Source organism: Ctenopharyngodon idella, chromosome 9 (genome assembly GCF_019924925.1).
Source record: "Ctenopharyngodon idella isolate HZGC_01 chromosome 9, HZGC01, whole genome shotgun sequence".
Classification (NCBI taxonomy): domain Eukaryota; kingdom Metazoa; phylum Chordata; class Actinopteri; order Cypriniformes; family Xenocyprididae; genus Ctenopharyngodon; species Ctenopharyngodon idella.
This window is the reverse complement of record NC_067228.1, coordinates 6106409-6178497: the sequence shown is the minus strand read 5'-3', so window position 1 is coordinate 6178497 and position 72089 is coordinate 6106409. Positions and strand designations below refer to the sequence as shown.

The following is a 72089-nucleotide window of genomic DNA, read 5'->3' as shown; positions in this document are numbered from 1 at the left end:
TATACAGCCGCTGGGTGCCACTACACACTAAGGTACGACTATCACATCTTCATGGATTCACTTTCAAATTTACTGCAAGACTTTGTAATAGAAGTTGGTGAAAGATGGCAAGTCTAATCAAATATATTTAAAGCCCGGAACACCAAGCTGATGGTCGGCCGTCGGGCAGTTTTTGTTCGTCGGCCGACTAAGTTTTCTCAGTGTGTTCCGCACCGTCGGCTGAAGTTGGTCCTCGTCTGCTTTTTTTCGTCCGATTCGACATGTTGAATCGGCGTCGGAGCTCATCGGTCAGTCGGGCCATCTGATCATTCTGATTGCCTGTTCAGCTACTGCCACCTGCTGGTACGGAAAGGCATTTCTTCTTACGCAGGTGCAGAACGGATGTGCTACTTGGCCGTCGGGTTTCGAGCGTCGGTTTGGTGTGTCAGGGCAACTTTGGACCCAGACACTGCTGACGTGAGCCAACGTCTGCTTTCGTCGCCACTACTTTGTCAGCGTCGGCTTGGTGTGTTCCGGGCTTAAAGCTAAACTAAAACTGCTGTATGGGAAATGCACAATAAAAATACATTTTGGCACATGCATCTCTCATTCGTGTACTAAAAACGGAATAGTTTTTCCTTTGCGTTTTTCGCATTCAAATGACAAAATTGTCAAAACAATCCCCGTTCACACGGATCTACGAAAATGATTAAAAACTCTGTATTATTCATGCCAGGCCAGTAGATGGCGATGTCACTTTGTAAAGAAACACTAAGCACCTATAAGCTGAACATGTAATACGCACGGCGCACGCACATGATGTCACCATTTTCACAAATTCGCATTTTTATAGTTTACATGGTAACGGTAAACAACAATGGTATCGTTTTCAAAATCTTGCACTTTAAAGCGTTTTCAGGCCCCCAAAACGCCATTGTCGTGTAAATAAACGGCCAAAACGCATAAATTTTGTTCTGTTTTTCTGTATTTCACAGCAGTATTCTTTTTATAAATTTTGTTCTGTTCATAAATTCATTTTAATTAATTTATTGATTTTATTTTGATTTATTTTATGTAAAATAGAATTGCCTAATGAGTATTGTATTATATTACAAATAATGCAAAAACAAACAAAACACATCACGTACTGTCATTTTTGTATTTCTTCGGCAGCTCTCGTCAACTCTGCGAATCAAAGTGCCCAAGCCCAGCTCCTACCACGAAGCCAAACAAGCAGCGGTGGAGTATCACACGGCGAAGCAAACGCTCATCAAGGCCTTTCACAAAGCGGGCCTGGGTGCCTGGGTGAAAAAGCCCATAGAACAGGACCAGTTCTCACTGAACTCTTGAAGAGGGGACATAAAAAGACCAGGACATGACAACAACCAGCTGTTAATACTTCACTTGATGTGCGGGGGTGTGTGTGTGTTTGTGTGTGTGATGCTGTTTGTTCTCAGACAAACTAAGAGCCCTTTAGTGTCTGTCATTTTGCTCTCTTTGTGTGAATCATGACTTTGCCTTTTTAATTTGTAATGTAGAAGCAGGTTGTCATTTAACGTATGTTTGTTTTGAAGTTAGCGGCATTAGCCTTCAGCAGATAACAGGATGTAATGTCATTTGTAACTGGAAAAATGTTCTTTTTAGTTTTTCAAACTATTTTCATGACAGAGGGTTGCTCTGACAAAACCTCGATGCCGTAAACATGCACGTTACGTGGCTTCAGGTCGACCACACAGCTGTGCGCACGGGTCTGAAGGTTTCCTGGTCCAGCCTACCCAAATGCTGGCTCACCTTTTTTGAGCATGGTTCTCCTCGATATGCAAAACATATGCATATTTATATTTTTTATTCCGTTCCCTCCGGATTTTAAAAGGGGAAGAAATTCACGTAGATCATAACTGTACAGCATGGTCCCTTTAGATAGACACACTTTTGTCAGGACTTTAGCGTAGAATTAGCGTACGCCGTCTTTCTAGTCGGAATAGATTTCAGATTTTAATTTGACCTCAGAGGGAAACTTGAATTTTTGCATATGGTTCCTTGAGAGCTTGGAAACGAAAGCTGGAACTGGAAAATGGAGTAGTCTTATGGATGCAACCAAAGTGCATTGATGTTGTTAAACAATGTGTCGTGGCTATTTAAATTTCTCAGAGGTCTTAAATGCATGTATGAATTACGCAAGGCTCTGGCCTCGCTCAAAGAAGCCCTTTATCTGGGCTAAATACTTTATTGGCCTGTAATGGACCATTTTAGAAGCCCTACTTTTCCTTTTTATGTTTTTACACTGTATTGACTTTAAGCTGCATGGAGTCCGTCGGATCACTCAGACGGCAGATTTCCCACACTCAAAAAAAAAAAAAAATGCTGGGTTAAAAATAACCCAAGTTGGGTTGAAAATGGACAAACCCAGCGATTGGGTTAAATGTTTGCCCAATGTGCTGGGCAGTTTTATTTAACTCAACTATTGTTTAAAAATTACTATATTGATGGCTTAAAATTAAATTAAAAATCAGACACATAATTACTAGAGGCAACAATAATAATCAAAAGGTGAACATTTATTAAATTGCTTATTAATAAATGTTTATCGTTTAATTATTGTTCAATAAACTTATTAATAAATGCTCATATTTTTAAACATTAATAAATGTTAGTTTCCAACATATTTTGGGTTCACTTTAAGCAAGCAATACAGTAATTTTTAAACAATAGTTGAGTTAAATAGCAAACATTTAACCCAACTTCTGGATTAAAACAACCCAATCGCTGGGTTTGTCCATTTTCAACCCAACTTGGGTTGTTTTTAACCTAGCATTTTTAAGAGTGCGGCGAGCCTGATCTGCTAATGTGATCGAGTTACACTTATGTTAAAGGAACAGTTCATCTAAATATGAAAATTCACCCACATGTCGTTCCAAGCTCCATAAAAGCACTCCATGTGACTTTATTCCAAATCTTCTGAAGTCAAATAAGCTTTGCATGACGAACACCAATTGAAACGACATGTAGGTGTTCAAATAATCAGTTTATTTCTGGTTGAACTCGTCCTTCAACATTTATGCTGCATTTAGTCACTGCAGGTTTGAAAGCAGGGCATTGTGGGATTTTTTTTTTTTTTTCAAGATGGCAGAATGCTCTGAAAAATGATGCACGTTTATTATTGACAAAAGCCATCTCTGCATGCGGAAGCGAGGGTTTGCAGGGGCGACTCTGACTTTCACTTTATCCTTGCGTCTTGTTCGAGGATCTTTTCTTTTCCTGCATAGACCTGAATGCCTACATTCCTCCTCAGAGACGGTTTCTGTAAGGCTGAATTCAGCTGTGTCCTTGAGGATGAGGTTTTCCCTCCGCAGGCTTCTGCTGTTGGAAGGTCTGAGCCAGGAGCTCAGGCGCTCTTTGATTTATGGCTTATCCAGTGCAGCATGTTTGACTGGTAAGGTTATAGAGAGCTAGGAAGCAGAACTATTTTCTGTACCGATCATTCTTTTTCTTTTTTTTTTAAAGTTAAGCTTTGGTGGTTTTCAGATTCCAGGAGTATTGCTGTATAATATAAACTCCTGGTGGGATTTATAACATTTCAGTCATATGATCTGACACACAAAATGAAAGATACAAGGCTGAGTAGTTGACCCAAAAATGAGCATTTTGTGAGTTACTCAACCTAAAACCTGTATGCTGTAGTTTTTTTTCCTTGGAACACAAAAGGAGATTTTTGAAGGATCTTCATGCAGCTCTTTTTAGTACACTAGCAGTTCATAGTGACAATGATAGTCAAGCTCAAAAAGGACAAAACATCACCATAAAACCAGCATAATATAATCCCCCGGTGACGGTGGTAAGAATTTTAAAAGTTTTTGAAAGAAGTCTCTTATGCTCACCAAGACTGATCAAAAATACAGTAAAAACAGAAAAATTCTGAAATATTATTACAATATGAAATAACACTTTTCTATTTAAATATATTTTAGAATGTAATTTATTCCTGTGATTAAAGCTGAATTTTCAGCATCATTACTCCAGTCTTCAGTGTCACATGGTCCTTCAGAAATTATTCTAACATTCTGATTTGGTGCACAGCAAAATCCCCAGAGTTAAATCAACTCTGCTTAGAGTACATATGGTTCCTCTTTAAATAGTGTTAAAGTAACACTGAAGCAGAGTTAAAGTTAATGAGATAATTATGCGATTAATTGATAATTGAGCATTAGTGATGAACACCTGCTGTTAACAAGCAGAATCACTGAAGAAAAGAGAAAAACAAACACTGACTTTAACTCTGCTTCAGTGTTACTTTAACACTATTTAGAGAGGAAACATATGTACTCTAAGCAGAGTTGATTTAACTCTGGGGATTTTGCTGTGTGCTCAAGAAACATTTATTATTATCAAAGTTTAAAACAGTTGTGCTGCTTAATATTTTTTATGGAAACCAAGATTCTTTGATGAATAGAAAGTTCAAAAGAGCAGCATTTATTGGAAATAGAAAGATTTTGTAATATTATAAATCTTTACTGTATCTTTTGATCAATTTAATTCATCCTTGATGAATAAAAGTATTTATTTTATTATGAAAAAAAATCTTACTGACCCCAAACTTTAGGAGAGGTGCAGCAGAAGGAAAGATTTTCCATTAGTAAAGTTATAAACATTGAATAATTACTAGAGATTTTGAGATTTACACCATTGTCACCATGAAAAGCTGTGTGAAGATTATTCAAAAGCTCTTATATTTTGTCCCAACGAAAAGATAACCACATACAGGCTTGGATTTTTTTTTTTTTTTTTAGGTGAACTTTTCCTTTAAATCTTCAAAATAGTTAATAGTACCGATGGGTCGCAGAGCCTGTTCTTCCACGAGACTTCCATGAAATCAGACCTGCTTCATTCTGCCAGTGCTATCATTCCATTTCCCGCTCGATGGCATCAGGTTTCTCCAGCAGGATTGTTGTTGATTTTAAACCTTTTACGAAACCAGCAAGTATGCGTGTTTGTCCGTCCGTTGGTCCGAGTGTGTTCGTTTGTGCACCTGCTGCTGAGCCCAGTTGGCATTCTGCAGAGACGTCATGGCAAAAGACTGAGAGATTGCTGTTGAATCTTCACCAAAGATGTCCATTTATTTTCCTTTTGAAGCATTTAAACAAACGGAGACTATTTTTAAAAAGATGAGAAAGTTATTGGTGCAAAGATTGTTCAGCATTTTACAGTTCAGCCTTGACTGAGTTTTGTTCTTTCATATTCACTAATGTGTTTTTTGTTGTCTTTTATTATGCGGGACTGGCTTTGGGACGTGCTCGTCATTCTCAGTATTCTGGTGCACGGTGGATGTACTGCTGTAAATATATTGTGACCCTCTCCAATGCCGTTACAGTAGACTCCTTGCATATGTATTACTAATTTTCATTTTTCACTTAAAAAGCAACATGCAATTTCGTTTTAAGGTCTTTACTCAAAATGCCAGGGCTGCCGTGTCCTTGCAGAGCGCGGCCATGGTTGGTGCCGAAATGTATTTCTGACGGACCCATATGAGCGTGTGGGGATCTGCAGTACTGTAATGATTAATGACTGTAGACTTTGACTCCCTTTTGCTCTAATAGAAACGATTACGGCCTGAAATTAATGAGCACAGTCGGTTCTACATAAATGTGGCTCAGCAAAAAGTAGCTCTTTCTGCTGGTGACACTTTTCAAGGACGGGAGACTTATGGGATTTTTTTACTAAAAAAGAATATATATATATATATATTTTCTTTCTTTTGCATCATCCTAATTTTGTCTTCACCTTCTCTTCAGCTGTCATCTTCTGTTAAGGAGGGTTTTGATGGCGCAAGACGCCAGAGTATGATGTCACGATTTTTTCTTCATTGTGTTCTTTTGGGAATCTGAGCCGTGTCTTAGCAAAGAGTCCTGACTTTTGTCCTCCTGGTCCTGGCCAGCCCATTTCTAAACGTCTTGTGATTTGGTGACTGTACAGTGGAGTCCGGCGGTGGTCCAGCTCGATCTCGGTCCACCCCGTCTTTTGCCTGTCTTTCGTAATATCCACATGGGTCACCTGCATGAGCTACTTCACCGAAACTGCACCCAGCATGACGACATACTTTAAAAAAGGACTTGTATGTAGAAAAAGGAACAAAAAAAAATAGATCTATACATAAAAAAAAATAATGAAATAAAAAAGATCTTAGTTTACCTTTGCATATTAGTGTCGTGTTTTTTTTCTTTTTCCACTCCTTTCTGGTTTATTTGAAGTGTGTGTTTGTGGGTCTACTTCACAAAAACTATAAAAGCTGAATTGTTATATATCTCTGCGGCTGTGTTCCAAAACCTAGTGGGCTACCAGGGCCTTAACCACCATAGACATTAATTTACATTTTTAGGCTGGTCTGCCTCAGCTAATTAACAGCGCTCATCACTGTCAGAATGAGTGAGCTGGCCAAACAAATCAAAGAAAGGCGGGGCTTACTGTTCACTGAAGACGAGTGCAAATTCCAACGCAATGCTTTCGTTTTAGCAGTGAAAGAGTTCGTGGTGAGTAAATAGCTAAACATTTAATATTTGAAGACTGTTTTATGGTTGAAATATTCAGCGACCGACAATAATATCCAATAATGCAAACTTCTCAACATTTTTATGAAATTTTGTCGTTTTGAATTGAAAACATGCTAATATTTGGTTAATATATGATTAATGTAATTCATAACTAATTGTGACGAGACAAGAAACATTTAGCTTTTTTGACATATTTGACATACAGATAAGAGTGAATATATATATATATATATATATATAATATAATATAATATAATATAATATATTACGTTATTCCCTTAAATCCCTTTTAATCTTTTAATTTAATTTAAAAAAAAAAAACATTACTCAATAACAACCCTCCCACACCCTGGGGGAAAAAATCATCCCACACAATGTTCAAGACATGGTTACGGCCTTGAGCTACCTAGAAAGGGCAGCTCCTTCTAAAGAGGAGCCTCATAAGTGAGTGATTTGGAGCACTCTACAGTAACTCTGTGCACCATATAAATAGTGCCCCACATGGGGGACTCAACTCAAAATAGATTTCAATGGACTTTGGCGTGCTGCTAAACTAACAAATATATGATCTAACCATTAAAATATATGTGCGTTTCATTCAGATCCCTAGTCAGGGCACTGATTTCATGAGTATTTGTGTGTATTTTACATAAAGTGTGGTTCTACCAGTCCATGTTGTACGTTTCAGCATCTATCCAAACGTACAAAAATGTATGTTTTGTTATTGATACCTACGTATCAACAAATGCAAGATTCTTCCAATGCACTGCAGTCCATTACTGAAAATTACATATTAGAAGGTGTTTAAAAAGTTTTAAGCCACCTGGGGTAAACTTACACTACATTCAAAAGAGTTAAGATTTTTCTTTTTAAAGAAATTCATACTTTTTTCTGCAATGGCAGAAAAAATGCTGTTCTTTCGAACATCAAAGAATTCTGAAAAAAAAAATTATTTTGTGCACAGTTTGCACAAAAATATAATATAAGCAGCACAGCTGTTTTCAACATTGATAATAAGAAATGTTTCTTGAGCAGCAAATCAGCATTAGAATGAAGACTGGAGTAATGATGCTGAAAATTCAGCTTTGCATCACAGGAATAAATTACATGTATATTCATATAGAAAAGTTATTTTAAATTGTAAAAATAATTCGACTATTTTACTGTTGTTTTTCCTGTATTTTTGATCAAATAAATACAACCTTCGTGAGACTTCTTAAAAAAAAAAAGTGTTAAAAAAAAGTGTCAGTAGAATACTGTCAGTTATTCTGTTTAAAGCATCTCATCAGTTTATTTTGCTTATTTTGAACAGACTGTGCTGAAAAATCACTATCACAGTGATGCATCTTAAAGGTGCTGTATGTAATTTTTTGACTGTACTAAAGCATAAAAATATCGTAATATGTTTGCAGATATTTAGGAAGCATACTAAGTTCACATGCTCGTGTCTTTAAAAAACAACGCTAGCCAGTTGTTCAACTTTGAAATGTAATCTGCCGGAATGTCTGTTTTTGTTTTGGTCTGTGATCAAAGATCAAAGATCGCAGATTCTACCCAACCTAAAAAGCCTCTGCATCCATCTGAAAATCTCTTATGGGAAAATATTAAAACATGGATAAATGAACTAATCAAATGGGTAAGTTTCCTTGCCTTCCATTGTCAATTGTGCTCGTTCCTCAATCTGGCAACCCACGTGAGCGTCGAGTCTGAAGAGGCGGGGATAACAACTTTCCAGTATTTTGAATTTGGCTGCAGTACTCATTTCAACCACTAGCTGTGAATATTTCATATTGCAGCTGTAATAATAAGAAAAGTATTCCATAAACTACATATTTTAAAATAAGTAAGGTATGTCACAAACACAATGACTAAAATCTGATTTTATTATTATTATACATTATATCAATTATACAATATAAATTGTGATATGTGGTATATGGATAGGTCACTATTATTCATAAAACTCCATAAAAACTCTAAACTGTCATTCGTAATGCACTTTTTAAGTAAAGATTTCACTTCCTTTGAAGTGCCCTATGAAGGCCCCATTGTGCAAACAGGAACACAGTGGATGTTCTGGAACAGAGTGTGTGTCTGTGATCAGTCCTGTTGACACTCGCTGTTGTTTCTGATCTAAGCTCTGTTTGCTCTTTTATTTCTCACACATGCAGGCAGAAACTCAGCAGTCCCCACTGCTGCTGTCAAGGTTTAGGAATCCTCTGCACTCACTCCCACAAGCCCCTGTAAAGTTTGTTGAGGTACTTTAAGGACGGCAATGCTGGAGAACTTCTTCCAAAACTTCTTCCTAATCTGGAACTAGAAATTTGAATCTTCAATCATCAGACTAGGTGCATCACTGAACCAACAAACAGTCTGAGTGTTGATCATGTAGTCATTTCCCCTCATTTCCCCTCTGATAAACACTGTGTCTCTCATTGAGTCTGGCTGAGTCGTCAGATGTATGGTGCTCGTATTAATAATGAATCAGTAACCAGTGGCACAGGCGCACTCAAAAAGCCAGTCAGCCCGATGGGATCTGTTTATGATGTACGGCTGGAAGTTGGTCTCTCTCAAGTCGGAGTCGTCCAGGGAAGCCCTGAAGTCTTCTGCGCTTGCTGAGATCTTAAGCACAGAGATTCATGCTTCCTTTCCATGCCTGCTGGGTACTTCACCTTCATCTGGATTAATAGAGGGAATTATTCACCAGCTAATATGGGATGAGAAATAAGAGGTAAATTCACTGCAATCGAGTTTCCCACGCTCATGAAAAGCCTAGAATTGTCAGGGAATTTTAAATTTGGCATCATTGATTGCGCTGCTTTAAAATTTAATTGGCTAGATATTTCTCTTTGCGAGCATTAGAGGAAAACTTGCCCAGAAGATGACTTTATTATTGGAGACATTTGCATGGCACACGTGATTTAAATCTATTCATTCAAAAATTGGTCTGGGAAATAGTCACTTTAAGGGATAGTTCACCCAATCTGCCATCATTTATTTACGGTCATGTTGTTCCAAACCTGTACAGTATGTTGATCTTTCTTTTAAAGTAGTCCAATGACACCAATCCACAAATGACGAACATATCATGGATTTACTGTAGTAACACTATCTGTAACTGTGGTATTGTGGCAGAAATGTGAGATATATCGAATTTTATTATATATTTTTTTTATTATAAAATATTCTAATAGTGTGTCCACAACATCATATCTGTCGCCCTTTAGAAAAAGTTTGGACACCCCTGACTTAAAGTGACAACTTTCAACATATTAATTTTTCATTTCTACAACCAAGAAGTTTACAAAAAGAACCTTTATTGGACTGAACAAACTATGACATTATTATTCCAACCATGAAGGCTGCAGAGAAATATGAAATATTCCTTCCTTGCAGTTCTCACACCTTTGTGAAGCTGAGGTATCTCCTTCAATGCATAACTTCATGGGGAAAATCATTGATCATTTTCTTTGAATTGTGGCTTTCTCTTTTTTTCTAGCACTAGCTCTGATTCTTCAAAGAAATTTGACCACCCACTTATGTAACTGAGCTCTGCCTCCCTACAGCTTCAGAGAAAATGCTTCATTCATTCAGGTTTAATATTTTTCTAAGTAATTGACATGGTTTTACTCATTGGTAATTCTTCACTATATATACAGTTGCAAGAAATGTATGTGAACCCCTTGCAGAATCTGTGAAAATGTGCAAAATTTTAACAAAATAAGAGAGATCATACAAAATGCATGTTATTTTTTATTTAGTACTGTCCTGATTAAGATATTTTGCATAAAAGATGTTTACATATAATTCACAAGACAAAAAAATAGCTGAATTTATTAAAATAACCCCATTCATAAGTATGTGAACCATTGATTCTTAATACTGTGTGTGGTTACCTGGATGATCTATGACTGTTTTTTTGTTGTGTGATGGTTGTTCATGAGTCCCTTGTTTGTTCTGAGCAGTTACACTGAGCTCTGTTCTTCAGAAAAAAAATCTCCAGGTCACCAAAAATTCTTCAGTTTTCCAGCATCTTTTGCATATTTGAACCCTTTACAGCAGTGACTGAATGATTTTGAGATCCATCTTTTCACATGGAGGACAACTGAGGAACTCAAACACAACTATTAAAAAAGGTTTAAACATTCACTGATGCTCCAGAAGGAAACACAATGCATTAAGAGTCAGGGGTGAAAACATTTGAACAGGATGAAGAGGTCCAAATTTTTCTTATTTCGCTTGAATATCATGTTTTTTCATTTAGTACTGCCCTTGGGAAGCAACAGAAGATACTTTCATGTTTCCCAGAAGACAAATTAAATACAATTTACCTTGATCTTCAAATTCCAAATGTTTTCACCCCCCAACTATTAATGCATCGTGTTTTTTTCTGAAGCATCAGTGAATGTTTGAACCTTTTTAGTTGTGTTTGAGTCCCTCAATGCTTTTTGAGTCCCTTTTTTTCACTGTCCTCAGTGTGAAAAGACGGATCTCAAAATCATACAGTCACTGCTGGAAAGGGTTCAAATATGCAAAAAATGCTGGAAAACTGAAGAATCCGCAGGACCTGGAGGATTTTTCTGAAGAACAGAGCTCAGTTTAACTGCTCAGGACAAACAAGGGACTCATGAACAACCATCACACAACAAAAAAACAGTCGTAGATCATCCAGGTAACCACACACAGTATTAAGAATCAATGGTTCACATACTTATGAATGGGGTTATTTTAATAAATTCAGCTATTTTTTTTTTTTTGTCTTGTGGATTATATGTAAACATCTTTTATGTACAATATCTTACTCAGGACAGTACTAAATGAAAAATAACATGCATCTTGTATTATCTCCCTTATTTTGTTAAAATTATTAACATTTTCACAGATTCTGCAAGTGGTTCACATACTTTTTCTTGCAACTGTATATATATGTATATATATATATATATATATATATAATAATACACACACACACACACACACACACAAGGATCAGGCATAACATTATGACCACTGACAGGTGAAGTGAATAACACTGATTATCTCTTCATCACGGCACCTGTTAGTGGGTGGGATATATTAGGCAGGAAGTGAACATTTTCTGATCAAAGTTGATGTGTTAGAAGCAGGAAAAAAGGGCAAGCATAAGGATTTGAGCGAGTTTGACAAGGGCCAAATTGTGATGGCTAGACGACTGGGTCTCCAAAACTGCGGCTCTTGTGGGGTGTTCACAGTCTGCAGTGGTCAGTATTTATCAAAAGTGGCCCAAGGAAGGAACAGTGGTGAACCAGCGACAGGGTCATGGGCGGCCAAGGTTCATTGATGCACGTGGGGAGCGAAGGCTGGCCTGTGTGGTCCGATCCAACAGACGAGCTACTGTAGCTCAAATTGCTCAAGAAGTTAATGCTGGTTCTGATAGAAAGGTTTCAGAATACACAGTGCATCACAGTTTGTTGTGTATGGGGCTGCATAGCTGCAGAACAGTCAGGGTGCCCATGCTGACCCCTGTCCACCGCCGAAAGCACCAACAGTGGGCACGAGAGCATCAGAACTGGATCACGGAGCAATGGAAGAAGGTGGCCTGGTCTGATGAATCACGTTTTCTTTTGCATCACGTGGATGGCCGGGTGCGTGTGCGTCGCTTACCTGGGTAACACATGGCACCAGGATGCACTATGGGAAGAAGGCAAGCCGGCGGAGGCAGTGTGATGCTTTGGGCAATGTTCTGCTGGGAAACCTTGGGTCCTGCCATCCATGTGGATGTTACTTTGACACGTACCACCTACCTAAGTATTGTTGCAGACCATGTACACCCTTTCATGGAAATGGTATTCCCTGGTGGCTGTGGCCTCTTTCAGCAGGATAATGTGTCCTGCCACAAAGCATAAATGGTTCAGGAATGGTTTGAGGAGCACAACAACGAGTTTGAGGTGTTGACTTGGCCTCCAAATTCCCCAGATCTCAATCCAATCGAGGATCTGTGGGATGTGCTGAACAATCAAGTCCGATCCATGGAGGCTCCACCTCACAACTTACAGGATTTAAAGGATCTGCTGCTAACATCTTGGTGCCAGATACCACAGCACACCTTCAGGGGTCTAGTGGAGTCCATGCCTCGATGGGTCAGGGCTGTTTTGGCAGCAAAAGTGGGAGCAACACAATATTAGGAAGGTGGTCATAATGTTATGCCTTTTATTTATATATATATATATATAATATATATATAAAATTGCATATGATGGGATGTGGTCACATAATTAAAATTATGCTTAGTTTGCTTGTTTAACAAGGAAAGCAATCTCATAATGATTTCTAGAAAATCCTTTTCCATAACACTTCCAGTTCTTCGTGATAATTAGATCAGTCATGGAAGTGTGGGAACCCCGAAATGTCCTGCAGCATCGTTAATCACACAGACACAGGTAATGCAACAGCATGAAGTGTGTCATTGAAATAATCGGGCTAGTATTGGTAATAAAAATTGTCTGTTTATTGTGATTAAAAAGTACATCTGGACTTAAGATAATTCCACTTCTCTGATAGAACCACAGAGTTTGTCATATATAATGAAGTTACCTTGGCCATTAGTTTGCTTCTCCCTGTGGTGGCTCGTTGATTTTCTTCAGTGATCAGCTTAATGGAGCACCATGTTCCTCAACAGATGGAGATATTCTCCTCTAAACACCTCCACCTGCTACCATCACTGCTGCATCAGTCCTGTCTCTGTGTAAAAAAAAAAAAAAAAAACTACTACAGGTACCTCTGAAACCTCAAGGAAATGTGTTCAGGTCACATTTCATCCCAAAATAAAGATTAAAATATATTTTGTCTATATATTGTACACTGTAATAGAATGAATGTTTTTTTGTTTTTTTTTTAACAACTGATTTTAAATCAGCATAATTAAAGGCTGTGTAATAAATATGAATTTCATGAGATTCACCTTATTTTCCCAGGGTATGTTCCTGACATCAAAGCACTTCTCTTAACCTGTACTTTTGAAAATTGTTGCGGTTTCTATTGTGTTTTTGCTGTGTGTATGTCCCCAGAAATCTTCTAAATCAAAACTGATTTAGAACTGAAAACTGAAAACTGAAAGCGTCATTACCTTCACCTACCCTCTGGTTTGAAATGGCAGCAGCGCTGTCTGGATGTTTATTAGCTGGGGAGTTTCTGGCCCCCGTCTCGTCCATCTTGACCACCTCTCCTCAGGACGGACTCTGTCCTCTGCTGACTCAGTTTTGTTAGATCATTTTCCAGCAGAGAACTTTCCCCTGACCTTGTTTTTGTGTCGGTATGTGATGGACGGAAAGATGAAAAGCTTACTTGTTTATGGATGTTTCTTTCATCCATCCTCGTTCATGTGTCAGCATGAAGTCTGTCGTAAGCTATCTAAAAATCTTTAAAACGTCTGCTTTAAAACCAGTTTACTGTGCAAAATAAATCCCAAGTATTTCCATTTCGATATACAAATATCACTAAAGATATAAGAGCTTAAAGTTCATTAAAGGTACAGTATGTAAGTTTAGCCACTAGAGGTCGCTTATTCAAAACAATAACAAAGGCCTAGCTTGATGATGCCATGAATGAGCGTGGAATCATGGGAGTTGTAGTCTTCATCTCCACAGCCGATGGAAAGCAATCCAACATGTTCATGAGTTAATGTATTAAAGTTATATTAACATTACTGTGGTATGAAGCAGGGCAGACCGAGAGCCTGGGACATTTTACATTGCTGTTTTTATTAAGCTTATATGTCGCATCCGACCACTGCCGCTCCTTTTGTTTTTTTGTTTATGCATGTTTTATTATTTAAAGTTACGATCAAAGTTATGTTTAACGTTCACCTCCTTCGTCCATGAACTTTAACTTTGTTACAGTTACATTTGATCACTTAAATTCACATTATTTTATTTCATTCTAATGAAACAGCCACAAGTGCTGAATTACTACTCATACAGGTCCGTTTATTTGACAAATTAAAATTGTGAGGTAAAGCAGCTGTGTTTTACTTAGTCAAAATAATCATGCTAAAAATACATTTGAGTGTGTTGAAAGTTATGTTAACATGACTGTGTTGACTCGGTGGCTGCTGTGAGACATTTGTTGCACACTGTAGTAAGCTAGATCAATATTAGAATATCATATTTATAAAAGCTGGATGGCTTGTGTTGCTAAATGACATGCCATTCATTTTAAAACATTGTACTGTGGATAGAATGCTGTGTTACTGTTACTACAAATAAAACTCTTTCTGATTATGCTGTGTTAGCCACATGGCAAAATAACATTGTATCTGAGGCATGGTACAAACGTTACTTGTGGTAAATCAAGAAAACAAGATTTAAACAATAAGACTATCCGTGTTGAGCTATGTAACAATGATTAGTTCTCTGGATTTAAAAATGAGAAACATTTGGAATAATGTCAACAAGTCAACAAAATATATAACATTGTTTTAGTGTTTTTTTGATTTTTAATCCAAAAATCTTACATATTGTGCCTTTAAGTGAGATAAATGTCAATTTATTAAAGCTACAATATGTAGATTTTTCACCGCTAGAAGTTGCCTATTCAAAACATGTCGCCGAGTTTGAGCGTGTACTCTTGGGAGATGTCATCTTCCACTCACAGTCAGTGGAAAAGAATCAGAACGGGACTTGGGCAGAAGTTATATTCATGGATGAGATTATTAACGTTACTGTAGTATGAAACAGAGCAGGGCCGAGGCCGCTGGAGAGATTGCTAATGAGAGACGAACGCGATACGCCTCGAGAGCAGAGGAACTTTTATTATGCTGCAGTCGCCACTTTCGCTTCTTCCGGTCAAGCGTACGAGGTAACATAGCACCGTTTATCATATTAGATACATTTGAGTGTGTTGAAAATGATGTTATGACACTTGTTGCACACTTCAGTAAGCTAGATCGATATTAGAATATCATAATAATAAATGCTGGGTGGCTTGTGTTGATAAATGGCATGCAATTAAATTTAAAACGTATTGTATGGTGGGGAAAATGCTGTATTAGCAACTTGACAAAATAGTTTTTTTCTTTGAGGCATGGTACTCTCGGAAAATCAAGAAAACTAGATTTAAACAATAAGACTAAACGTGTTGAGCTATATAACAATAATTCTGTCTATAAATGTAACCAAACAGTTGTTCCCTTGTCTAATAAAACATGTAATATATTAAAGTGTCTTTGGTGTTTCCATGGTTTCTACAAAATAAAACCGCAAACCGAGGGTAACGTGGGTATGATGCAGTGGTGTTCTGAAATGAGGAGGCACATTTTTTATTTATTTATGAATCAAATGTAAATTCACGTGCATTACTCTTAACGTTGACACATCTTCCTTGTTAAATGAACATTACATTACATCAAAAAAGAAAAAAAGAAACCAAATACAATTCTATTTTGTAATTTTACATTAACAATGTATTGTAATAAATGTTCTATTTATCAAAACCAAGGCAATCTAATTAAGTTAGTGTTTTAAGCATTTCTACATTCATTCCAAAATAACAACTAAAGGCTGTAACAATTTAAACAATATATTTTATTTGTGTATTGATGTTTTTCTTTTTAATAGTCAACTTAGGCTATTTTGGATCATCAGTCATGCTCCATAAACACCGTCTGTCACAGACATGAAGATGTATTTTTAATTTCACCAAGCTGATTGCACTAAAAATCATGTTTTCAGTCCATTTCAAGTTTGATTTTGATGTGACATAAAGTGGTTATATCTAACTGGGTGATCTGTTTACTTACTTTTCAATTAGTCTTCCCATTGACGCCATCATTAGTTCATTTATCGCACAAACCAATCATATCCAATCATAACCAATTACATCCAATCATAGCGCGATGGAGACATTGCCTCCTCTCACGTGACTTTCCCCCATTCATTCTCAATTACCCCCCGCAAAACCCACCGCACGCTATAGGGGGTCTAATGGTTTTCTATGAGTGGAAAGGGAGGCATGAGTCCTGCTGTAACTTTACCTGCAGGGTGTCGCTGTTGGGCAGTGTTCCTTAAGAAATACGGGTGACTTGCGCTCTTTTTAATGTCGTAATTTGTAATATTTGTATTGTTTTATATGTAATATGGATAATTTTCTCATCCTATTTTTTTTTTTTTTTTTTGAGGAGGCACTGCCTCCCTTGCCTCCTCGAAGGAAATGCCCCGGTATGATGTCATTGACAGGTGACTTCCGGACACGTCCCATATCCTTGGCTAAAATCGTAATGTTCTCACGATTTACAAATAGTTGGAAACATTTGGGATATTGTAAGTACTCAACTGAACAAAATATATAACACTGGCCTAGTGGTTTTTGAATATTTTATGCAAAAATCTTACATATTGTGACTTTCACCAATCTCATTCAGTTCAGTGAAGGGGTCATTAAAGAGATTCAATGCGGAAACCTGCATTTATAAACTATTAATTAAAAGAATCTGCTTATAAAAGTCAATCGTTCGGTAATCGGGATACACTTGTTGTGCTGTATGTTTTTGATCCACTAAAAAGAACCGGTTTATAAGCGTCTTTCATTAGGAAATCAATCAGTCCACCTGGTCTGATGTGTGTTTTTGGTTTACTAAAAGAGTCTTTTGGTCTGGAATCAGACCCTGGATGTGCTGAATGTTTTTTGTTCACATCAAATAACCAGCTCAGAAGAGTCATTCGTTCAGGAATCAGACTACACTGGACCTGGTCATGCTGTATGATTTTGATTTGCTAAAAAGTGAACGAGTGATTCACTCAGAAGAGACGCTACTAGTATGCGGTTCCGAATCTAGTAATTCGGTCGGGAATTGCACTACACTGGCCACGTTGTGTGATAGTTTTTCAATTCAGCAGAAAGATTTGCACTCAGACTCTTGCACTGCATCACAACTATACAGGCTGCGAACTCACATTCACAACTCAGGTATGATTTATTTCATTGGGGAATCGTGCTACACTGGCCTTGTGTTCGTTTACACACTGGTATCATATTCTGTCTCGTGTTGAAATTTGCTGTGTCAGTTGCATCTGTGATTTATGTATACGCTTTTATTGCTTTTCTCATCAAAGCTATTGAACCTCAAGTGTTTATCACATTTCTCTGCATATACACAGCAATTAGTTTACTCCCTGGAGACATTCATCTTTATCTTCATGAATCCATAATGTGCTTATATATCTAATTTTCACTGAGGAGTCATCATACTCTGTCTGGGGAACCTCATTCAGACGCGCCCGCAAAGTTTCACATGAGCTCACCTGTCCAGTTGTGGTTCAAAATGAAGCGGCGAGCGGGGACCGGCCGCCTTAAAAGATATCATACATCATCAGATTGCATTCTGGGGACAATGGGATCTGCACTCATTCAAGGCCCAGATTTCCATTTCAATTTTCTGCTCAGTGGAGTTGATGTATGTGGCGAATCGCTCCACAGCCTCGCTCTCCACCGGCCCGTTCCATCTTCACACCATTTATTAGCCTGGAATCCCGGTGACCTTGTCTCCCCGCGCGCTGACGCCACACCTGCTGTCACCGAGAGCAAAGAGAAGTGCCGCGCTATGAGACGGGCCGCAAACCCCAGGACATTACACTTATCTGAATCCAGCACACTTCAATTTGGTCTGGACCCTGCATCTGGGCCCCATTTCAAGCTGTTGGTTAAACTTTACATTCACTCTCCCCTGGAGAAGAAAGAAAGCAGGGATGGATGAAGAGATGTCACCACGCTTTACTGATTCCTATTGGTGGTTGCATGAAGATGAGCTGAAACAATATATTGTTGTTTTTGTCATTTTTGTAGATTTTGTTGTTATTGGTTGTTGTGATTGTCGTTGTTATCAGCATTTTTATCATAACTCTTGTTGTCACTATCATTGCTTTTACAGTTCTTATTGCTATTGTTGATGTATTGTTGCTGTTTTCATTGAGGTATGTGCCATTTGTTAAGGTGAGCATTTCTAATAGCCCAGGGGATTTCAAACTGTGGTCCAGGGACCGCAAGGGAGTGCTAGGATGTCCGTGAAAATTGAAAGAAAACAGTGTTTAAATTTTTTTTTTAAAAAAATAATAGAAACAAAACTAACTTTAATAAATAAAACTTGCATTCAAATAATAAATTGTATTAAAATAAATTTTAAAATAAATTAGACAAACAAATAAGTTATATGAATCCATTAATTAATAATAAGATTAAAATAAATGAATAAAACTTAGAATAAATAAATACAATTTAGATTGAATAAGTAAATAAATGAGCAAATTAATGAATAAATAAATAATTTAACAGTGCAGTATTATATTATTGTAACTAGAACCTAAATATTTTCCAAATAATATTATTTCTTTTTATTAATGTTGAAAACAGTTGTGCTGTAATTATTCCATATAATATTAATACTTTTTTATTTAATAATAATGTATTAATATTAATTATTCCATATAATATTAATAATATTTTAGACATATTTATAATAATTTTTCACAGTCTAATTTGGATCTTTATACAAGAAACTTTATAGATGCATTTTATATTTTATTATCAGGGTCTCTCATAATGATGAGGATAATCATATTTGGGAGTCTGTGGCATCTAAAGATTGAAAACCCTTGTAATTGTCTATTTTAACATGATTTTTATGTATTAAATTTGAAAAGCGAGCGAGATGTTAGTGTGGTGGACGATTAGATTTACATTGAAGGAAGGATCTGAGCCTTATCAGACTTTTGGGCAATTTTGGCCACGTTCACACTGTACGTTTTGGGGATTGACAACCGCATTTACTTACAGGTTTGAGTCTCAAAATGTCTCGTTCACACAGCAGCTTACAGTAGCGTCTGGAACACTGTCTGTATGAACGTGCAATGAGAGTCAAGCCCGTATTCTCTTACTAGTAACCATAGCGACAGCGACCAACTTAATATTAAAGATGGCGACGTCCATAAAACTGAAAAGTCTTATCACTTTTGACATGACAAGAGAGTCTCTTGAAGAGACTAACTGAACCGCGAGTTCATCCATCAAAACTTCATTAACGAACAGCATCATGTAGAGCGGCTCTCTCGCACTGTATAACATGACAGACAACTAGTTGTGCGATTCCATTCACACAGCGCGAATAATTGATGAACTTTGTTTGCAACATTAGCACAGTTATTTGTCACGATTCCCCTGTGTCTTTGTTCAAGGACTCTTATTTTGTTATTTGTTACTTTGATGTTTCTGGTTTCATTTCCTGTGTATTAGTTCCTGTTTCCTTTATTTCCATTACTGTCTTGTTAGTTTCCGTAGTTACCCTTGTTAGTCTCCATGGTTACTCATGACACACACCTGTTCCTCATTAGCCACTTGTATATGTATCAAAGATTAGCTATACAAAGATGGTTCACTCTTATTGCTATGAATGGGGGAAACAGCAACATGCAATATGGCGGAAAAAGACTAGTCCTGCCTTCTAAATAAAAGAGCCAATCAGCAGTTGGTAAATTCATTGCATCACTTCAGCTGCCGTTTGAAGCTCCAATTCCCATAGAGACCTGAGACTACGCTTAGGACCACACCAACCTGAAATATGTTTTTTAATGCCATTCGAGTGTAAGAAACAACATTTATGAGGTATTTTATGTCAGATTTTATTTGTGATTTCAAATATGAAATTTAATCATAAGTTTGATAAGCAGCTTTGGAGAATTTGATGTTTCCCCATTCAAAGAGATGGGAGCTGTAAATAGCTGCCCGAGAGGCGTTTCAAAGATGGCCGCCGAGTGAAATGACTTGTCTTAAAGGGACTTTGGTATACGTGGATATACCCCCATCTTCCAGTCAGTGTTTGTCGGTCGTTGTCTTTACATCTGTTGTAAATCTCCTGTGTTCCCTTTGTCATCATGTTTGGATTATTGCCATCAGCTTCTCATTTGGATTATCTTTGTGTTTTCTAGAAGATCCTCACCTCTCCTTGCTATAACCGTGACAGTTATTGACCTTAATTGAAACATCATTTAACTAAACTGAATGATGATACATTTTGTCTTATGTAAAGCTGCTTTACAGCTGAATTTGTTGCATAATTGATTAATTTTACAACATTAACACTATTATTTTCCTGTTTATTAATGTGAAGCTGATTTGAAACAATCTGTGTTGTATAAAGCGCAATATAAATGACTTGACTTGACGCTAAAACCACCACAATGCAACACCCTTAGCATTGTGGCAGTGAGTTTTGCATAGGCAAACACCACTAACATTTTCTTCTTGTTGGTCTTATCTTGTTTTTGTTGTGGTGTATTTACATGCAAATTCTGGTCTTTTGGAAATCTTTATGCTTTGCTGTTGGGAACTTTTACGTTGCCGACCGACAGCTGCATGAGTTTTTCTGCGATGGTGCTGAGGAAAGAGCTTTCACCTCACAATAGAGATCTGTTGGTGTTTGTGTGCCCTAGATTGAGCCGGCCTGTGATTACATTGTTTCCTGATGTCAAATAAAACACTACACGCCCGTTCACTTCACACGACCATTTAGCTAATGTCCCGAGAGATAATTGGCCCCGTTCCCTCTGCCAACTCTAAGCATATTGATCTATAGTAATTACTCTTGAGGTACGACCTGAGAGTCCGCAGAGAGAGAGAGAAGAGACGTCGTCACAGGAATGGATAACATTTATCGGAGAGCTCAGACCTTCGTGAGCACCACCATATTCTGACGAGGAATTCTTTGAAGCTGACAGAATAATTAAAAACATCGACCCAGTCTCTATTGATGGGTGAGGGAGACGTGGAGGAAGAATGAGAGCGAATTAGCATTTTGACCTTCCTGTTTCAATGGCACGGATGCCCCTTTCTTTCCAGGGCACACGGTAGACTCAAAGAGACATCACACACCTCTCTCTGGCAAAGGTGTGTTATGGGACAAATGCAGAAAGAGAGAGAGATTAATGTCACATTACTTATTCAGCTTCTCATTGCAAACAGTTTCCACAAAGCGAGGGCATATTTGAATATCTAAATTGTCTGTGTGGAGCTAGAATGGCAACTAATGGGTCTTTGTCCTTGTCAGATTTCAGTAAGTCAAAAAGGATTGCAGAATTTGACCAGTGAATGTGTAACTGTTGCTACAGCTTCAACATACTCAAAAAATCACAAAATAAAATAGCAAATATGCTACTATTATAAAAGTAAGTATTGTTACACTGTGTATAGTATAGTATGTGTTTTTGGACCCCACTGTAGATGAGAGTGAAGCTAATTGTCACACTTTTTACTTCAGCAAACATATCTCAGGGTGGGTTTATTTTCAAAATACAATTTCTAGACAAACCTTAAAGTCTACAAAAAGGCTGTTTACATTTAAAGACACAGTATGTAGTTTTCGCCACTAGAGGTCGCTTATTCAAAACAAGGGCGTAGCTTGATGATGCCCTGATTTCGAGGAATGTATGAAGCAGGGTGTGGCTGAAAACCATTGGAGCTGAACGAGGCCGCTGGAGCGATTGCTAACGAGAGTCAAGCTTGACACATGGCTCGAGAGCAGTGGAGCTTTTATTAAGCCGCAGACAACCACTTCCGCTTCTCCCGGTCATGTGTATGTGGGGTAAAGCAGCATTGATTTATCATATTAGATACATTTGTGTGGTGAAATTTGTTATAGTGCTACTCCGCGTTTGCTCAGCAGCTGCTATGCGACACTTGTTGCACACTGCAGTAAGCTAGATTGATATTAGTCATGGTAAAACATGGTACTCGTGGTAAATCAAGAAAACGAGATTTAAACAATAAGACTTACTGTGTTGAGCTATATGATTAGTTTTCTGTCGATGAATGTATCCAAATAGTTGCTCACCTGTCTAATAAAATACATAATATATTAAAGCGTCTTTGGTGTTTCCATGGTTTCTACAAAATAAAACCAGAAATCGAGGGTAACATGGGTATGACATCATTGATAGGCGACGCACGGATATGGTCTGTGTCCTGATTAAAATAGCTTATTTCTCTGGATTTAAACATTGGAAACATTTGGAATAATGTAAGTACACAAGTCTATAAAATATATAACACTGTTCTAGTGGTTTTTGGATATTTTAATTAAAAAAATCGTACATATTGTGCCTTTAAACTCACATTACATATATAGTTAGTGAATTAGTTTCACTTAGTTCTTAGACTTTTGGACTCCACACAGAGTGTGTAAAATATAAGCTATTCTGTATGTTTTATGTTGTTACTGGACAAATGACTATTGTTATCATTAGCCTAATTTATTATTTTATTCATACATATTTTATTTAAAGCTGCAGTCCGTAATTTTTGCCTCTTTGTCACCATCTCTGTTTGAAACCTGCAATTGCAGCTATTTTTCGGAATTATCATCTTTATGTGGATTGTGTATGGGCTCGGCTCTTCAGCACGGATGAATCTAATGTTTGCTGTCAATCACGCTGCCAATGGTGATTAAATCTAACGATCGCTTAGCTCGGATCACGTCAAACCATGCAAATTATTATTATGTTAACAACATCAGCATTGCGTGACTGTGTGTATTTAGTGTGTTTTAGCGTTACCTGTAGATTTCAATTTCTGTAGCTACTCCGCAGTCTGAAGTCTTTTGCTTTTGACTACGGGTGAATCTCCAGTTGTCACTGATGATTGTCATTTGGATCTTTCTGGATTACAATCTGTCATCAAAATGATAAGTTTAATTATTGCAACTCCTGTGAGAAAAGGCTAAAAATGATCCGCCATCCTCACATTTGATTTAGCCTACTAGCTGGGACTCGTTCTTCACGTAAACAGATGTGATGTAATAATGGCTGCATGCTTGAATTACCCACCAGCACCACCCGAATTATAAAACATTATTACAAGCTTACCGTTGTGAGTCGGGCTAAGGTAAGGAGATAGTTTTGAATACTGGCTGGTTATGTACTTGCTCAAAAATTGATTTTGGATCATTTTTTTAACCAAAAAAAAAGTTACAGGACTGCAGCTTTAATTTTATTTTTGTATTTTTAACTCCTCTATTTATATGTTCACACCATCTTAGAATTTCTTTTTCACCATTAATAGCCTGAATTATTGTCAAAGTCAACCTTGAGCAACTGTAGAGCTCTTGAAACTCTCAGCCTCTGAAATGTTAAATCGCTCTTCAGAGTCTTTCGCGTTTTATGTATGACCGTCTCACACCTGTCCTTGAGTAACAGCAGAGCTTTCAAAAACATCCTCCAGAATTGACGACCATTGCTGCATTCATCCAATAGAATAACTTAATATAGACAACCAAACAGTACTGGTTCTGCTCAGTGCAAACTCTAGTTGCTCACCAAGTTTACTGCAGATAATCGATGATATGATGGCCTTCAGGAAGAATACATTTTCTACAGTGGATACAAAAGTGTTTCTAACATGAGAGCAGCTGCCAGAGAACATGACAAATGGGATCCATCTTGAATTGTTGGGATATGGTGTTGCTTGAGACTGCTGTGTTTGAAAGACTGGCTTTTCTGTTTTGATGTATATAGCAGATCACAAGAGGCTGTGTGTTTTATCAGTGCCTGAGAAGAAGGGAACATCTAACCATATCAAAAACATGAATCATTTCTGTGAGAATGTGCATTAATACAGGCAGACTTGCTGAACTGTTTTTTTTTTTTCTCTGACAATTTATTGTCATATATGTATGTATACTACAATCAAAAGTTTTGGGGTTTTAATGTTTTTGAAGGAAGGCTGTTATGCTCACCAAGGCTCACTGAGATGCATTGAAAACAATTTGAAATAATTGTTTTCTACTTGAATATATTTTAAAATATAATTCTTCAGTGTCACATGATCCTTCAGAAATCATTCTGATATGCTGATCTGCTGCTCAAGAAACATTTATTATTATTATCAATATTAAAAACAGTTGTGCTGCTTAATATTTTTGTGGAAACTGATATTTTTTCAGAATTATTTGATGAATAGAAATAATTATTGGTCAAAAGAACAGCATTTATTTGTAATAGAAACCTTTTGTCACATTATACTTTACTGTCACTTTTTGATAAATTATATGTGTCCCTATATTTAAAAAAAAAAGTATATTGTTTTTCTTAAAAAAAAAAAAAAAAAAAAAAAACTTACTAAACCCAAACGTTTGCAAATGGTCATTCTTGTTTCAATCGGAAACATGTCAACAAAGGAAAATGATTAAATTAATCCATGCCATTAAATTAATAAAATCTCTTTTTTTCATGATTAGATTGCTCAGCTCTACAATATTTCATTAACTATATATATATATATATATATATATATATATATATATATATATACAGAAATCACAAACAACTGAGATTTGAAAAATATAAATTAGCCTCTCTTTATGTATTTTCATGAACTTTATGCTTTTTATGCTGGACAAGAGGGAATTGCTTCAAAAAGTGAGCATTGAACACATTTATTTTTTTGTGTATTTTTCTTTGATTTAACTGTGACCCTCCTTGCTGTCCTTTTGTCAAGGGCTGTGTGTGTGTGTGTGTGTGTGTGTGTGTGTGTGTGTGTGTGTGTGTGTGTGTGTGTGTGTGTGTGTGTGTGTGTGTGCGCGTGTTTGTGTTGAGAGAGTATCGACAGCGGCTTTGGAGCTGGCAGTCTTATTGGTGAGGTGAGAGGGTGTGCTCATCTGCGGCGTTAATAAGACTGTTCCCGCGCCTATGTGTGACCAGCGTGCGGCTGTCAGTCAGAGCCGTAACCAGGCGTACAGCATTAATTCACTCTGTCGGTGGAGGAATGACCATACTGCTCCGCTCCATTACTCTCTGTGACCCTGGGCCGGAGGAGGATTAAAGTCTGTCACAGTGTAGTGTCACCTCCCTTCATTCAGCACACTCAGCAACTCCTGACTCATAGTCAGAAGCTGCTTTTTCAAATCCTGTTGAAATTTTTCCAGATTTTTCAGAGCTTCAGGCCCACCTCTTTTGCAAAATTACCAGTAGACACACTAATAATAATACATTTACATTAATATATTTGGCTGATGATTTTATCCAGCACAACTTGCATTTTATCAATCCATGCATTCACTGCATGGATATATTGTTTAAGGTGCTATAATAAATAGTTAAATTTACATACATAAAGTAAAATATCCTAACTCTATCATCTCACATTGCCAGACTTTTGACTTTTGAACCAACTGGTTTAAACACCACAACCCACATGTGAAGCGCCAAACTACAGTTTGTTTGTGCTGTTTACACTGTAAAAAAATTATTTTAGTCAACTTTTTCATAGTGTTTGTGCCTCCTTGAAATTTTAAGTTCAGTCAACTTGAAATGTGAAGTTGTATTAAGTGACAATATTTGAGTTATCTCAATACATTAAATCCTGGAAAGTTATTTTAAAGTATATTTTTAAGCTGTGATAGCCAACCACAACAATAATTTGTAATAATTGATACTGTAAGAATAGAGGGCAAATTTATTTTTAAGTAATTTATTTTTATTTTCCCCAGTGATAAGTTTTAGTTACAGACCATGAGGTCTGAGATTAAGTGTTGATATGCTTCTGTAGAGGTCACCATGATTTTGCCAAGTAAGACATATTCCTTGATCAACATATTATGTTGATCCTTGGAACAACATTCCTGTCCGAAAAATTAGTCCTATCCCTAAACCTAACCCTACCCATAAGTTATCCCTAAGATCAGGTAGAAATGACAGGTGAATGTCACTGATGTAGAAGCATCTAACCCTGGTTGTAATCTTAAACTTGACATAAACTCTAAACTTGATTGAAATGTTGTTCTGGGATCCACAAAGATGTTGATCCAGGAACATGTTGTACTTGGCGAAATCACGTTCACCATCTGGGTGAGATTATTTTTCTTTCTCACTCTCTTGCTTTCGTTCTTTCATGCTTGCTTGCTTTATTTTTTTTAAAGTCGTGTTTCATGGAGAAAGAAGAGTCATTTGCTTTAGTTTAACCTGAAAAGGGCAGCAACTGCCCACTCCCATAAAGCATTGTGAAAGTCTCTACCTTACAAACAATTTCAGTTAATAATCAGTTTTGCTATTTGAATTGTGTCTGTCAAAAGTAATTATTTCATAAGACATCAAAAAGCAAAGTACTTGAGTAATATTTATAAATATATTAACACATATATATAGTACTTGAGAGCTTATGCTTATTTACTTATAGCATAAAATTGATGATTTTGGCTTCTGTACATAGTGTGCTCTGCCATCTAGTGTATACTCTGTGTCATTACATACTGGAAGATGCCTGCATTTTTCCTCATTGTGACATCGTGATGATTCTTATTTTGCTTCCTTGATCCTTTCTGCAAATCACAGACGAGTAATGTCTTAATCCTTGTATCATGTCTTTGCCTTGCTTACTAGTTAATGGAATTAGTAATCCAAGCAACTGTTTATTCCTGGTGATCTTTGTCAAGTAGAGCACTTTCTTCTACCTATTCTTGCCTAATCAAGTGAACCCAAAGGCAAAAACAAACTCATAGTTTACCTCCTCTTTCTTACATTTGCATTATTTCTTGCTGTTAAAGGTGAATGAACACAGAAACATTATTAATACTAACATACTTTATTCAAAGTTTCATATTGCTAGTTGCACAAAGAAACCAGTGCGCAAGTCTTGAAAGAGGTAAGCTGTTCTCTATCCATCACAGATCAACATGTTTGTCGTGTTCACTCTTAAGCAGGATCTTGGCTTTTATCATGTTCTCTGCCACTGCACACAAAGAAAGATATAGGCAGGGGAAATGATTAATGCATGCTTAACTAATGACTATAGTAAATCAAATATTAATTATCAACATTAGCACATTCCGTGTTACGGATGAGCGTGAATAAACAAATGAACAGCTCGGTTCTACTTTTGGGAGCTTTAGAGAGTCGGAAATCTCAAGCTGAACCATCCGTGCATGACAACTATAGAGCTCCTGCCTCTCAGCGGAGCTCATTAGACAGCAGAAACACACTCACAGAAGTCCATGTCGGCTGGCTCATACGTGTACATTCGGTTGGCATACTTTCCAACAATGTCAGCTCGCACAGTCAGTGAGGGATCTGGGTGCAGGAGGAGAGAAGATAGAGAAGAGTGATTCTCACGACAATATAACCTATAATCGCCCCAAAATCAAATCATTTTACATAAAGAAAATGAAACCAGGGCCACCAAACTTTAAAAGCAGTGCAACAACTAGGCCTACTACTAGGCTATGATGTGTAAATACTTTAAAATTTCAGTATTAGAAAATAATATAATATAATAAAGTCACTGTTTAATAGGAAATATGTGAAAACTCACCAACAAACATGATCCTGGGGACATAAAAGCCATCAGGGGCCAAGTGTTCATCGGTGGTCTCGTGCTGAAAATCACAATCACTACTTGGTCAAAAATATTCTTACTGTTTTAAATGCATATCTTACTCCAATGTCTGCTGAATATTTCACAAATTTGTACTTTACCACTAAATTGAGCATGATGAAATCAGATTTGGCCAGCCTTTGAATAGTTGGATGTTCAGCAAAAGCCTTTTTCAGAGCTAAAAATAAACGAAAGAGTAGAAGAAGAGATTAATACATTTACATGCATTTTAAAGCAAAGACTTATTACTCTCTGGTTGTCATTTAAAGCAGGGGTTTTCAAACTGGGGATCGAACAACAGTGTAAAATATAATAATAAATATAAGATTGAAATAAATAATTGAATAATATTAAAAAATGATTAAAATGATATAAATGTATTTAAATAAATAAATAATACTGGACAGTGCTAATTATAGCACTGTCCTGTTAGATGTATTATTTATTTATTTATTTATAATTAATTTTTTATTTTTATTACATTTTATGAATTAAGCAGCCCGTAAACATACTTTATCACTAGAAAGTATTTTGTAATCATTTAAGACATTTCTTTAAATTTGAGTCAATATTGAATCCCACTGAACCTTTTTTCTAAGAGTGTATGTAGCAGCCTTTTAAGGGTCCCTTGCACAATCATGATGATATTTGAATGGTCCATGGCAATTAAAAAAATTAAAACCCCTGATTTAAAGGAACAGTGCACCTATTACTTTACAGTATGAGTTTAGAATTTTACTTGTATGTTTGTACGGCACAAAGAAATAGTCTATACCAGGGGTGTCCAAAAACTCGGTCCTGGAGGGCCACTGTCCTGCAAAGTTTAGCTCCAACTTGCCTCAACTCACCTGCCTGGAAGTTTCTAGTATGCCTAGTAGACCTTGATTAGCTCGTTCAGGTGTGTTTAATTAGGGTTGTTGCTAAACTCTGCAGGATGGTGGCCCTCCAAGAGCAGGATTGGACACCTCTGGTCTATACATTTTTATTTCATTACAGATCATGTATACTGTTTGAAAAAAGATGCAAAATATGCAAACCTTTACTGTGCGGACAATCCTCCAAATGATGAATGACCATCAGAGGCTTATTACTATGGTAAAACAGATATAAGGTGTATTTAAAGCCTGATTAAAGTCACATTAAGTTTAATGTGATTGTATAATCTTTAGGTACCCTTTGACCGCTTTGTTCAGTCCCTCCTCATACGTCTGAACCCAGGTGATGTCATCGCCCCAGCCTGAAAGAAACAAACCACTTTGAATGGGATGTTTTTCTATGATCAATTTGCCATAGTATAAAAACAAAATGGACTTATTCGATGCTGTGAGTCATTGATACCTCTTGAAAGAGTTTGGACTGTCTTTTTTTTCCTTTGAGTAGAGACGTCACAGAACACAAAGAATAAAAATAAGACACAGACCATCCAGTGCTGCATGATTAGAGTATGTTCTACTGCGCTGAGAGAGAAAAGTGAGAGAGAGAAGAAAAAGAAAGTCAAAGGTGACTAATGCTCTGAATATTAGACAGTTTTTAAGGTTGGGTCCACCTTCTGTCATTGCAATGACATTCTGTCAAATAGATGACAAGAGCCGTTGAACTGGACAAACGTGCTTCTGAAACTTTGTTCTGATAGCAATGAGTGACAAATGTTCACTTGAATAATACAGCATTTTAATTTGAGAAACTATTTGTTTTATAATTTAACTTGACAGTATTAATGAGAACTACAATCAACTTTTCACCTACAAATTTACCCTGTATAAAATGCTATTACAAAGTGAAAGTAAACTTTTGGTAACACTTTACTTACTATAGTAATAACAGTAAATTATGCATAATTACAAGTAACTAACCCTAAACGCTTTAAATAAAATATATTTTTTTTAAAAACAAGTAACTAACCCTAACTGTAACTCTATAAGTACATGTAGTTAATTTATTTTACTCAGTACATATGTACAATGTAACTATATCACCTTAAAATAAAGTGGAACCAAACTTTTTTCCATAAAGATTTCCCTTGACATTCAAATTGTAACTACAGTTTTGCATTCTCTAAAACAACATTGTTTTTATGCTGCCAAGTTTGGAGAGAAATACAATGAAACCTGTTTATGTCAAGTGAAAATAATGCAAAACTAATGAGGTAGTTTGCAGTGCTCCAACAAACAACCCAGCCTTTATATATTTGGATAATACATTTAGATTCAGATTAATTCTGTCCCATAGCACACAATAAATAATTTCAAGAAATTAAGAAAATAGTATTTGCAAGTAAAAGAGAACCTACTGGGAGTGAAACAGGTGAACCAGAGCTACTGTCCCTTTCTCCAAGCCGACAGCAACTGCACATTGTATGTCAGGCAATTTATAGTCACACTGTGTAACCTCCCAAACAGGTTTTGCATACAGGAAATACAGAATTCCTCTCATGTTTATTTAGCCAATCACAGAAACTCAGTAGACATCTTTATGTTGTGTAATATGTAAACAGTTCTTTTTCATCCAAAGATCTCTGCTTTCTTAAGTCATTTTATTAGAGAAAATATTCTTTGCCTCATGCTGTTCTACTATTCCAGGTATGAGGTTTGAAAATGCACACAGTTATGCAACAAGCTCAGAAACCTGTCAGTTTTAGGTGGAGACCTTTGTGCTTAATGATTATCCTGCATCTGTATTGTCATGATTTGAGGATATTTGGGGTAATAATGGAGAACCACTAGTGGATTCAGACTGAAAAGTTTTAAAAGTAGTTTTGATCTTTCTATCTAAAGACTACCCAGCTGAAAAACACAGTGGTGTGATTGATCATTTGCTGGTTGATGAACATTGTTAATTTGAACCCTTTCATGCATAGCGGTTATTACAGTGGACAACTATTCAAAAAGCATTTTCTTGCGTATGCATAGGTTCTGATCGCATAGTTGCACATCAGCCTCTAGAGTGGACACTAGTGCATCATCCTATACTTTGCCACCAAATGGCAAGCCGTTGTACGTGGAATTAAATGTAATGCATGTTACTTGTAATGCATTGCTTGATACATCAAAAAAGCTATCTGCTTACGTAATGCACGTTACTTCTAATGTGTTACTTTACTCAAGTCCTTACATCAAAGTAATCTGATTACGTAATGCATGTTACTTGTAATGCTTTACCTGTTACATCAAAAAGCAATCTGATTACGTAATGCACGTTACTTGTAATGCGTTACTTTACCTGTTACATCAAAACGTAATCTGATTACATAATGCACATTACTTGTAATGCGTTACTTTACCTGTTACATCAAAAAGCAATCTGATTACGTAATGCACGTTACTTGTAATGTGTTACTTTACTCATTACATCAAAAAAGTAATCTGATTACATAATGCACGTTACTTGTAATGTGTTACTTCACTCGTTAAATCAAAAAACAATCTTATTACATAATGCACGTTACTTGTAATGCATTACTTTACCTGTTGCATCAAAAAGCAATCTGATTACCTAATGCACATTACTTGTAATGCGGTACTTCACTCATTACATCAAAAGTAATCTGATTACGTAATCATGTTACTTGTAATGCATTACTTTACCTGTTACATCAAAAGTAATCTGATTACCTAATGCACATTACTTGTAATGCGTTACTTCACTTGTTACATCAAAAAGCAATCTGATTACGTAATGCACGTTACTTGTAATGTGTTACTTTACTCATTACATCAAAAAAGTAATCTGATTACATAATGCACGTTACTTGTAATGTGTTACTTCACTCGTTAAATCAAAAAACAATCTTATTACATAATGCACGTTACTTGTAATGCATTACTTTACCTGTTGCATCAAAAAGCAATCTGATTACCTAATGCACATTACTTGTAATGCGGTACTTCACTCATTACATCAAAAGTAATCTGATTACGTAATGCACGTTACTTGTAATGCGTTACTTAACTCATTACATCAAAAGTAATCTGATTACGTAATCATGTTACTTGTAATGTATTACTTTACCTGTTACATCAAAAAGTAATCTGATTACCTAATGCACATTACTTGTAATGCGTTACTTTACTTGTTACATCAAAAAGTGATCTGATTATGTAATGCATGTTACTTGTAATGCGTTACTTTACTCATTACATCAAAGTAATCTGATTACGTAATGCACGTTACTTGTAATGCGGTACTTCATTCATTACATCAAAAGTAATCTGATTACGTAATCATGTTACTTGTAATGCATTACTTTACCTGTTACATCAAAACGTAATCTGATTACCTAATGCACATTACTTGTAATGCGTTACTTTACTTGTTACATCAAAAAGTAATCTGATTATGTAATGCATGTTACTTGTAATGTGTTACTTTACTCATTACATCAAAGTAATCTGATTACGTAATGCACGTTACTTGTAATGTGTTACTTTACTCGTTAAATCAAAAAACAATCTTATTATGTAATGCGTTACTTCACTTGTTACATCAAAAAGTAATCTGATTACGTAATCATGTAACTTGTAATGCGTTACTTTACCTGTTACATCAATAAAGCAATCTGATTACGTAATACACGTTACTTGTAATGCGTTACTTCACTCGTTACATCAAAAAGTAGTCTGATTACGTAATGCACATTACTTGTAATGCGTTACTTTACTCATTACATCAAAAAAGTAGTCTGATTACGTGATGCACGTTACTTGTAAAGCATTAACCCCAACACTGCTGACATCAGATGAGATTTGAAAACAAATGCATTTTTCCACAGTCTGAAAACATCAATAGATCAATATAGATTTCAGTCTGAGTTTTTCTTAGAGAGGAGAGACAAATTTGTCCATTTTGAACATAATCAGAATTATCAGCTAAAAAGGGTAAATTGACGTACTCTGTTAGACTGGAGGGAGTGAGCATTTTCATAGTCTGAGTTGGGTTTCCACCGAGTTGTACCTTCACCAGTTGTAGACATCTTTGATGGAATCACATAAATCTTGACTGTGGTTATCATAATTCATGCATGAAAGGGTTGAATACCAAGCACACTGATCAAATTAAAAATAGCAAGTCAGAAAAGTGTTTATTTTTAAATTTTTAAATTATTATTAAATAATTTAAATGTATTTATTTGAGTTATTTAAGTATTATTTTATTTATTTTTAAAGTACATTTACTATTAAATGTATCATTTTTTATAGGCTATTATTTTTAACTAATGTATTCATACATAATAAATTAGTTAAAAATAACAATATAATCTGTAGCTATTCTGTAATCTGTATATCCCTATTTATTTTATTTTAGTTAATTAATTATCATCTATTTATTTATTTTTCATCTGGTCTGTTTGTGACAGTTAACACTGACATATGTTCCAGTTTTGGTCTGGAACAAGAAGAGAGACCTGACATAAATTTGGACAGCTACAGTGTTCTACTGTTGTTTGTTGTTGTCATGGACATCTGTACCCTTTGGCGACCGCCTAGGTTCCGCGCAAGCGCAGAATCGGCAGAGTGGAGGATTGTGGGATAGAAAGCTATCGCCACGGCAACAGCAGAGTTTAGCGAGCGGAAATCTGCTGCTAGCAGAACAGTAACGGCGATTAATTACTAAAGAAACATCTTTCACACAAATTACTGGTTTAGTTTGTTGCCATGAACGAATCAGTTATCAAAAAGACCCAGGAGACTCTGGGAAAAGTGATCAAAAAGCCTCCTCTGACAGAAAAACTGCTCAGCAAACCGCCGTTTCGATACCTGCACGATATCTTCAGTGAGGTGAGTGCTAAAAACATTATTATTATGACATAAGTGCTGTTTTATTTCCCTCACCATCTACATATTCACATTTACACGGTTCAAATCCAGTTTATAAATCTCAACGTGCTAGCCTGCTAATGTAGCCTGCGCATAGTCTTCAAAATATGTTAGATAAATGATAGTATATCAGTCTGAATGTGTAAACATCTCATATTAGCTTTAATATTTGAACGTCCAGAGCTTTGCATTAGTTTCAGGGTTTAGATGATGTTTGTGTTTTGATGTGCAAGCTAATAGATTATTAATTACAATAACTGTTAAAACAATGTTAGCAATATCATCTTTCTTTTAAAGACAGTTTTGGTTTACTGTCAATACTCAGCTCTTGTTGAGCTGTTTACCTTGTTACTAGGCATAACTCTGTCCACATGGTTATGCAAACAAAACTCAAGGGTCTACAACATGAATGTAGATGATCTTCTTGACATATTCATGAGATATCATAACACAAAGATGTACTTCTAAATCTTATGGAAGAATATCTGGAACCAAATTGTGTGGTGACATTTTGTGGTGTTGATTTTGTAATTAGGAGTATTATATATATATATATATATATATATAGCAATTCAGAAATGTGTGTATTTTAAAAAATATATATTACTAAATAATTAAATTGTATTTAGAAGTTATTTAATTGTCATGTCATTTTATTTATATTTGGTTTTTATAAACATATTTATAATATACGTACATATACTTGATAAAATTATATACAGAAAAGATAAGTAAGCTTCTTTACTTGTGAATACAGTTTCCTGATGTACTGTTGGTGGTGTAATGGTATTGCTGGGTGCTGGTCTTAATTGGTAAAATAAAATGTGATTGTCAAACTAATTATCAATCTCTATTGACACACACTTATTATTTTTATTATAGCTGTTTTCCAATTTTTAGAACAATAGTAAAGTTGTAAACTATAAAATAACATAAATTACATTATTTATTGACAAAATATGGTAAACAAATCAATCATGTAAAGGGCCAAGTATGGTAACCCGTACTCGGAATTTGTCCTTTGCATTTAACTCATCCAAGTTAGTGCTTACTCATTAGGAGTATTGAGTAGTGAATACACACACACACACACTCCAAACCGTGGACACACACTCGGAGCAGTGAGCAGCCATTTTTGTTGTGGCGCCCGGGGAGCTATTGGGGGTTAAGTGCGTTTCTCAAGGGCACCTCAGACATTTCCTGCCAGGATTGAGAATTGTACTTTTGTCCAGAAATTAATGTACACACAATTTATATTTGTCTACAAAATTAATTACAGGCCTTTAAGTAAAAACCAAGGTATCAATATCATGAGAAGCATGAATTCAGTCTGGTGTGTCCAAACCTTTGACTGGTCGTACAATTGTAGCCCTGTACAGTTGAGTTAGTTCTAGACAGTATTAGGTAAATGAAGAGGACAGTTAAGGATGAAGTGGGTGTGTTTGTATCCAGAGATAGGTCTGCGGGTTGTAAGCTCAGATAAAATTAGCTTGACAGATAGAATCACCCTTAAGATCACACCGTCTGTCTACTGTATGCATCAGAGTTGCCAGGTCTGCACAACAAAACCTGCACAATTACTAATCAAAACTAGCCAAAACTTGTTCTGGGGGGTAAGAAAAACTAATCTTGTTGCTTCAACCTGTGGACTACAAAAACTACCGGCAGCAACAGTGTAAATGTAGCCCAATTGCGCGGGAAACCACAGACTTGGCAACACTGGTATGCATACTCTCCTTGTATAAGTTATGCCATTTCTTGTTGAAGTATAATGTAGTGTTAAATTGCATTTTACTGAATATTTTGTAAATTATTTCTCCACCATTATATGTTTTCATTAATGTGAACAGTTTACAAAAGTGATGGTAACTTTCTTCCAAAACCTAGTGAGCTGCCTTTGTAGCGCTTTGAGTTGCTGTCTACGTAGAGTGTTCCAAATCAATGACTTATGAGGTTCTGTTTCAGCAGTAGACAATAACAGCAGCTTACTAGGTTTTGAAACAGTGTCTTTAGATTTTTTGAATTATAAACCTGCTTTTAATCTTTTGTTTACCCCCCTTTTTTTTTTAGGTAATACGTACCACAGGCTTTATGAAAGGACTTTATGGAGAAGCAGAGATGAAGTCAGATAATGTGAAGGTAAAACACCATTAAAAATTAGTCCACTTTTAGAGTAATGTTTGGGTTCACAGTTTTTCTAAGTTATATTTGGTTGGCTCTTCTTTGTCCCAGTGCTCTTGTGTGTAATATACTACCATTTAAAAGTTTGGGTTTAATACTAAGAGATTAATACTTTTATTCAGCAAGGATTAAACTTGATTTGATGAAAATGATGGGCATTAAATTGATCAAAAGTGACTTTAATATAAGACATAATGTTATAGAAGATTTATTTTTCAAATAAATGCTGTTGTTTTTTTTTTTTTACTTTCTATTCTATTCTAAAAAAAAAATCAGTTTCCACAGAAATATTAAGCAGCAAAACATTGATAACAAAAAAGAAATTTTTCTTGAGCACCATATAGGCATATACTATAAAAACAATATAGGCATATTAGAATATTTTTGATCAAATAAATGCAGCCTTGGTGTGCATAAAAGTCTTCCAACCCAAAAAAATCTTACCAACCCCCAACTTTTTAACAGTAACTTGAATCATATTTGTCAAATCCTAATGTTAAATCCTGCATCTTTAAAAGCCAATTCACTCAGCACCAAGAGACATTCCACGACCTGACAAACAGCGATTGAACATGTTCATTCAGCAAAAAACAAGCGCCAACAACAGATGTTGACAGACTGATCGGACAAAACTGGACAAAGTTTCTTTTGCTGTCTGTCGATGCCATGTAAGTTGGCCTTAAGAGGAATTTTAGGCTATATATGTGTGCGTATGTATATGCAAGCCAGACACTTATTCCTTGCTTATTACAGTACTACTGTAAATCATGACAGTTCCTTGCCAATTAATCCACCTACTCAGCAGTGTTACAACTGACCTTTCTATCGGTCCGATCTCCTGCCTCATTAAGCGTTCTTGGATTCTATAGCCGCAGTATCTCAGACTTCCACTCGGCTGTGTTTTTTGCTGTTCAGGTGTTGACATTGATCAGATAACTGAGTGTAACTCAAGACTCTCCATTTAATTAGCAAGTCCCACGTCGTTGTGATCCATGAGGTGTGATAAATCTCTCTGTTAAAAGCTTGGTGCCTTTAACTAGCTTTACTTGGATCAGTATCACTGTGACCCTGTTAGAGAGGCAGGTGACTAGCTGACCACATCACTCTGTGTGCAAAATGAGGAGTTCACGTCTGATCCTTCTCCAAATGGCGGGCAGTCTAAAAGAGCTGTGGCCTTTGATGTCCCAGCATGCATAATAAATGATCTCCCCACACCTGTGTGAAGCAGTACAGCCCAACGGTATACCATGACATTATAATGTTTTGATAGCGTCAGAGTTTTAACACTTTTCAGGGGAATCTACTGACACATAGCCAACTTATAGCTACATATTAACTGGGATATAAGAAAATATTTTGACACTGAAAAAATTACATTAACTATTTTTAGGACTTTTAGAATTTTAGAATATAATTTTATTGCCTTTCTGACAGGAAATTTCTAACTCATTTATGCTGATTTAAATAAAAAAATGTCATTGTATTAAGTTAATGAGTCTTACCATTGAGAATAATGGAAATTCTCAAAATATTCAGTGTCTGAAGTTCTGAACCAGTATGAAGGTAAAACTTGCTTATTGTCATAATGTCATTATGCATAAAATCTTAATGGTCCTGAAATGGGCTTTGTGTTTTGCAAAATATATTTCTTGATTTTTGCCTTGAAATGTATATAGCATGAGCATATTTTCATGAAATTCGCCCTTTCAATGATTAGCCTTGTGTAACATTTTGATCGCATGGATATTGTGTATGCAGTAGTTGGATATTAAATGCTGCTGAATGTGTAAAATCATAACAGATCACATCAGTATACAGGTTGTTCTGCCACTGGGGCCTCATTAGGAACCTCATGAAGTATGAAAGCATTAAATGGCAATACAGACAGTTGCACTTCATCATAACCAGCAAAGCAGAAATACAGAAAAAGAGGGTTTAATGGAGTGGACGCATCAACAAGCTGCCCGTGATGATGTATGTACTGTTGTGTTTAAAGCATCAGGATAACGTTAGGTTCTTTGTGTACAGTGCAATTAAGTCTAAGCCTATAGTAACTAAGCTAGACTTTTCGTTTCATTGAATAAGAAAAAAAAGTTTTATTTTTTTACATAACATATTTATGCAACATTTAATCAGGGATCCGACACTGATATTCTTTCGGAAAGTTCAAGTGTGGCACGCATGTTTTATGAAGCATTTACAGAATGAGACTGACACCACAGAAGATTCACATGATAAGATAAAGTTACAGATCATCTTGATGGTGTAATTGTTCTGTTCTACTTGTTGAAGCTTTCACTAATTTATACAAATGCAACATCACAGTCAGTATCAATGATTGGAGCCTCAAATAGTTTTGTGCACTCTTGTTAACCCTGGGAGAGAGATATAAACTACTGTTTGAAAGTTTGGGGTCTGTAAGTTTTTTTTTTTATTTATTTGTTTTTTTTATATGATTTTGAAAGAAGTCTCTTCTGTTCACCAAGGCAGCAATTATTAAATAAATATACAGTAAAGACAGTAATTTGTGAAATATTATTACAATTTAAAATAACTTTTCTTTTGTAATATATTATATTTTAAATGTCATTAATTCCTGTGATGGCAAAGCTGAATTTTTGTATTCACTACTCAGCAGTGTTACATGATCCATTCTAATATGCTGATTTAATGCTCAGGAAACATTTTTTATTATTATCAATGCTGAATAATATCATATTTTTTGTGGAAACCATGATAGATTTTTTTCAACAAGATTATTTGATGAATAGAAAGTTCAAATATATTAAAATATTTTGTAGCATAAATGTCTTTGCTGTCAGTTTTGATCAATTTAATGCATCCTTGCTGAATAAAAGTATTATTTTTCTTTAAAAAAAAAAAATTTCTTTCAAATTTAAACATTTTCTAGGCCTATATCTTTCAAAATGTATAGACTTCTAAATATATAAGATTATTTGAATAAGATTATTTGGTCCATTTAATGATATTTGGTCCATTTAATGATCATTATTAGAAAGTAATATTTATTGATGCTATTATTGTAAGTAAATTGCTAAGTTTCTGGATAGGTGTCTCTGTCTGTAAAGGTTGAAAACCCAAGCCCTGAAGATTTGTCCAAAGATTTGTATTTTCTGCACACTTGGTTGCCCCAAACAAAACTGCAATCTGTTTGTTGAAGTGCCCCAACTGTGCTAGCAATGGCAACCTTGGCTTAGCCAGTGGAGTGCGTTTTGGGACTACCTGTTTGAACAACAGAAGACTGAGGCAGTGTTTGAAACTTGTTTGAAAACAGACAAACATGTTTGCAATTCTGTTGTAACTTCTCAGTTCTCTTCATGTACCCTACAGGACAAAGATTCAAAAATAGTGTTCCTTCAGAAGGCAATCGATGTGGTGATGCTAGTCAGTGGAGAGCCCTTGGCTGCCAAACCTGCTCGAATCGTAGCTGGACACGAACCAGAGAAGACCAACGAGCTGCTGCAGGTCATTGCTAAGTGCTGTCTCAACAAGGTCAGTCCTGCGATTAAAGACCACTCAGCTACTGTACTTCTGTCCTGCAGAATTCGTTCAAAGCCATTTAACTAGTGAATGTCTCCAGACTAATGATGTCCAAGCAGGGGGTAATTTATAGATGTATTCATTTAATTGCACCCTTGAGTTTTTCTGAATGTTAAGGAGCAATGGAACATTGGCAGCAGCGTTATCAGGGGAACCCACTGATGCCTGCAGGGCAAATAGCAGGTGTGAACATTGGGCTGAATGACGGCTCTGCTGCTCTACAGCACACTGGGATATTTTATAGGTCGCAAGAGAAAAAGACATGAACGCGTCACAGTGGTCATAGCCAAATGGTTAAAAACAGAGATTGCAGGGGTGACCCAGGTACTGGAAAATCAACAATCCTGCTCTGTCACCTTTGTGTCTTTGAGCCTAACATTTGACCTCATGTTGCTCCAGGATGATTGTAGGCAGAGCTTGACATTAACATTTTTGCTCACCAGCCACTGTGGCTGTTGGTTTTTCAAAGTTTCTAGCCACTCAGCATTTTCACTGGCCACAATTTTGACATCGATACCATGACGCAAAACTGCCATATAGATATTTTTAATATTATCTCATTATTTGGCAGCAGGTATATTATGCTGCTGTCACTTTAAGACCTGACACGCTGATCCATTATACTGTTACACATGCGTTTTCTTTCTCAACTGTTTACATTCACTTAAAACATAACTGACTGTGTTTACGTGAATACTCACCAAGACTAGCATTATTTAGTGTGAATTTGACTGTTTAAGCGCAATAAGCATAGAAAAAGAACTCAATTTAGTACTGAGAGGCAGCTTTATGTGCGCTCACTTTGGGTGAGGGCACAAAATCTGCAGGAATAAGTAAAAATATGCGCAATATGTGCAATATGATGCCGAAATTCAAGCCCTGTAACACCAACAATATTCATTCGGAGCAAATGAAACGAGTGAGTGAGGGGAGGCGGGTTTGTGTGTCAACTTGCTGTCGGAGAGATGAGAGAGTGAGAAAGCACAGCTGTAAATGTGTATCTCTTCTGCTGAAAAAAGTACTGGAAGTGTTTCAGATATTTCAGTATCGATATGTATCTTAAAATCTATATTTTTGACAACAGTATTGCACTTAGTTTATTATTTCAGATGCCTTTTAAAAGACTACAATTGAAAAATGTATATATTATATATAAAATTCATCCCGCAATGTGGCTAGTAGGAGTGACTGCGTTACACTCCAGTGCTGAAATCCAGCCGCATTTGGTGGGTTGGTGGGTGTTAATGTCAAGCCCTGATTGTAAGAAACTTTGAATGGAAACTTCAGGTGAAATTGGTAATGTTGTTTAGGGGATAGTTAACCCATAAATGAAAATTGTATCATTTACTAATTTCTTTTTTCTGTGGAACCAAAAAATGTAAAAAATGTTATTGCTGCACTTATTCTATGTAATAAAAAGGGGCTGTCAAGCTTAAAGAGAAAAATTATCATAAAATTATCATAAAGTAATCCATATGACTCGTGCGCTGTATTCCAAGCCTTCAGAAAACATAAGATAGCTTTCTGTGAGGAACAGACAGCAAGTTATTATTTGCTTTCCTTTCCTTCTGTCAAGTTTGTGTACTTTCAACTGCTTTTATGACACTGGTGTCAACGTTAAAAAAAAAAAAATTGCATTAACCCTTATATTTAAGTATCAGACTTCACCGTGTAACTCATCCCACATTCTTTGTGCTATGGTCATAAATGATACCCAAATTGTGCGGTTTGTTGAGGAGAGCTGCTGTTCACTTTGGATAATAAAATTCAATTGGGTGAGAAAAATAATCCCATAGACTTGCATTGAAGAAGCGGCCTGAGGGATGTTTTGACTTGTGTCAGTAAGCAACTACCTATTTGCCACACAGAGTACACTAGTAACCACTTCGCAGCTACCCCAAACACCTTTGCAACTGTGAATCAACACATTCAGAGCAACACCAGTATTGTTATATTGTTAACTGAAGTAAAACTTAAATAAAATAAAATTTAAATGTTAGATGGTAAAACGTACACTTAAAAAAAATTGAAATTAAATTAAGTTTAGGTTAAAGTACTAAAATTACTAAACCTACAATGGAAATAAAAGATAAATCAAAGCTAAATAGAAATATAAAAAAAAGAATAAAAATTACAAAAGCACATAACAAAAAGTATTAAAACATTCTCAAATAAAATTAAATCAGAAATTTAAAAAAAAAAAAAAAAATAATAAAAAATATGAATTAATACAATAATAGTAAAATAATACAGATTGATCACCCACAATACTAGTTTTGTATCAAGCACCACGCATGCGTTTCTTAAAAATATATATTTTTTGTCATTTAGTCAAGTCAAATGTATTTTGTATAGTGCTTTTCACAGTATACATCATTTAAAGCAGCTTTACAGAAAGTCCTACTGTGTGCGTACATATTTAGCTGATGTTTGTATCCAAAATGGCTCATAGTCTATTTATTCCAGGAAGAATCCTCTTGGATGCAATGATGATTGTTCATGGATTTCATCTTGCAGGGCCTGCAATTTGAACCTGCATTCTTTTGGTTACCAGCCCAGATCATAAACCATTATGCTCCCCCATCTGTTCAGTTAACTCTTGATGAAATAAACCCTGAATTAATTTTTTTTTTTTTTTCGGTCTAAGAGCATGCAGAGGGTTGCTTGGGACTTGGGTTCATAATGTTAAGTTGTTGTTAAACAGCGCGTCCTGTCCTTGTTTTAGCTCTCCAGTGACGAGGCTGTTAGGCGGGTGTTAGCAGGAGACAAGGTGGATCAGAAGGGGAAGCCCAGCACCTCCAGATCCCAGGACAAGGAGAACCGAGAGGGCAGGGAGCGCCACCGAGACCGAGAGGTGAGACCTGCTTGACACTTTGACCCAATGACATTTTCAACCAAACCAGAGTTTTCTGTTGTCTTAAATCACTATTCATTCCTCAACTTGTCCCTCTTGGGCGTTTTGGTTATGTCTTTGTCTTTCACTCGTTAAACCTGGAATTTTAATAAGGCTTTGCATTTGGGTCCTGATGAAGCTGTAAGGGTTAGCATTAAATGAATAGTTTACTATACATTATCCTTTACTTGTTTTGTTTATAGTTAAGAAAGTGAAAATTTGATGTAGTCTCTTGCTGTTTGTTCAGGAGAGGAAGGGCATTAAGGAGAGCAGCGGAAGCAGAGAGCAGAAAGATCCAGATCAACCGAAAGATCACGAGAGCAAGAGGGACGACAAGGACCGCCGACAAGATGCCGAGAGGTCTGACAAGGGGCGTGAAAGAGACCGGACAAAAGACAGAGACAAAGACAAGGACAAGGACAAGAGCCGGGATCGGGAGAAAGACAAGACCAAAGAGAAGGAGCGTGAGCGAGAGAAGGAGAAGGACCGCAACAAGGACAAGGAGAAGGAGCGAGATAAAGAAAGGGATAAGAAAAGGGAACGAGAATCTCACAAAGACAGAGAACGAGACAAAGAAAGAGATCGTGAGCGCGAGAAACGAAGGGAGAGAGAAAAAGAGAAAGAACGACACCGAGAGACTGAAGGGAAGCTGAAGGACAGAGGCGATAGAAAGGTTTGCTCACCAAATTTTATGAGTCTGTAGCTTTTTTGCTCATCAGCCACAATGGCAGACGAATGACCAATTTTACCAGCCTTATTTTTTTTTTTTTTTGTCCGATTTAGATATATAATGTAACATTTAAAGTAAATTTGAACATTCTGCACTATTTCTAGACATCAAAGCAAATTTGTGTGCCATTAAACTTATGAATAAGTCTTTCTCAGCTTTTAATACACAATAACAACTTGACTTTTTCCATAGATCAAGGCAGTAGAGGAGATCAGCAAGTCAAAGCCTCACCCAGAGGTTGCAAGTAAAACACATGAAGCTGAAGCAGAAGAGGTAAGGTTGATCACTCGCTCACAGCCCTGTGCCTTACTCTGCTTACGCCCTTTACGTTTGTTCTGTAGGTATGGGTCATCAAGGCTTGGTGACGTAATGTTCCTCATAGTTCTTTATTCTTGTCTTTGTTCCTCTGAATTGGAGGCGGAGGGCGGTGAACTGGAGGTACGAGTCTGTTGTGATTTCAGTGCCAGCTTTGCTTTTCTGTGGAATAATAGGCGTTTTGCATACTTAGCATTGCTCAGGGACAGTCTTAATGGTGGAGGTTGTCTTATCAGGCTTCGACCATTAGGACTTTTTCTGCTGCCCAGGTTGAGCCATTAGTTAAGAATTTTCTCTGGTCCTGAGGCAAAAGTTTAAGGTTGATAAGATTTTTTAAATGTTTTTGCAAGAAGTCTCTCACCAAGACTGCATTTATTTGATCGGAAATATACAGTAAAATTCACAAACTTATGGACCTCCTGTTGCCTTTTATAGACAGAAGCCGCATTTAACATGTATAATGGACCAAAGTAAAATAGTAATTAAACCAATAAAGAATTCGATAGAAAAGAAGTGTCTGAACAGGTATTTTAATGTGGCAAAAGGCAGAATAAATATAAATAAATTTGTAAATTTGTATTTTCACATAACTTGCTGGAAATAACAACAATAAACAATGCATCCCATCCTTGGATACTGCATTTTTGAGAAAATGTCTTACATGGAGCTTTTTGTGCTCAGGCGACAGAAAACAAGATGCACTCTTGTTGTCAAATCAACAGTATACCGTATATAGTCCTGCTATTTATTAGCAGTCAGTGTTAAGTCAGATGAACATCTTTGGCCATTGAGTCATTTCTCACTGTTTTTTAAAGGGATCGTTCACCCAAAAATGAAAATTTGCTGTTAATTTACTCACCCTCAGGCCATCCAAGATGTAGGTGACTTTTTTTCTTCAGTTAGAACAGTAAAGAATATTTTTAGCTGAAACCGTGGTCCTTGGAGATTCATATAAAACATATACGGGCTAAACAAAATTAATACCCGTGGCTCCTGATGACACATTGAGGACTTATGAAGCGAAACAATCGGGTTGTGCAAGAAACATTATTATCTGTAATCCACAGCCTTGGCAAACGGTCCGGAATGCGGTCATGACAGTCTGGATCGCAAGCTTCCTGTCGCATAATGACGTATGCATGGGAGCAAACTCACACTTGAGCTGACACTGTGTTTGCTTGCAACAGAGAGGGAGGACGCGTGTGCTTATGCTGAATCCACGCATTATATGAATCGCCAAGGACCACAGTTTCAGCTAAAAATCTTCTTAGTCAATTAACAGCAAATTTTCATTTTTGGGTGAACTATCTCTTTAAGGGTCTGCTTAGAGCCATAACCCTAAGTGCTTTGCTTTAGCAAATACCCTTTAATATACCCTGATTGGCTGGTATTGTAACTTCATGCATTATCTGACTAAATAGTTTTGTGGGCCATGTTGCTTCCCGTCTATGTGTCTTTGCAGCTTCTGTAGCTTCTCATGTGGAGTAGTGAGCTTTTTTGATTTGGCTAGTGGTGCAGCTGTTTAAAGCAAGTGTACTATAAACATAAGTGTGAAAGTTTTAAGGATCTCTGTTGCATTTTGTTTTGTCTTCATTCAGCCTACAGATCTCTCTGAAATTGAGGTAATTTCTGTTTATCCCAAGTGAATCTGTTTCCTCCTATGATGATGTTTCATGTCTGCAACAACAGCCTAGAAGACTTTTGTCTTAGAGGGTTTGTAAAGAAAGAAGGCTCGGGTGATCTTGACTGTTTTCGGAACTCCTAGTGATAATACATGAAAATTAATGTCTTTCCTCATTCCTTTCAGGCTGAGAGTCCTTCCCGGATCCCAAGGCCCTCATCGGCTAAAGGACAGAGGCGGTGGCCCAAAGCAGGAGGTCAAGGTACTAAACCTTTCTTCCTTAACAGACCCTATTAATTATTGATGTACAGTGCATTAACACTTCGATGCATATCCAACTTGATCTGTTTAGTTCATTTGAGTCTGAAGTCAACTTAAGAAGTCAAATTTTTACAAACCCAGTCAAAACAAACTAAAGGGTTAGTTAACCCAAAAAGAAATTTCTGTCATTTATTACTCACCCTCATGTCATTCCACACCCATAAGACCTTTGTTCATCTTCAGAACACAAATTAAGATATTTTTGATGAAATCCGAGAAGTATATTCTCGTCCATAGACAGCAATATAATCAACACTTTCAAGGTCCAGAAAGGTACTAAATATATCATTATGAAGCGACAAGAATACTTTTCGTGCGCAAAAACAACACAAAAATAACGACTTTATTCAACAATCTCTTCTCTGTCATTATCCTTAAGTAAGTGATGCAGTAAGCACAGTGAAGGCTTCCGTGTTTACGTCCGAATGCCGGCTCAGTATTTGCCAAAGCTGATCACATGAGCAGCACAACGTATGCGTATGATGCTGACACAGGAGCCGGCTAATAATAAAAGTCAGCTTTCTAACGTAGAATCTTGAAGCGCTGGACGTAAACAACATATGAGAATGACACAGAAGAGAAGATATTGTTGAATCAAGTCGTTATTTTTGTTTTGTTTTTGCACACAAAAAAATTTCTCATAGCTTCAAAAAATTAAGGTTGGATCACTGTAGTCACATTGACTGTTTTAGAGATGTTTTTAGTACCTTTCTGGACCTTGAAAGTGTTGATTATATTGCTGTTTATGGGCGAGTCAAATACCTCTCGGATTTCATCAAAAATATCTTAATTTGGGTTCCGAAGATGAACGAAGGTCTTACGGGTGTGGAACGACATGAGGGTGAGTAATTAATGACAAAAAATTTTTGGGTGAACTAATTCTTTAAAGGTAGGGTAGGCAATTTTTTATAAACACTTTTTGTTATACTGGTTGAAACTCTCTTCACATCCTGATAGCAATCAATAATAGAAGTGATCCAAAAATTAAAACATGTACATATATCTTCTGTGGAAGTCTCAAGAGAATTTTTAACACCATGATGAAAATCACAGCAGCTCATCAGATGTTGTTTTATGTGATTTGTCTTAAATTATAACATGGATTGTGTATCTCTGTTTCAGATGAGACTGAAAGTGAAGGAGGTAAGTGTTGTTTTATTTCAAAAATACCTGTTTCCAGGGTTCAAAACTAACTTTTTGCCGCACCTAATAATAAAAATAATAAGTTTAATTTATATAGCGCTTTTCCCAAGCTCAAAGTGCTTTACAATCAACAAACAAAAAATACTTCAAAAACAGGAAACTACAAGAAACTATACAGTATAAACATCAAACACCACAGACGATTATGAAATCTGAGTCAAATGCATAGTCCGGAGTGAAAAATACACAAAAATCTAACCCAACAGTCCAAACAGAATGAGCGGTAGATTAAAAAATGAAGTAATCAGATTAGTCCCTCATGGAGTGGGTACATCAAGCAACCCGTGTCGAACTGCACCCGTGTCGAACTGAGCCAAACGAGTGCAAACTCCAGGACCGCAAACAGGAACACTCGATGACAACACCACAGCAAGCAGCAGAGCAGGGCACATGAGCGGGAATCACAAAAACGTAATCACGTTTGTTAGGTTGAAGTTCATTTTATGAGTGTGTGAAGCATGGAGAAAAATACACTTTAAGACAAAACCAAAACAAACATACAGCCTGCATGTAGGGCTGCATGATTTAACTCAAAAATCATATTTTGAATATTTTGTCATGTATTGCTTTTTGTCATATATAAAGCATAATAAAATCTCTCTACTGTAGTTGTCTCAGGCTACATTCACATTGTGTTTATGGACTCCATTTAATTTGAATATATTATATAATTTTATTAATTATCATTATTATTACAAATTTGGGAAGATGGTTGCTGCATGTTGCGTTTTGAAATGCCCATTATAAGCTACTCAAACGCACAGCACTTGCGGAGATGAGTTTGTGGGGAGCAGCTTTTCCTGCAAACCGAGCCGCTCCGAGACAGAAAACACCAGACCATGAACTGCTCACATGTCAAAGAATATATTTATATATTTATAGAAAGGAAAAAAAAAACAGCAAAATACTAATTGTTAATTCAAATTCGGAATTTCCTTGATTTAATAAATTAATTTAGACCCTTTCTGGAAACCTCCAAAACATTTTTTTCTTCTTCCAGAAGGGGACATCCCTTCAGCAGAGAAACCAGTCCCCATTGAGAATGGAGAAGCAACAGATTCTGTGCCACCTCAAACAACACACAGGTTCTTTCTTTCTTTTCTTTCTTTCTTTCTTTCTTTCTTTCCTAACTTCCTTAATTAGTGCAAACTAATAAGTGTGTTGATTTAAAAATAAAAAATGGCTACATTTCCGTCCAATGATAACAAAGTAACCCAGTGTGATAATGTGTTGAGGGGATTGTGGGTGGATGGAGTGTATCATGTATGTCCCTGTGAGAGATTGTCTGGCAGTGTAAGTCACTGATGCAAATCCACTGCTTTCACTGCACTGTACCGCAAGATCAAACCACAAGATAGATATCACTCTCTTCCAGATCATTACTCTTGTTCTCAGGACTATTTCTGTAAGCATTTAGCCATATAGGAACTTGCCATTACATAAACTCGCCACGCTTAAATCACATGCATACCTTACAAAAAAGTGTTTGTGTATTTAAAGTGAACATATTCATTCTTCTTTTGTTTGCAATGTTTTTGTGAGTAGAAGATTACCGCGGCCCAGCAGCGCTCGACCAGCAGCCCCCCGCGTCAAGCGACAGGAGAGCTACGCTGATGTGACCCCAGCAGAGAGGTGAGAGATCTCGCTCATCAGGCTCTCAGTTTCCTACTTTATATTAAAGAAGTAAGCTACAAGTGATTTTACCATAGGTAGGGGGTTCTTACCTGAAATACCCTCTTAATATTTTGTGATATGGATATACGCTTCCTTTCAAATGTTTGGCGGCAGATTTTTTTTTTAAGACTTTTTTTTTTTAAGTCATAATTGACAGAAAAGTAATTTACTATTTTAGATATGAACTCGCAATTCTGAATTTTTTTCTCAGAATTGTGAGTTATAAACTTGCAATTGCGAGTTATAAAGTCCAACTTCAGATATAAACTAACAATTCTGAGAAAAAAAATCAGAATTGTGATATAAAAAGTATTTTTTTTTATTTTTTATTCTGTGACAGAAACAAGCTTCCAGACTTCAGTCTAACTTGATTCTTCAGAAAAATATGCTGATCTGGTGCTGAAGAAAATGTTTCTTATTATTATCAAGGTTGAAAACAGTTGTACTGCATAGTATTTTTGTTGAAACCATGATACATTTTTTCAGGATTACATTGTCCATGCTAAATAAAAGTATTAATTTCTTTAAAAAAAAATGTCTTACTGACCCCAAACTTTTGAATGGTAGCATATGATAAAAAGACATCAGAGTTAATTAAAAACTAAGAAAAAAAACTCTTCAAGTTGAATTTAAGCATGACTGGTTTTCTCAGGCTGGGCAGTGGTAAGACCCCTGCAACGGTCATTTTGGATGGCAAGAAGTTCTCTGAAGATGAGGATGATGAAGATGGCCAGTTTGTGGTGGAGGAGACAGCTCCGCCTCCCTCTGACATACCAGAAATGGAGGTAGTGTTGGCGCTTTATATGCATGTAGTATTTAAGTTAAAAAAATTAGCATGATTCAGACTAAATTGACTTATTTTTCATTACAGCGTAATTCACTTGAACTGCAAGGGGATGACAAACATGGTGAGTCATGTCCAATAATAATTCAGCCTGAAATGAAAATTCAAAAATGATGACTGTTGTGAATTAAAAAATTAAAATCATGAAAGATTGAATGGTTTCCATTTGTTCATAGGTGGGCTTGTGAAAAAAATCCTGGAGACAAAAAAAGACTATGAATCATCTCCATCCACAAAGTCAAAAGAACAGGTTTGACATTGTTTTAAGCTCTGTGTTGTTCCTGTTAATACCACTAGGTGGCGGTGCTATTCCATCTTACATGGTCCAAGTTTTTTTTTTTTTTTTTTTTAAACAACAAAATTCCAGTAACGTGAGTAAATGCATTTCAAAATCTCTTTATCAAGGGAATCAGCATTTTTTTTTGTGTGCTGTAAACAATACCTAAGGGATGTGTCTGTCTCTCTTTTTTATTTCCAAAGCCTGACCCAGTGCACCGTCAGTTTACTAAAGAAAGCAACTTTGCAAATGGAGTGGAGAAATGTAATTGCGGTCCCTCAGAGCCATTGAAGTGTTATTCTGTTCAGCTGAGCTTAAATAATTAGGGCAAAATAAGCATGATGGCTCCGTACATGCTGTTTAGATGTTTTTGTGGTTAATATGGTCAACAACTGTGGCCTGTTTGTTTGTGAATTTTGTTGGTTTTGGTTACCGAATTACAAATTGAAAACCAGACTCTGCTGGTGATGTTTATTGTATCCTTGCTTGTGAATTTGTTTTAGGTCTAAACTATTTTAAGGTTAAAACTTTTTGTGGATTTCATCTGAAGTGTCCTTTGGCCCATTACAGTATAAGAATTCATCAATGGAAAATAGATTAATATTAGGATAGTATTTCATTTCCAAAAAGTAATAAAACAAATTTCACAGACAGCATCTCTTCAGTTACAGTTTCAGTGCAGTTTAGGCTATGTAGTTTTCTTCACTAGCCATAACATTTGTGGAACAATTTTTCTGGAATGCTAGAATATCATTGTCAATCCAAAGTGGCATTTTATCAATGTCTAGCTTACTTTGGACTAGGGCTGGGCGATATGGCAAAAAATATCATATCACAGTTTTTTTCAGACAGGATCACGATCAGTTATCTTATCACAATTCTTTTTCGTGATTTTGAATTTTAAGACTATTTTGCAAGTCACTGAGCAGCACAGCCAAACTGATTTCCATATTTTAAAAATTTAGCCTTACAAGGTAACAGAAGAAAAAAGAATGACAGACCATTTAGGCCAAAGTAGGGATGGGCGATACGACCAAAGTCTTACTATTACTATTTTATCTTTGTTTTTATAAGAAAGAACAAAGACGCAAATTACAAATAATAGGACAAATAAAACTGTAAGAGTAGCATTCAAGTTAAAAATTGAATAAACAAATGTAACAATAAAACACCAATTAAATGTACATTGATTCATAAAGATACTGGAGTTATTCAGTCAAGAGCAGTGAGTGATTTTCTCTTTGTGTTTTGTTGTTTGATTAACATTAATGACTCTGATAGCAGCAGGTTTATTAGGCTGCTGTCACTTTAAGACCTAATGCACAGATCTAATAAACTACTGACATCTGAACTGTTTACGTTCACTTAAGATATAAATGATTGTGTTTATGTAAACCTTGTGAGAATTTAGCTCAGGACTGTACACGCTCAGAAAGCTTATGTCAGAACAGCGTGCAAATAAGAAGTTTAACTGGCAAGGCTTTAAAATGCATGCAAATAATAAACTTTCATGATGGCAAAGAACTGCACTGTAATGTTAGTGTAACCCTACCATTGCATTGCTAAACGTGATGCGAATGTACATCGCGTTGTATAGTATGTTGGGACGGCAGCAGCAGAACTGCCACTGATACTACGATACTACGATCTCTCTTCAAAGGCAGATCGTGAAGACATTTTAATCATTCACAATCTAAAATTGTGATATCACACACCCCTTCTTTGGGCTATTTGTGAGCCAGGGAAGATGGGAACAATGTGATTTGAGTGTTGAAGCCATCCTGTCTGTGCCCTGGTGGAAAGGGTGGTCTGCACTGGGTGGTCCACACTAGCCGGAATGTACGCTCCGGTCTATCTGTCCTTCACTGGCTGCAGGCCTGATGGATGCAGCGTTTGGTGTTGGCCTTCATGCAGAACCCTCACCTCTTCACCCTGACTTCCCACCTTAGTCACATGCTCAGAGTGTGAGTTGGCAGTAGGGACATATTGAGATGTTGGAAATTGTAAGGAATTTTGACTCTGCTGCAGTTTTTATATAACAATTCTGGTTCTTTAATGGTTCCTTGAATGATTCTTCTCATCTTTATTTCATACTTTTCTCAGCTAGAACCTAATTGAACCCCCAGTAATTGTATTTTTGATTAAATTAATGCAGCTTTGGTGATCATAAGATCAGAAACGTTTATCTTACTGACCCCAAACTTTTGAACAGTAGTGTATACAGTATGCAGGTTTTATTACCTCATATTAATCCAAAAGCTACACTGAAATTCATATAATTATACATTTATTTGTCATTTCTTCTCCATATAATGAAAACAAATTAAGACTTTCAAGCATTGGTTTGATGTCAAACCTGAACTGGAGCTCCCATTACCTTTCCTTGCATGAAAAAGAGAGGTCAATACATTCTTCAACTTTTACAGGTTTGGAAAGACATGAGGGTAAGTAAATGATCACACAAGTTTCATTTAATTCATTCGGTTACAGTCCTCATTGAACAGACGTGAGCTCTGTGTGTTTTGCCGCCGGAGGGATATCGTTTGGTGTTCAAACTCAGCCGCACACAGTGAGCTGCTCCCAGCTGGCCTTTGCAACGAGCGCTTCTCCCTCCTGTGTTCTTGATTTCAAAACAATCAGACTGGATTTCCTTTCAATCCCAAATAATCAAATTAGATTTCCCCCATCAGACGCAGGCCAACTCCAGGCTGGAACCTGAGCACTGCACGGCGCGCTCCCCTAATTGACTTAATTTAGCCTCATCAGCTTTCTAAATTCTTTGTCTTAATTGCGGGGCATAAAATGGGCGTGTGTTTTTGAGGTAGTACATGTTAACTGGCACGCCGCACCTCTCCTGTCTAGTCAGCTGTATGAAAAAAAAACCCTGTAATGACTTCCTTCCTGACTTGAAAGCGGGGTGAAGGTCAACGCTATAAAGCGGCTTCTCTCCTGTAATCACGGTGTAACATCCAGGGTTAAAAATGTAAATATTGAGCTTCCTTATCCTCCCCGACAGGTTTGAAGTTACAGTGCTCATAAATTACTTCTCAAATATGAGCTTTTGCTCTCAGATCTCTCCAGGATTTTGAGTTTACGAAGATCCCCACATCAAGTACGTATGACTTAATCCCTTCGGAATGACCACAGAATTTAGAGTTTTGACTATTAGTAACTCCGAAGGTGAAACGGAGCCAATGACTCATTCCGTGGCTTTATTAGCTTGAGCTTTCCGTTCCGCTTCGTAAGTGAAGATTTACCTCGCCAGGGTCGACAGAACTTCATTTATTAAGATCTGCTAGACGTTATTTTTTTCATTTGACTGAAGTAACAGGCCGGATGTAATATTATGATGGGCCGGTTCCTATCACGGTGCATTTTGCTGAAGAATTTGCCGGACGTTTTGCGGCTGACCTCTGTTGTGACCTTCTGGATCACGTGTATATTATTGTAAGATACATCTTGTAGGGCGTCTTTTTTGTTTTGAGAGTATTGGCCCCTGACAGCAGCTGCGTTTTCATAAGCATTTTTTTCCCTCTTCCCTTTCCCCTCTTTTGCGCAATCAAATTAGCCTGATGAAGGTTTGCAATGTATAAATAAACCCCATGGCACACAAATGGATGGCTGTTGAGTGAACACCACACCAGCTTGTGCTCTGCAGAACAGGCAGGAAAATAAATAGTCATCCCTTCAGGCCTGTGTCTTTGTAAACATCTACCTTTTTTGTTGGACATGTAAAGGAAATGACTCTTGTGGCATTCCTCAACGTTTTGCCCTGAACGAGAGACGATTGACATCCCTGTGGAATGACCCCAAGGTTACGTTGAAATACCACGATTCAAGTCTCTGATGTCTGATAGTATAATTGGTTGCATTTTAACCTATCATTTCAGTCTTACCACTTTCTGGTTCTCATAAGTCGAACTGTCATACACTGTGGTTCTGTGGTGATCCGCTTAGCACGCAAGTGCAGGACGGTGATCTCCGCAGTGACCCCCACGGGGCCAAACTGACCCTTCCATCCTGTGTATATGACTCCGCCTCTCTGCACTTCACTTCATCCCAGCTATTTTTATGATGTTGCTGGACGGGGCCCATGTTTTCCCCAAGGAGGAAACCCCTAAACATTGCTAAACAATTAATCTTTCCCCTTTGAGTCCATGTTGGACCCACCATGGAGCTTTATACCATTAGCAAGCTGTCTAAAAAGGACTTTGCCATTGAAGACACTGTCCATGTTAAATTCTTTCACCATATAGTTTACATAAAATCCTCTGTAAAGAATAATGATCTGCATTTTGGTAATTTTAACTGATTATGCAACAGCATCTCACTGTTTTTAGCATCCCAAGCCAAATAGTTTTGTAAGAAAGCAAGTGAAAGTAGTTATAATTTATAAGTGAAAGATGTTGGAAGTGTACAGCCAATACACTGACTTTAGTCAATCAGAAAGTAAAGTACAACCCAATATGCTATTGTAACCAATCAAAAATTAGCACTTTTTCTTTTTTGATTGATCATTGATGACTACCTGATCACTTAAAAGTGACAGTTCTTTCCCATCTGAAAACTAATCAAAAGAGCTTTCCCAATGCAAACTAGGATAGGGGTGAGCATTTATACAGGTTAAAATGATAAACTAGTAGAAATATGTTAACCAGTATACATTTTCACTCAAGTTACTGGATAGAATCAGTCTGACAAATAACTCACTGAATTCATCACTGCATTTACTGAAAGTCTGACTCTCTTACCGAACTGCAAGTTATCCGTACTTTCAGTGATGTCCGTTTTAAAATGAAGCAATTTTTGTGTACTAAATGCTTGTGAAATGTATTTAATTTGTGACTGGTTGTGTGAAACTGATCCTCCGCTAAGTTTGGCTGTCATGTTTACATGTAGCCTACCTGTCTATGCCTGTACTGTCTTTAGGAACTAACGAAAATGCTCCTCATGCTCAACTACAATGATGAAGCTTTATTATCTACTTTGGGGGGGGAAAAATTTGCCAAACTGATATTGATAAAACGGTATAGTATTTATTTATGGCGGTGTTCATGATTTATTTAAATAAAAAAATCAATATTGTGAATTATAAATCTTTGCTTATATCGCCCACCTAATGCAAATGTTCTTGAAGATGAAGTTTGGGATACTAGAAGTAGCAAACTAAACTGTTTAAATATTGTGTTTGAGGACAGAACTGCATGTCTGTCCAAACAGAGGTAGACGAAGGGAGTGTTTGCCACTTTTTTCCCATTTCTGTTTGATGCTGCTAGTGACAAATAAATTACTTACTTCATACTTAAAGTTTGTTGTACTTGTCCTAACAGGAAAAAACTGTTCTCATTTGTAAGCCCACTTTACCTCATGAGTCGTGTTTGAACTCAATTTTTTAGATTCACAGAACCGTGACACAGTACCACAGCGACAAAGTGAATGCCTCTTAAGTTTATCATTCTCAGGAGGATTGCAATTTTGTGATTTTCTTTGCCAGAGCTCTCATTTGAAGAGTGCTGTTCTGCTTCTTTTTGTAGTTCTTCATTAGCACTCTATTAATCATGCATTTTGCATGCATTTCTTCATTAAGCAAATTGGGCTTGCAGCTGAAGGCTTAGATCCACATAGCGAGGTAATGAGGCATCCTGGTGCAAGAGGCTTTGGCCCAATGCATCAGCGTCTCTGGAAGCCACCTGCCCCAGGCACACCGACTCCACGTCCCGCTTGTGTCACTGTTTGAGATAATGGGAAAACCTGTCCTCAGCTGCCTCGCACAAAACAAATATTTTTCTTGGGTCTGGCTGAAGAGAGGGGAAAATGAGAGCCCCTATAAACGATTGATTTATGTCCTCTGAGATAGAAAGCCTGAGTTTTTCTTTTCTTTTTTGACTAAGGGGTGAGGTGCATGAGGACGGCAAACAGAGCGAATCCGACCTGGCCTTCGTGCTCCACGAACAGTGAGCCGAATGTGCTCTCCGGTGTTTGTTTAGAGGGGGTGTTTAAGGGCCAGAGAAACCACCCACATTGCAGACAACTATTAGACATTTCAATCTGAATACACTTGTAAACCACAGAGAGAGAGGGGAAAAAATGAATTTAGTCTTTCTTCTCAGGCGTTTGTTACAAGTCCTAGAGAAAAGCAGCATAGTTAACCTTTGAAGTGTTTGCAATATAGTTACCGAACTCTGTAAAGTTATTATAACAAACTTTTGGTTTCAAAACACGGATGATTAGAGACCGGCTCTTTATGAAAATATTTTCAGATTTCAAATCTTAACAGTGTTTGACCAACTGTAGGCTATATCTATAGCACTGGGTGATAATTTTATTTATATTACATTGGTCTATATAATTATTTTAAATGTAATAATACAAATAATATGAATAATTTTAAACCATATATATATATATATATATATAATATATATATATATATATAATGTATGTGTGTGTGTGTGTAAAAACATATATTGATTATAAGGTTATGAATCGATCCATTGAAATAAATCAAACTATCAAACTTACCAACACTAACACCATTTTGTCTACTGAAGTTTAAGTCACAGATGTTAATAAACCACCTGTCCTTAACATTGTAAAACTGGTGTAATTATGCTTAATTGACAGATAAAAAGCTAGATATTTACAGTGATCAAAAATCATTGCATATATATTGTAAATATGTTCATTATATCTAACACACCTTTTGAAGTGTTCATGTAGTGCTCTGTCTATTTTGATAAGGAAGTTTCTGGTTATTGTATTGTCATGTAGCTCAGGTTTGACACGTTCTGCCTTAGAAAGGAAGATGTTAGTGTTTGTGGCCATAATGACATGAATTGCTTGAGCAGTTCAGCTTGAAACAAGGTAAATGTGAAGTAGTTGTTACCGAATACTGTTGTAAAATAACTTCACTGCCATTGCCTGTTACTAAAATAAACAGAGTCATGTCTTGCATGAGGGTGTGTGTGTGTGGGTCTGAGTGGGACGGAGGCAGTAAGAGTAAAGCCTGTTTGGCCTAGTGCCACACACAGCCTGTGGCCCCAGCTGAGTAAATAGACACGGGCCCCGTGTGCCAGGGGGGCCTTCTTGTGCTTGGCTGAAGGGTGACTGGGGCACACCAGGACCCCCCAACCACACCACATACAGAGAAGGCCTTCAGTAACCACTCAGTCACATTATGGATCCCATGTCTCTTTCGTTTTGATCTTTATATACATTGCAAGGTTTGTATAATTCCTGCCTTGAAATTCTAAACATTTGTAGCCTTGACATTGAAAACCCACTAAATGCAGACTTCTCCCTGGTGCTTTTTTGCCCCAAAGTATATTGTTGGTAGGTATAGATTTCCTCTAACCTCATTCATCTACAGCATTCATCTGAAGTGCTCCCTCATGGGAGTGACTTCCCACTAGTCATTTTTCAGTCGTAAGCTTAATTTACGTAGTCGCTTGAGAGTCAGAGGAAGCGATTGGCCGTTAACAGCCTGGACGACTCAACTCTTAAAGGGATAGTTCACCCGCAAATGAAAATTTGACATCATTTAGTCATCCTCATGTCATTTCAACCCTGTATTTCATTTGTGGAATGTAAAAGAAATATTTTGAAAAACATTTAGACTGTTTCTGTTCATACAATGAAGGTCAATGGGGTCCAAAACTTTGGAACCCATTGACTTTCCATTGTATGGACAGAAAGCACAGAGACCTTTTTTAAATCTTCTCTTGTGTTCTATAGAAGAAAAAAGGTCATACAGGTTATGACATGAGGGCAAGTATATGATGCTCATTCAAATGCAAATCCATGTATACAAAATTTAATTGTCGTCTTCGGTTATCCTACAAATATACAATCACAGCATATTGATTTTCCATAATTGACAATGGATTGAAGAGAAATTAGGCAGTTATTTAACCTGTCACCCCTTTTCTATTCATAATCAGTGACTCCTACATATCTCTGACAGAAGAGGTTGAGATTTCAGTAAAAAGTCAGGAGGTGTGACATTGTTTTGAGACGGCTAGTGTTGATCTCTTTCCTGTGGTTCCGTCTCCATCTGCAGGATCGGACGCTGGTGTCGGAGGCGTCTCGTAAGAAAGAACGTGAACTGGTGGCGAAGGAGATTGAGCGCTTGCGTTCGTCTATACAGACGGTGTGCCGCAGCGCTCTGCCCCTGGGCAAGATCATGGACTACATTCAGGAGGATATGGACTCCATGCAGAATGAACTGCAGACCTGGCGCAAAGAGAACAAGGAGAACGCACAGGCTCTGTTACAGGAACAAAGGTGCACATTCATATTAGCTCAGTGAGCTGCCTTGTTGTCTATTGTCTACATATGCAGCATCCTAACTAAAGTGAAACCTCCATTGATCTATATAAATGACTGGATTGCTCATGTTGTCATAAAAAGTGAAGCCACAGTGCCGCCATATTGGTATTCCCTCACATTCTGTTGAATTAATAGGAAGTCATCTGATTTTAATGAGAAAACATTACCTAACGATTCAGTGTTTTTATATATGAAGTCTCCTTATACATTCTTACAACGCAAACGTCCTAAACAATTAAATGGTTATTTGTCGGAAATTTCCCCTGCTTATTAAAAGTTACGTTCATCTTCATTACAGTAGCGAATATCGTAACAGCTGACAGACGAGACACCTCAGCATTTATATTACAAATGTCAGAATGGTTCTTCTGAAATCTGAACAGATTTATGCTTCGTAAGACATGCACATCCATCTTAATTTATCATGAACAGTTATTCACTGATTATGTAATTGTGTTATATTGTTTTTGTACAGTAACTGTAAATGATTCTACATTCATATGCAAACTGTCATGCTATTCAAAAGCCATAGAATTTGAGCTGACCTATGGCTTTTTAAGGGTTTCCATGATCTTCAAGAGTCTAAAGTGGATGTTGGTCAACAAAAAGACATCAGGAAATAATATATGACGCTGACTGCGTGTGGATTTAAAGACAAAGCTAGCTTTATTTCCAAGCATTTATACTGTCGCTCCGAGCCAGATAATGTGCGGTAAACCTTTTTAATATAGTGCAATTTAGTGATAGTAAATCACGTTTTCTTTTACATCACGTGGATGGCCGGGTGCCTGTGCGTCGCTTACCTGGGGAACACATGGCACCTGGATGCACTATGGGAAGAAGGCAAGCCGGCAATGTGATGCTTTGGGCAATGTTCTGCTGGGAAACCTTGGGTCCTGCCATCCATGTGAATACTACTTTGACACGTACCACCTACCTAAGCATCGTTGCAGACCATGTACACCCTTTCATGGAAACTGTATTCCCTGGTGGCTGTGGCCTCTTTTTAGCAGGATAATGCGCACTGCCACAAAGCAAAAATGCTTTAGGAATGGTTTGAGGAGCACAACAACGAGTTCGAGGTGTTGACTTGGCCTCCAAATTCCTCAGATCTGAATCCAATTGAGACAAACAAGTCCGATCCATGGAGGCTCCACCTCGCAACTTACAGGACTTAAAGTATCTGCTGCTAACATCTAGGTGCCAGATACCACAGCACACCTTCAGGGGTCTAGTGGAGTCCATGCCTCGATGGGTCAGGGCTGTTTTGGCAGCAAAAAGGGGGACCAACACAATATTAGGAAGGTGGTCATAATGTTATGCCTGATCGGTATATAGATATCCTAAAAACTATTCATGTACGACTGATACGCTGCAAATCGCGTGATTTTAGGTCAATGTTTTGACTGTAAGTCAATGATGCATTATGTCGGTAGGGAATCGTAAGATGGCTGCATGAACACTTCCTGCTGGCAGTTTACAACGCAATGAGCAAATCAGGTCATTTATATAGATCAGTGGAAACCTCTTATTTAATTGATTTTGAACATATGGTCATAAAAATAATGCTCTTGACGCAAAGCGCACAGTTGTTGTTGGTTGTTTATGCATTTTTTTTTTATATAAATATTTATTTATTTATACAATTATATTTTTTCAATTTTTTTTGTGTGTGTGTGTGTGTGTGTGTGTGTGAAATTGGCCATCCTATTGGTTGTCGGCCATTACTTAAAATAATTATCATTAGGATCAGACATAATAACTCTCTATCAATGCATCTCAATATTTATCATGATTGAGATATCCAAACACTTTTTGATAGTCTTGTTCTTCCATGTTAAACCATTTCTCTGTCTATGTCCCAGAATCACGGACAGCATTGTGGAACCTCTGAAGTCGGAACTCACTGAACTGGAGCAGTTAATCAAAGACCAGCAGGACAAGATCTGCGCAGTCAAGTCCAACATCCTAAAGAATGAGGAGAAGATCCAGAAGATGGTATCCAGCATCAGCTTCTCCTCGCAAACATGAATATCAACACATCCCAAATGAAAGCTGAAGCACTGAGCAGCAGGGAGAGCTCTTGTTAATGTCTTTGAGCCGGCACTGGAGAGACTTCAGAAGGTGCAGGTATGGTCAGGAGTCACCCTCCTCAAACCCCCTTCATGTAAGGTGCCTTCTGTAAGACCCAGGATCTGTTTGCGGTGGTCCACACTCGCACGTCTGCAGTAGATTTGCACTTGTCACTTACTTGAGAGATAAATGTGTGTGGTCACCATATTCATGTGTCCTGTATTTTTTTTTTTTAAATGTTCTCTTAGGAAAAAAAGACTGACTGGTTATTATTTTTTTTTTTTTAATTTTCCCCCATTCAGACTGACAGGCTTTTTGTCTCACAAGAGAACATTGGCAATGATAATATATGTGTATAAGATTATATATTTGTATGTATACTGTATGTGTGCATAGACACAGTTCACACACACATGTATATGTGTGTGTGTGTGTATATATATATATATATAAGCAATAGAATTTTACAGATGACTTTAGAATTGCCAAAAATTGGAGACACACTACACACGCACCTCTGCACTTTGATGAAAGAGACTGTCAAACAGCTCATCATTTACCTGTACACATTAAAACCTCTCATGTAGCTTAATGTAAGTTCTAAGAAGTGGGATGAGATGGCATGAATGTGTTTTAAGTCAATTCATTGTGTAAGTCAAGAAATGTACCCTGATCAAATGTACTTGTGTATATTTTAAATTCATAGAAATAATGGAAAACGTTCAACTGATATTTCATTTAAAAACTGAAAAACTTTCTGAAACACTTTTTAGAGGGCTGTTGAGAGAGTTTTCTACTGCAATCTGAGACCCATGAAGCAATTATTACATTGAAAATTTATATTTTGATAAGGTTGAAATGTTTGCAAATCTGTGTTAGATGAAGCAATAACAGGTCCGATCTGTCGAAGTTGATCAGCTGGTCAAGCACAACATTTTGGAAGTCTTAAACATGTATAACCAGTCACACTTTATGGATACTGTGGTACCAGTGTTTAGATGAATTTTAAGACTAAACCACACAGCGACAAACTGTAATATACAGATTATATACTACGCCAGTATTATCAGCTGAACACTATGACACATGATACTGTTTGCTATTTATTAAAATCAACTTAAACGTCAATAAATTATCTTTGCATTTCCATTTACTTTGTAAAAGAGCCGACCATTTACACTGTAAACGATTTTTACCACATCCATACTTTTTCCTGTATATTTTATGTATATGTTGTTTGTATCATAGTTCACAAATGAATATTAATTTTGTAGTGAAGTCTAATAAACAGTTGCATTTCTGTTAAAAGTGTGACTTGTGACAGTTTTACAGTGCATGCAGTTTGGAAAATGTCATTTTTGTGCTATGTTGGTGCCAAACAGGAATGCAGTTTGCTTTTAAGAGGATATAGCATTGGCTCAAACAGTTTAGGGTGGGATTAACTGTTTGACAAACAGTTAAAGTCAAGGAGGAGTTTTCGCAATGTCAATCTTTGGTTGATCGGAAAGGATACAAGCTTACTATTTACTCACTACAGCACAGCATATACTTAATATTGCTATTTAAAAATGGTAGTTTCAAATCTCATGAGATTGCATTTATCTGCTGAATGAAAGCAGATATTTTGCATTTAAATCCAATTTTATATCAATACTACAATTTCAAAAATTGGGGTCGGTAAAAGTTTTAAAAGTTATTGAAAGAAGTCTCTTATGCTGCATTTTTTGCTCAAAAATACAGTAAAAATGGTAATATTGTGAAAAATTATACACATTTCAAATAGCTGTTTTCTATTTTAATATATTTAAAAATGTAATTTATTGCTGTGAACAAAGCTGAATTTTCAGCATCATTACTCCAGTCTTCAGTGTCACATGACCCTTCAGAAATCATTCTAATATGCTGATCTGCTGCTCAAGGAACATTTCTTATTATCATCAATGTTGAAAACGGTTGTACTGTTTAATATTTTTTGGAAACCATGATACATTTGTTTCAGGATTCTTTGATGAATAGAAAGTTTAAAAGAGCAACATTTATTTGAAATAGAACACATTTGGAACATTACAAATGTCTTTAAACTCAGTTTTGATCAATTTAATTGAATAAATTGCTGAATAAAATGTATTCATCACATTGGAAAGGTCAGTCAAATGCATTGCATTGCATCTACGTACTGCGATTATGTTCTATTCTGAACAGTCATTATTTTTCCAATTCTGTTTGGTGGCGCCAGTGACAAAAAAATTACACACGTCACCTGTAAGTAAACATTGCAACATTTTAATGACTGTTTTCAATTGCATTTCAGAGCTGAGATAAACATGCCAAGCGAATGTTTTTGATGAGTTCACAAAAAGGCCTGGACGTGTTTAACGTGTCACACACCACGCTTTGGAAAGCTGACCCGGTGGGACATAGTGAAAACACTGAATAACATTTTAAAAGCCTGTATCAGCACATCAGTTTTGATTTTTATTCTGGCGGAGCTTGAAACAGCTGCACCGCAGGCTCACACGCACATACAGCAGGAGCACTCCATCGTCTATTGAGTAACAGTTGGCCGGGGTGTATAAGATCAGGATTTGGAGGCCCTTGAAAACCTGGGCACCTGCCTGAGATCTCTGAGCGAACGTTTGGATTAGGTCAGTGTGAACAGGCCACGTGCCCTGCAGGGCTCTTTTGTCCGAGTGTTCTCCTGCTGTGGGCCCTGGAGAAAACACCAGCCGGAGGGTCCTTGGGACTGTCAGAAATGATTGTGCTGCTTTAGCAAGATGACCGGTGAACAGGTGGAACTTGTTCTTCGGTTTCCTACATTAAATGCTCTTTTGAAATAAGTCCTTTTTTATTTCATGCCTTATTATTGAGGACTTTCCGTCAAAAGTAACTAAATGCACCATAACCAGCAAGGAAAATGCTTTAACGTATGACCTCCATGAAGAGCCAATCCATCATTAAAATGCTATTAACAAAGATCATTTTTTTCTGAAAAGTTTTTAGGGCTTAGGGATTTGAACAAAACCGCTAACCATGAATATTAAACTTCAGCATGTAACTCGCCCTGCACAGTTTATGCTACAGAGTGACATGATTCCTCACATTGTACGCTGTGTTAAGAAGAAGTGATGTTACTTTTCTAAGTGGTCACTTAAACGTTTTGACCTGGCAAACAGATAAAAAACTGAGCCCAGTGTTGGGGAAAGTTCATTTTAAAAGTAATGCATTACAATATTGAGTTACTCTTTAAAAAAAAAAGTAACTGATTGCGTTGTTAATTTTTAAGTAAAGTTAAGCCCTGGGTATACTTCGTTTTTTCACGCGTACACTAGTATCGAAAGCACAGGTGCTCAACGCATGCGCAGTTTTGAGCAATCTCTCGCCACGACTTACAACCCATGTAAATATCTTTGTATTCTTTCATGCTAGAGTTGTACAAATGAGGGTTTCCAACCTCTTTACACAATCTCTCATCTATGTAGGCCTCCATTGTCGCTGTAGCTTGCATGTGTTCCGGTCTGTTCTGTTGCAGTTTTTCTACCTTGTGAATCGACACCCCCAGGGCACTGTTGCCACCTTGTGGATAAACTAATTACTGCAAAAAAATAAAATGTGCGACCTGCGCATACAAGTACGATACGCACGTACTCTACTGGTGACGAAATTTGCGTCGCGCACTGTACCCTTGCGTACGCGTAAAAAAGGAAGTATACTTTAGGCTTAAATGGTTAGTTCACCCAAAAATGAAAATTATGTCATGTATTACTCACCCTCATGTCGTTCCACACCCGTAAGACCTTCATTCATCTTCAGAACACAAATTAAGATATTTTTGATAAAATCTGATAGCTCAGTGAGGCCTGCATCACCAGCAATAACACTCCCTTTTTCAATGCACAGAAAGCTACTAAAAACATATTTAAAACAGTTCATGTGACTACAGTGGTTCAACCTTAATATTATAAAGCGACTAGAATACTTTTTGTGCACCAAAAATAACAAAATAGCGACTTTATTCAACAATATCTAATGGGCGATTTCAAAACACTGCTTCATCAAGCTTCAAAGCTTTATGAATCTTTTGTTTTGATTCAGTGGTTCAGAGTGCTCTCCAGTGGTGAACCATTGAAATTTCAAAACACTTATGATGTAACGAAGCCTCATTTACTGAAATCATTTGATTTTGGCGCTCCGAACCACTGATTCGAAACAAAATATTCGTAAAGCTTCGAAGCTTCATGAAGCAGTGTTTTGAAATCGCCCTTTACTAGATATTGTTGAATAAAGTCGTTATTTTGTTTTTTTGGCGCACAAAAAGTTTTCTCGTCGCTTTATAATATTAAGGTTGAACCACTGTAGTCACATGAACTGTTTTAAATATGTTTTAGTAGCTTTCTGTGCATTGAAAAAGGGAGTGTTATTGCTGGCGATGCAGACCTCACTGAGCCATCGGATTTTATCAAAAATATCTTAATTTGTGTTCTGAAGATGAACAAAGGTCTTACGGGTGTGGAACAACATGAGGGTGAGTAATTAATGACAGAATTTTCATTTTTGGGTGAACTAACCCTTTAATGTGTTACATTACTTTTGCTTTACTTTTTCTCACCTAGGCTGGGCTTGTTTGTTTTTAATAACAAAAAAAAGTTCTATGTAAAGGGGCTTTTGCACAAAAAGTAAAATGAATAAACCTCAGGCTAAAGCAAATGCAAATTCATGCCTGTACAGTAGAGGGCGCAGCTCAAACAAACCTTTCAGCTGTGCTGCCGTTCTGGATTACAGAAGAATAGGACACGGGAGAAGAAAGTTCAACACTCTTACTTTAGCAATAAAAATTAAACACAAATATGATGTTTATCTAAAGTCATTTTTGCTTATTAGTGTGGTTGGATCACAGAAGGTCTGCAGCAAAGACATTGCTTAATAAAGTGAGATTAAATACATAAAGTATATTTGTGTAATTTAACATATTTAATTATCGCTGGTTTGTGCATTTTTATTCATTTTGAGGAATACTGAATCTGTTTTTGTGCAAGTGAGATGAGTAAATGTATGCTCACATTTAGTCTAGAACTACAATAACCATCACCATCATGCACACAATGCATCAGCACTTACTCCTGATTTCTCTCAACATGGGGTCATGAGAACTGTCAGTTGCGTTACTTATTTGAAAAAGTAACTCAGATATTTTGTTGTAAATTTAAAAGTAATGCGTTACCTTACTAGTTACTTGGAAAAGTAATCTGATTACATAACTTGCCCAGAACATTTTAGCAATGGCTAAGCAACCACATAGCAATCCTAAAAAACACTAAAAACACCTTAGCCACAAAGCAACATGCATAAAATCACTCAGAACACAATGGCAACCTCATAGCAAACCAATGGCTACACATATTAAGTAGGCAAATTTTGCACAGGCAAGGCTCACATTTTCTTAAAAAAAATTCATAATAGGCATATTTCAGCCCAAATCTGTTGTATAATTGTAAGATTTCAACAGTGTCAGCTGAATGACTATTGCTGAACGAGACGGCTCTCTGACTGATGTCTTGTGTTTAGAAAGTTGTGCGTTGCTCCCTACGGTCCAGTTCTCTTCAGAGACACATGGGGCCGTCAGGCTCGCTGTTTATTTTTAAAGCCCGTAGGCCAGTGTACATGGTTCAGCTGTCGTCAGGCAGCAATACAGCATGCGTCTGCGGCTCTTCAATATAAACCTCCAACAATGACAGACTCAAGTCACCTACCACAGTTACAGAGATTCAAGCTTTGGTCCACACCGCACTGGACTGAGCTCTACGGTGAGCTGCTCTGGGGCTCCTCGGGTCTCCGATTGAACGAAGGTCAGTGAGTATATGTGTGAATCTCAGGAAAACTGTCAAAACATGTTCAGGATCAGCTCTCCCCCTCAGAAAGTTAGACTATTGTAAAATCCACAACCATATCTTTGGTAGCATATTTACATTGGTGTCTCTCTTGCATAATAATTTTTTTTTTGTATGATTATATTAAGTCACTTTGTATTAAAGCATTAGATAAGTAGTCTATGCATAAATCCACTCAGGTAGTTTCACCTAACTTGTAGCAGTCCACCTTAAAGCTACAATATGTAGATTTTTCACCGCTAGAGGTCGCCTATTCAAAACAAAGACGTAGCTTGATGATGCCGAGTTTGAGCGTCTTCACCTCACAGTCAGTGGAAAAGAATCGGGACAGGACTCGGGCAGAAATCAGATTCATGGATGAGATTATTAACGTTACTGTAGTATGAAGCAGAGCAGAGCCGAGCCGAGCGGATCGAGGCTGCTGGAGTGATTGCTAATGAGAGACGAACGCGATACATGGCTCGCAGAGCTCTTATTATGCCGCAGTCGCCACTTCTGCTTCTTCCGGTCAAGCGTATGAGGTAACACAGCGCCGTTTATCATATTAGATACATTTAACTGTGTTGAAAATGATGTTATAATATTACTTTGTGCGTTCGCTCAGCGGCTGCTGTGAGACACTTGTTGCACACTGCAGTAAGCTAGATCGATTTTAGAATATCATATTAATAAATGCTGGGTGGCTTGTGTTGATTAATGACATGCAATTAATTTTTGAAACGTATTGTATGATGGAGAAAATGCTGTATTAGCTACTTGACAAAATAGTTTTTCTCTGAGGCATGGTAAAAGCATGGTACTCTCAGAAAATCAAGAAAACTAGATTTAAACAAGAATAAACATGTTGAGCTATATAACAAAAATTAATTTTCTGTCTATAAATGTAACCAAACAGTTGTTCCCTTGTCAAAGAAACCATGGTTTCTACAAAATAAAACCGGAAACCGAGGGTAACACAGATATGACGCCATTGACAGGCGATTCCCGGACACGTCCCGTATCCTTGGTTAAAATCGCGATTTTCTCACAGTTTACAAATAGTTGGAAACATTTGGGATATTGTAAGTGCTCAACTGAACAAAATATATAACACTGGCCTAGTGGTTTTTGAATAGTTTACTGCAAAAATTGTACATATTGTGCCTTTAAGACCAGATGAGCCTGAGCCAGACAATTGCAAGTCAGCCAATCAGAGAAGCTCTTACAGTGATGCAGCCATGAGTCCATGCTGCTGCTAAAAACAGCATCAAGAAAAAAAGGCACAGACGCTCACGGCTCATTTATTGTGGTTTATGACACTTGAAGCAGACATTATTTAGTAGACTGACAGGACATGATGGCAGATGGTGAGAATGTTGAGCTGCCAAACACAGCTGGTAGGTCATTGTACCTCTGATCTGAATGACTTATTCAAAACATTTATATCAGAACGAACATAAGTTTTAGAGCTATTTAAATCGGTATTATGTTCAATACATATCTATTAGGGACTATGTAGGCCATATTTGTTGAAAACCCTCTTAAAACTTATTTCATACACTTATATTACTGAAACTAAATGTACCCATTTGAAGCTGAACGTGTTTTGAAATCGCAACTTTGGACCTTTCGCGATTCTGAGGAAACGCAAAAGCTTTGAAATATAATTCTATAAATATAAATATACTTCATCTGCGATAAAGCAAACATCGCGAGAGGCGTGGCTGATGTCGCGCGTGGAGTGAGTGACAATTCATTCCTATGGAAGTTGAGCTACACGCCCGGGCGGTGAATTGTGGGATTGACAGAGGGTAGTTAGACAGATAGCCTAGTATGCAAGACATTTTTATATATCTGTATGAAAGCTATTTCGTAGGTAATGTAAGGCACTTACAGATACAAATGTGTGAATTTAGTTACAGTAATTTGTCCATAGAGTCAGCTTTAGTAAGATATAGTAAATACTATAGTGTTTTTGAACCATACTATAGTAAAGTACTTGAATTAATTTGTCTATAGTTGCTGTGTTAATATAATAACTATAGTAATATAAACAAATTACTTTACCCAATACCGTACTAAGTTTTCTACAACTATATGGTACTATATTATACTACAATACACTACAGTTTAGTGTAGTAAAACTAAAGTATAACAGTATTTATTACAGTTTATCAGTTCACTATAGTAGTATTATACTGTAGCATTCATTAACAAAGTGTTGTAAATACTATAATATATACAGTATACTACAATTTACTATAGTATGGTTCAAAAACACTATAGTAATTACTATAGTATTTTTTCATGTGTCTTCATGGTGTTTCCAAGAAGCTTTTCAATGACTACACATACACCTATCATACAGATCTATCATCATTTATTGTTTATTTAATTGATCTGATCTGGTCTCTGTTAGGTCGTAACCTGAAGGAATGGCTCCAGGAACAATTTGGCAACAGGCCTCTGGAACAGAGTGAGGACATGCGTCTACATAACGCTGCCCATTTGGGAGATCTAGACACTCTCAGGACCCTACTACAAGAAGACAGCTTCAAACAGTGAACATTCATTCATTCATGCATTCATTCAAGACATGATGAAATGGTGAAATAGAAGTAGTGACAGATCTTTTCTTTTACGTCCTGTATCTCGCAATTTCAAGTTATAAAGTCCAATTCTGTGGGAAAAATGCTGACTTTATATCCCTCAATTCTGACTTTATAACATGCAATTGTGAGTTTATATCTCACAATTTTGATGACATATTAGATCAACATGATGAATATGCTAATTAGCACGTTATAATCTAGCGACATTTAACTTTTGGAGCAGGCGTTAGCTGCTTTCCATTGACATTAGTTGGCAACACTGCTCACAAATGTCTGCTAAATGTATAAATGTAAATGTTCTTGTCCAATTCAAATGGTTATCTGGGTTGCTTAATTATGTGAACACAGAATATAAGATTGTGTTAGCTGAAATGTGTAACATTGAATTCTTTTTTAGGCGAATCAACGAGAGGTTGATTTGGTCATGTGGTTTGCTGCCCTGCACGCCCCTGCGTATTGCTGCCATGATGGGTCACAGCAAATGTGTGGAGTATCTGATCTCTCAGGGAGCTGGAGTGGACCTGGTGGATGTGAAGGGTCAGACTGCTCTGTTCATGGCTGTGGTTAATGGACACCTGGACTGTGTGAAGATCCTTCTGAAAGCCGGTGCTGATCCGAATGGCAGCAGGCATCACCGAAGCACACCTTTATACCACGCTGCACAAGTGGGCCGAGTGGACATCCTACGAGAGCTGATCAGGTGGGATCGCTTTTCAAATGATATATCTTGCAAATAGGGTTGCACAATTTCAAATTTGAAAACTTTCCATGGGAATAAACTGGAAATTTGCAAAATTGCAGGTTAGCCTATAACAGGGAACTTAAATGTAGTTGGGAAAAAAAACATCTTGCAGCATAATCTTGGTTAAAACAAACAGATTTAATGCAAATTCAGTTGAATTTCTACTCTGCGCATTCCTCAATCACATGCACACAGCACATTACTTACTGCAGAGCTATTGAGGCCATACAGTTTGTATAAATGACCCAATTTTCCAATTAATTTCCTTTAATTCTCATAAATTCCCATTAAGTTTTCAACTTGGAATATTTCCAAAATTCCACAGCTTAACTTCCCATGGAAAGTTTCTGGAAATTTAACAGAAATTTTACCAGAGATTTTGTCAGACGACGTCGTTATAAATGAGGATCTTAGCAGTACAGAGCAGCAGCTTGGAATATGACTGCATATAATCTTAATGGGCCACGTTTCTGTCACTGTTTCATACTCATTCTGTTGTCTGAAAACAGAAACAGAACAAGTATGTAAATGAGAACAGCTTTATTGGGAGTTGAATGACTTATTTGAGTGTGTGCTATGAAAAAGTTCATTACTCTGTATGTGTCCTGTAATACACACAGGTTCAATGCTGATGTTGATATTGACCACCGGCTGGAACAGAGGGCTATGTTCGGCACCCGCACTTTGGCAACTCTGGCAGTCTGTCCATTGTTCATTAGCGCTGCTTACCACCACTTCCCCTGCTTCCGGATGCTTCTGAATGCCGGGGCCAACCCGAACTACAACTACAATGGCCCCGTGAGCAGGGAAGCGCTGGTCAGGGGCCGGGCCTCCTGTATGCTGGATGGCGTTCTAAAACTCGGATGCGAACCAGCCTTTGTTCGCTTGCTGCTGGACCATGGCGCTGACCCGTATCTAGTCCCCTGGGACGAGCTCGATCCTGAAACCATGGTTCGCTTAAAGGTCAACGCTGAAGCCCTTCGAATCTACCAGGAGGCCAAAAGTAAGTTGTGTTTTAGATGATGTCATGTTATTGATGGGTCATTCCTATTATGCAGTGCATTTTTGTTAAATGCTCATTTTTATACAGTGCAGTCCAAAAATATGGTATTTTTTGCTATTAAAACCTGGAAATAAATGGCTTCAGGATAAGGAAAGTTTTTTTTTAGCAAAAAACAACAACAAATAATTCACAATTTTTAAATGCGGAAAGTAATTTTTTTGTTATTCCTCACAGTCTGACAGATTGGTGGATATTTTAAATTTTAAATATATTCACTACCTAGGTTTGATTGGATTTTGGTCATGTGATATGCACTTCTAACATGGAAAAACTGGCATTTTATTAAAGAATATTCCAGACATTTCTTCATTATTTTTATTTTTATTTCTCCAACCAAAATGTTGTTATTGTTAATTAAAACTAAAACTAAATCTATTAAAATAGTTTTTGGGAAATGAAATAAAGCTGAAATAAATAAAAAAATATTAGATGAAAAACTTAAGCTTAAAAAATATATAACAAAAATTAGAAATGCTGCCTTGGCAATTAACTGGACTAAATAAGTTTAAGTAGTAAAATGACTAAAACTAAAACTGAAATAAAAAGGTTAATTAAAGCTATATAGAAATATTTAAAATAAAATTAAAATGAAAATAAAAAATACAAAAATAAAAAAGCTAAATATTTATAAATACTATAATAGTATATAAATACTAAAATAACACTGGTTTCAAACTAAAAGGTTTCTTTGGAAATATTATTTTAATTTTCTTACACCTTCATAGTTTTTTTTTTTTTTAATGTGTCTTCAACATCACTTTTCATCCTGTTAGTCTTTTGTAAAATCTTTTAACTAACAGGCACTTCCTAATGACATCATCCTCTAGGAAGTGACATCATTTTGGAGGGAAAAACAACAGCTCAAACATCAGTGAGTTATTAGCAATGTGATGAATTCTGTTACATCAAGTTACTCCACAAAAGAAAAGGCCTTAATTTTTGTGATTGTGATTTGTGCCTTCTTGCATAAACATTTTAAAAGATATGTTTTATAACATAAAATGCTGTTAAATGGTGAACAGGAAATGTTGATTCAAAATTAGGAGCTGCGGCAGACTTTGACGTTTTTGCTTGATTGTTTTATTTAAAGCTATAACTTTCATAAATGCTTTTCTCCATGATGAGAGAAGAAATCATGTTATAGTTTTATGTATAAAGTGCATTGAGCTCTGCCATTACCTGTGCTTTCTAACACAGGAAACCCGAGGAGATTGATGCACCTGTGCCGCATTACAATCCGGAAGATCATGGGCAAGAAGGGTCTGTCATGTATCTCTTCCCTTCAGCTGCCAGAAACCGTCAAAAGATTTATGCTTCACGAGGATTGATGTGGCTCTGCTTCTCCATGGAGATGGTCGATTAACTCGAGGGTGTAAGTGGCCACTTGCTCCTCAGCATTACTTACATGGAAACCAGTGGCTTCCAAGGTAATGCAATATTTCTGTATTGGTTTTGGGGGAAAATCTGTGGTACATGGAGCTGAGAATACTACACTCTTATTGTGAGTATAATGCATAAGTATATTAGCAAAAATAGTTAATTAACATGCTGTTGCTGCCATTTTAAGAGAGTTTTATATACCCAGCTTTGCACCTTGCCAAAGAACACCTCTTACCAGTAGTAAAATCACTGTGACACAGTACCTTTTGTGGCTTATTGCTTTAATGAAAGACAATATCGATTGAACACCACTGATGAGAGAAAATCATATTGATATTAGTCTTATTTTTGTTATTTTAGCTTGTGCTAACATCTGTTACAGCATTAAAGTATTCACTATTTATATTTAATTAATATTATTATAATTATCATATTGGTGCTTTTTTATGTTTTTATATTGCCTACATGTGAATATAATGCTGAAAAATTACCTTATGTAGTCCCTGTATTTTTGCATTACAGTAGTGTGAAGCACTCCTATACTTTATTAAAGTAGCTTCAACTTTCCTTGAATATTTTAATTTGTTGCAACTTTTGTTTACTTTTTTTTTTTTTTATCCAGATAAATATTTTATTTTTTTTACTCTGATACATTCTGATTGTCTAATTTTTCATTACCCTGATTA

The 72089-nt window shown here is 36.7% G+C and overlaps 4 protein-coding genes across 12 annotated transcripts in view; 3 read left to right on the top strand and 1 right to left on the bottom strand.

The window, feature by feature from the left end:
• Nucleotides 1-6172, top strand: part of adarb1b (adenosine deaminase RNA specific B1b) — a 155998-nt gene extending 149826 nt beyond the window's left edge. For all 4 annotated transcript variants that reach the window (XM_051905047.1, XM_051905045.1, XM_051905046.1 and 1 more), the window contains 2 exons: nucleotides 1-32; nucleotides 1153-6172. The exon at nucleotides 1-32 is cut by the window's left edge and continues 147 nt beyond it. In XM_051905047.1, coding sequence (XP_051761007.1) covers nucleotides 1-32; nucleotides 1153-1329 — 209 coding nt within the window. In that variant the 3' untranslated portion in view covers nucleotides 1330-6172. The remainder of the gene's footprint in view (nucleotides 33-1152) is intronic.
• A 20928-nt stretch (nucleotides 6173-27100) lies between these two features.
• agr1 (anterior gradient 1) lies at nucleotides 27101-30265 on the bottom strand. 2 transcript variants are annotated; one of them, XM_051905758.1, is made up of 8 exons: nucleotides 30199-30265; nucleotides 29247-29365; nucleotides 29082-29145; nucleotides 28946-28998; nucleotides 28010-28086; nucleotides 27846-27909; nucleotides 27521-27604; nucleotides 27101-27266 (listed from the first exon to the last, which is right to left on the bottom strand). In XM_051905758.1, exons 2-8 carry the CDS (start codon nucleotides 29341-29343, stop codon nucleotides 27199-27201), a joined length of 507 nt encoding a protein of 168 aa, XP_051761718.1. In that variant the 5' UTR covers nucleotides 29344-29365; nucleotides 30199-30265; the 3' UTR covers nucleotides 27101-27198. The 2 variants fall into 2 exon arrangements, with proteins under 2 accessions (XP_051761718.1, XP_051761719.1); XM_051905759.1 differs by having other exon boundaries at nucleotides 29247-29360; nucleotides 30199-30238.
• A 3084-nt stretch (nucleotides 30266-33349) lies between these two features.
• On the top strand, nucleotides 33350-61050 carry traf3ip1 (TNF receptor-associated factor 3 interacting protein 1). 4 transcript variants are annotated; one of them, XM_051906215.1, is made up of 17 exons: nucleotides 33350-33682; nucleotides 35792-35860; nucleotides 39254-39415; nucleotides 42189-42317; nucleotides 42604-43029; nucleotides 43279-43359; nucleotides 43504-43524; nucleotides 45000-45023; nucleotides 45209-45284; nucleotides 46466-46486; nucleotides 47550-47631; nucleotides 48092-48178; nucleotides 48873-49005; nucleotides 49092-49128; nucleotides 49241-49314; nucleotides 57401-57624; nucleotides 59535-61050. In XM_051906215.1, the coding sequence occupies exons 1-17, from the start codon at nucleotides 33560-33562 to the stop codon at nucleotides 59698-59700; spliced, it is 1935 nt and encodes a 644-aa protein (XP_051762175.1). In that variant the 5' UTR covers nucleotides 33350-33559; the 3' UTR covers nucleotides 59701-61050. The 4 variants fall into 4 exon arrangements, with proteins under 4 accessions (XP_051762175.1, XP_051762174.1, XP_051762177.1 ...); XM_051906214.1 differs by having other exon boundaries at nucleotides 33351-33682; nucleotides 47547-47631; XM_051906217.1 differs by lacking the exons at nucleotides 43504-43524; nucleotides 45000-45023 and having other exon boundaries at nucleotides 33351-33682.
• Nucleotides 61051-66821: 5771 nt separating this feature from the next.
• asb1 (ankyrin repeat and SOCS box containing 1) overlaps nucleotides 66822-72089 on the top strand; it is a 5295-nt gene continuing 27 nt past the window's right edge. Inside the window, exons 1-5 of one of the 2 annotated variants that reach the window (XM_051906827.1) lie at nucleotides 66822-67003; nucleotides 68026-68167; nucleotides 68616-68918; nucleotides 69581-69963; nucleotides 71221-72089. The exon at nucleotides 71221-72089 is cut by the window's right edge and continues 27 nt beyond it. In XM_051906827.1, coding sequence (XP_051762787.1) covers nucleotides 66961-67003; nucleotides 68026-68167; nucleotides 68616-68918; nucleotides 69581-69963; nucleotides 71221-71351 — 1002 coding nt within the window. In that variant the 5' untranslated portion in view covers nucleotides 66822-66960 and the 3' untranslated portion in view covers nucleotides 71352-72089. Of the gene's footprint in view, nucleotides 67004-68025; nucleotides 68168-68615; nucleotides 68919-69580; nucleotides 69964-70850; nucleotides 70922-71220 lie in introns of those variants that run through there. The other variant, XM_051906828.1, reaches the window with a different exon arrangement.

Bases quoted from the DNA above. Each gene is read 5' to 3' on its own strand.
- agr1 (XM_051905758.1), bottom strand. From the start codon at position 29,343: ATGCAGCACTGGATGGTCTGTGTCTTATTTTTATTCTTTGTGTTCTGT. The intron at 28,999-29,081 runs GTACCTAAAGAT...GTTTTACCATAG, and splicing joins CTGAACAAAGCGGTCAAAGG to TAATAAGCCTCTGATGGTCA. The intron at 27,605-27,845 runs GTGAGTTTTCAC...TCCTGCACCCAG, and splicing joins CCCCAGGATCATGTTTGTTG to ATCCCTCACTGACTGTGCGA.
- traf3ip1 (XM_051906214.1), top strand. From the start codon at position 33,560: ATGAACGAATCAGTTATCAAAAAGACCCAGGAGACTCTGGGAAAAGTG. The intron at 43,030-43,278 runs GTTTGCTCACCA...CTTTTTCCATAG, and splicing joins AGGACAGAGGCGATAGAAAG to ATCAAGGCAGTAGAGGAGAT. The intron at 45,024-45,208 runs GTAATTTCTGTT...CATTCCTTTCAG, and splicing joins CAGATCTCTCTGAAATTGAG to GCTGAGAGTCCTTCCCGGAT.